The sequence below is a fragment of the Hypanus sabinus genome, unplaced genomic scaffold, assembly GCF_030144855.1.
Source record: "Hypanus sabinus isolate sHypSab1 unplaced genomic scaffold, sHypSab1.hap1 scaffold_1121, whole genome shotgun sequence".
NCBI lineage: Eukaryota > Metazoa > Chordata > Chondrichthyes > Myliobatiformes > Dasyatidae > Hypanus > Hypanus sabinus.
In genome coordinates this window covers 86545-142859 of record NW_026779179.1, presented here as the reverse complement: position 1 = coordinate 142859, position 56315 = coordinate 86545, and the positions used below count along the sequence as shown (strand labels likewise).

At 45.8% G+C, this 56315-nt stretch overlaps 1 protein-coding gene across 2 annotated transcripts; it reads right to left on the bottom strand.

Annotated features, from left to right (window-relative positions):
• Positions 1–23269: 23269 nt before the first annotated feature.
• Positions 23270–45171, bottom strand: LOC132386370 (uncharacterized). 2 transcript variants are annotated; one of them, XM_059958620.1, is made up of 8 exons: positions 44833–45171; positions 44386–44457; positions 42654–42773; positions 39193–39300; positions 29886–30053; positions 26517–26659; positions 25906–25970; positions 23270–24737 (listed from the first exon to the last, which is right to left on the bottom strand). In XM_059958620.1, the coding sequence occupies exons 1-8, from the start codon at positions 45146–45148 to the stop codon at positions 24557–24559; spliced, it is 1173 nt and encodes a 390-aa protein (XP_059814603.1). In that variant the 5' UTR covers positions 45149–45171; the 3' UTR covers positions 23270–24556. The 2 variants fall into 2 exon arrangements, with proteins under 2 accessions (XP_059814603.1, XP_059814604.1); XM_059958621.1 differs by lacking the exons at positions 25906–25970; positions 26517–26659.
• Between the last annotated feature and the right edge of the window lie 11144 nt (positions 45172–56315).

Below are 56315 nucleotides of genomic sequence, written 5' to 3'. Positions count from 1 at the left end.
CAGTAGCAATGTCTGGCCGGACAGTTGAATACTCCTTTGCGAGATGTGGGAAGGCAGGGAGTCCTCAAGAGCTCCTGACTACTTCACTTGTAGGAAGGCTATCCAGATGCGCCTTCTAACACACTGTGTTACAGAGTTGGATCTGAAACTAGATGAAATCGGGATCATTCGGAAAGCCGAGGGGGTGATAGGGAAGACATACAGAGATGTATTTGCACCTGATGTGTAGGATACAGGAAACTGCGTGAGAGCCAGGAAGGTGAAAGGTGTTAAAAGCCAGAGTCAGTGCAGAGACCTCTTCTGGCCAACCCGCTCAATAACAGGTAGACCACTCTGGATACTTCTGGATGGGAGGAGATAGGTGCAAATTACCAAGCCGGGGAATGTCTCACCGGTCAGGTGTCTGGCACTGACTGTGGTTCTGTGTCTTAGAAATGAATAGACTGAGATATGGTGAGCTGTATTGATAGGGTTGTCATTGTTGGGGGAGTCGAAATAAAAACTATTGTGGACGAGAACGAGATTCCTCGATGGAATGCTGGCGTTATCGTAAGGGAGCCAGATCCACGAACTTGTGTATGTGCAGGTGTGCCCAATATTAGAAAGTACATTCAGCTTATAATGTGGCTAAAATGTTAGGATTGGAACGAGGTGTTCAGATATGTGAATCACTGGGATCTCTTCCTCGGAAGGTGCGCCGTCTATAGTTGAGACGGTTTCATTTCATTTCAATTCAATTCATTTTAAGCTTAATTGCAATTTCAGCACACATTACCGCCAGGGCCAAGCTCCTAAACAAAATACCAACTGTCACACGAGGCACACAGCACATATAATATGTATAAAATAGAAAGATTAGAAGCATATATGAAATACTTTAGCGCTTTATGTACACTGCCGCACAAGCATGCATTTACATATATAAACAGTTTCAGGTTCCAGGCGCATTAAAAACCACCGAAATCTACAAACTACAACAACCGAGCTTGCCAAGCGAACGCTGGGAGACAGCACAGAGCCCTGCCCGGAGGCCGCACCACACCGCCCCTCGTTGTGAAGCTCCTTCATTTCCTCCGCCATCTGGCAACCTGTCAATTTACAAATGAACCGGAGTGAACCTAATATCCCAGCACGAATGTTTGCCATTAAAAAAAAAAAGTGTCGTTGTGTTGTTTAAGATCGAGTTGCAGGGGGATGATAACCAGAATGATTGTACAGATAGTGGAATCATTGTTGGAAGATGTTGTTAAGACCTCAGACAAAGTCAGGAAGCAACAAGGCTGAGCCCGTTGAGACTCATGTTCTGAGCTGCCTCCGATTCAATGTAGGAAGTATTGCACGAAAGGCAGATGAGCTCAGGGTAGGGGGCAACGGCTGTAAACATGATGGTTTAGCCATTTGTAAGATTATTTAGCAGGAGGGGCAAGTCTGTTATCTCACCCTCCCAGTTTACCACTGTTTTGGTTGTTCTAATGTATATGTAGTTTAGGCTGAGGCGAGTTTTTCGAGGTGGAACTGAGGAATAAGAGAGGTATGAACTCCTGATTATCGACCACCGGGAGTCTTACCAGCAAAGATACAAGTATCCGTTGGAGTCTGTTACGATTTTCAAAACAGTGTTTATTAGTCAAATATACAAATCAATATCAACAATGCAAATATACAGATAATCCACGTTAGCAATACTATACCTAAAAGTGTGGGTATAATAATAATCAAGCTCTATCGTTGTCTAGGGGATAATTCATTAACATGGGAAAGTATAAATTTCAGTTCAGTTCATGAAGGCTGAGGTAGTTGTTGGTTCTTTTGTTGTAACCGTTGGAGGGAAAGATCGAGAGAGAGAGAGAGAGAGTGCGAGAGAGAGAGAGAGAGAGAGAGAGAGAGACAGACAGAGAGGGAGAGAGAGAGAGAGAGAGAGAGAGAGAGAGAGAGAGAGAGAGAGAGAGAGAGAGAGAGAGAGAGAGAGCGCGCGAGAGAGAGAGAGAGAGAGAGAGAGAGATAGCGATCAAAAGGTTGAGCTACAGTCAATCAAACCTTTTATTTTCTGGATCCGTCGATATGTTGTTGCGGCCATTCAGGTATGACCCCTCTGTCCTTTAGCTAGACCGTTCTTCAATGGTGTACTCGTCACCTAGGCAAGGGTGGACACACAACCAAGCCCCCACCGGCCTCGCTATAAACACTGTTTGTTAAAATTGACCGATTCACACTGTTTGTTAAAATTGACCGATTCTTCGTTCGGTCTCCGATGCCCCTCACTTTTTTTGTGGGTTCCAACATTTAAGCAGTGCTCACTAGTGTGTCTCCTGGTGTATCTGAGGGGTGTCTCCCCAGAACTCACTTTTGTTCCTACTCACGGGGTCTCAGGTGTCAATCAGTTTTGAAAGGCTTAGTGCATCAAACCAGCCCACTCCAGCTGTCCACTGAGGAATTTTAATGAACAAAATAGGACCAAGTAAACAGCCCTCTCCAAAAGACATAACAGTAAATCAATGGCTTCTCTCCTCCCTCTTATCAGCAGCAGATGATTCAATTTGTTTTCCTCTTATCTGTGTGTCTCTCTCATTCTCTCTCATGAGCAGCGTGGTAACAGTAACGGTTTGTGATTCTCCCAAGCGGGAGACATGGGCAACTCTGCACCCTTCTGCCCATCAGAGCAGTTCATCCTTGGTAACGTGGGCACAAGCAGTGTGGACAGTCGGCATTTCGTTCTCTGAGGAGGACCTTTAAAAGGCCAGAGGGCATATAGTTCATTAGAAAGGAAGAACAGTAACTCAATATTTCCTTCTTGCACTGTTTCTGCAGTGTGTAACTTCGTGGATGTTCTGTATATTTTCCCGACACTGCTGCTGTAAAGACACACTTTAGTCAGATAGTGATGTTAAACCTGACTCAGAATGTTCAGAGAAGATGTGCGTTCAAGTCAAGTCAAGTCAAGTCACCTTTATTGTCATTTCGACCATAACTGATGGTACAGTATACAGTAAAAACGAGACAGCGTTTTTCAGGACCATGGTGTTACAAGACACAGCACAAAAACTAGACTGAACTACGTAAAAAAAAACAACGCAGAGAAAGCTACACTAGACTACACACCTACCCAGGACTGCATAAAGTGAACAAAAAACAGTGCAGGCATTACAATAAATAATAAACAGGACAATAGGGCAGTAAGGTGTCAGTCCAGGCTCTGGGCATTGAGGAGTCTGATAACTTGGGGGAAGAAACTGTTACATAGTCTAGTCGTGAGAGCCCGAATGCTTTGGAGCATTTACCCAGAAGGCAGGAGGGAGAAGAGATTGTTACAAGTTTTGATTTGTATACTCATCGTGGTGGGCACAGTGAATGAATGCAAGTGGCGGTGGAGGATGAAGATGTGATAGAGGTTATTACATACCAGATGAATGTGTGGAGAATGGAGTTATGCAGACCTAGCTCAGGTTGAAAGGATTGATTTGACAAGGCATACAATGAGCATGTCCATAGGTTCAGAAAAGCACATTGAGCAGCAGGGCCTGATTTCCTGCTGTACCATTCTATGTTGTTGAGACCACGTCTGGAAAACTGTGAGCATCTCTGGTCGGCCGCCTCTGGAAGGACTTGATTCACCTAAAAGCCGGAGTAAGAATTCACGGCTTTCGTTGCGGAGACCGGAGTACTCGAGCCGGAGGCGATGCAACACCAATTCTTCTCTCCGTCGCCACAGGCCCCGCTGTAACGATGCAATCGTGGGATAATGAAAAGGGTGCCCAACATAGAACATATCACATAGAAATCTACAGAACATTAAAGACCCTTCCGCCCACAATGTTGTACCATCTATGTAACCTGTTCTGGAATCTGCCTAAAATTCCCTACCGCATCCCCGTCATTTTTTATCTAAACTCTACTTACCTATCGAAAAGAACCTTAAAAGTCCCTAATTATTCCGCCTCCATCACTGTGCCCGCAGTCTATTGCACGGACCCACCAAACTCTGTGTGAATAAATTTAACCCTGACATCCTCCCACACCCCGCCCCCGGACCTACTGCCAAACACCTTAGAAGTACGCCCCCTAGTGTTAGCCATTTCACACCACGGACAAAGCCTCTGGCCATCCACACGATGAATACCTTACATCATCGAATAGATCTCTCTCATCAACCGTCGGTCCAAGGAGAACAGGTCGTGTTCACTCAACATATTTCATAAGGAATACTCTTCCATCCAGGCAATATCCTTACGAATCTCCTTTGCACTCTAATTGATCCACATTCTTCCTGCGTGAAATGAAAAGAAATGGGGTCTACCTAAGTTCCTATTTAACCTTAACTGTACATCCACGTTCTCGAACTCAATTCCAGGGTTGATGAAAGCTCACCGACCAGACGCTTTCTTAACATTGACTTCCTGCGCAGCACCTTTAAAAATCTTATGGATGGACAAGGATCCCAATTTCTCGCTGATATTCCACACTGCCAAGAGTCTTATCATTAATATTATATTATGTACTCAAATTTGATGTACCGAAATGAACCGCTTTATACATACCTGGGTTGAACTCCATCAGCCGCTTCTCAGCCCAGCTCTGCACCATATCGAAGTCCCGCTGTAATTTCTGACCACCCTCCCGACTAGCCACAACACTGCCAATTGTTGTGTCATAAGTAAACGTACTAACTCACCCCTCTACTTCCTCTTCCAGGTCATTTACAAAAATCACAATAAGGAGAGATCCCAGAACAGATCTCCGCGGAACACCACTGGACACAATACCCCATGCAGAATACAAACCATCTATAACCACCCTTTGCCTTCTGTGGGCAAACTAATTCATTGTAAACATCGCACGGTCTCATCGGATCCCATGCCTCCTTACTTTCTGAATGAGCCTCGCGTGGGGGACATTATCAAAAGCCATACTGAAATCCAAGTATACTACATCCACTGCCCTAACTTCATCAACGAGTTTTGTTTCATTGTCAGATAATTCTATTAGGTTCGTAATGCACGACATGTCCTTGAAAAAGCTATGCTGACCACCGCTAATCTGATTATGCCACACCAAAGACTCACGAGTCCTGACTCCCAGGAACTTCTCCAACAACCTGCCCACGTCACTAGTCAATAATCTAATGGGTTATCTCTAATCCCTTTCTTGAACAAGAAACAACATTTCTGACTTCCCCTTCTTCCGGTACTTACATCCACCCAAGTGATGATGCAAAGATCATCATCTGAGACTCAGCAATCTCTTTCCTCGTTTCCCACCACAGCAGGCTGTCTCGGTGAATTATCTAACTTAATACCTTTCAAAACCCTGAACACACCCTTTGTCTCAATCTCATTAAGTACCTCCGCTACCTCCTCCGATTCCATGCACACGCTTCCACTACTGCCCCTCACTGTTCCTATTCTGACACGGCTCCACTTCTTGCTCTTCACATACTTTACCATGTGGTTTTCCTTAATCCACCTCACCAAGACCTTCAGAGTTTCCTAACTCTCCTAATTTTATTCTTCAGTTCCTTCCTGGCAAGCTTGTAATTACCTGGAACTCTGTATGTATCCAGCTTTTTGTTTTGAACCTGTCGCGTTTTCGTGTCTTCGAATCCAGATTCTTCACATCTCTTGCACACCATGGTTCTTTTAACTTCCATTCATTCCCTGCCTCGATGGAACATGCAAATGCAGAACGCCGTGCTTCTGTCCCCTGCGCTATCTCTGCCGTACATTTCCCTGAGAACGTCTGTTCCCGATCTGTGCTTCCAAGTTCCTGCATATTAGCATTTTAAATGCTACAAATTGTTCATAACACTAACGTTACATTGTTTATCCCCATGAGTTTAATTGAGTTTAGATTAACCAGTTTGATAAATTCTAAGGATTCCTTTTGGCCTGAGAGTGTAGTAGTTCATAAACATATTAAGGAAAACTAGTATGGTATATCAACCACTGTTTACATGTGGGTCAAACGATACTTTAATTAGCATTGTCGGTGTGCTATTAGTGCCTGAATTACAGGTATGATACAGAAACAACATAACAACCATTTATCAGCATACACAGCAGTATTGGTTTCCCACATATTCGCCTGACAGTAGGTGGGGGATATTTTTACATGTGGAGTTGTAATTTGTTCAGATTACTATTCTGATTTGATGAGTCTTAAAACAGCTCTTTCTGCTGGAGGTCAGATTTACTGTTATAAAATAATTAATTGTAATTCCATATACAACGTATTGATTTACATGTCATCTTCTTCAATATCATTGCTCTGCCAGGTATTGGGGGGAAGGAGCGAGTTGACTATTTTGCTGAAAGACAGTTAAGAGTCAACTCTGGATATGGACCTTCCACTTAGAAATTAGAAGCTGAGGAATTGCGGGGTTAACAATTGTGGGCTTTTTCCATGACTTCTGGCATGATGGGAACAAGGGCGCTTAACAAATGGTTAACATATCATACCAATTTACTGAATGTATTACTGATTACGTAAAAGTGTTGACTTGATGGGAAAAGGCGGTTAAACAAGACGGGAAGGAATTATATAGACGTGACTTAGAATTGGCCAAACTTTGGTTAATTTTTACTTATGTCATGTTGGAAGGCATCATTCTAGGTCGTGCAGATTTTGTCAAAATGTAAACGTTGCACACATACTATTTTAGAGTGAGGCATATCAGATAGAAATAAATCAAATTGACAATTCAATACAATTTTTAAGGTTAATAGTTTTAATTTTAAAAATTTCTGAATTTATGGGAGGGATTTTAATTTAATTCACAACATTTTGCTCCATTGACTGTAATCTAGTGGGGTTTTGGGGTTAATTTATCATTGACCAGAAAAGAAAATAAGCAGTGAAGGTTTTATTTACAAATTTCCAGCACCGTCTGACAGTCCAGTTGGTGGCAGGAAAGCGCATTTAGGTTGGACTGTCCACCGCTCCTTATTCAGATCCCGCCCTGTCCCCTTTTCCGTGAACCACTCACTCAAGGGGAAGGCCGAACCTGGTGTGATTGATATTCGAATAAACAAACAGCACCTGAAGAGTGCGGCAAGGTCGGACTGAGATTGATGGACGTGAATGGGAACAGATCGACATATTCGCTTACCAATGGATGGTCAGCATTCCGGAATAGTTCTTTGACTGAAATCTGGTGGGGCGGGGGTTCAGGATCGGCAAGACAGTGGTTTTCTGGCAACACCTATCCACCCTCCCTCCCCCCCCTACACACACACACACACACACACACACACACACACACGCACGCACGCACACACACACACACACACACACACACACACGCACACAGATACACATGCGCGCACACACGCACACACACGCACGCACACACACACAGACACACACACACACACACACACACACACACACACACACACACACACACACACACACACACACACACTATTGTCACGGAGAAGTCAGTCGATGAGGCAACCCGGCCGGGAATTATAACTGAGTGTGAAATTGATATGCTGGTGCCCGGAATGGAGACTCTTCAGCCGCCTCTGGATTGTACTCAGGACCTGGATTCATTAATGAGCTGAAGCACCCAGGTGACCGGATACTTCACGGCACTGATCACGTGCTCCCTGAATTTCGACTGTATGACCATGTAAATAATGGTGTTGGTGCAGCAGCTGAGATCCCTCAGGAAACCCCCGACGTAGTGAAAGATCCATTCAGAATCATTGAAATCGAATCCTTTTCCTGAAACCTGATAATATATGACATTTACAGTGTACGTCATCCACAGGAGGATGAAGCTGCCGGAGAGGGTGAAGAGTAAAACCACAGACCTCCTCCTGCTCTCCATCTCCGGGTCACTGCGACTCTCCCTCTTGCTCTGACCCTTCAGCCCCTTACGGACCCGACTGGCCACTAAAATGTGCCTGACTGTCAGAGCGTTGAGCAGCAGGATCCCAGCATAAGGTAGAAATGGGGTTAAAAATGTATCAAACCAGTCGTATCCAACCCACCCGGGGTCAGTGAAGTAATTCTCCAATTCAACACAGAGCCACGGTATATTGTCGATGATCATCAGGTGTTGCAACGTGAAATATCGCGGAAGGTTTTTCAAACAGAACAGTACGCCGGTTGTTGTTAGAACCACAGCCGCAGTTTGCCCGGTGCAATATTTCGTTTTCAGCTTCGTGCAGCAAATAATGACAAACCGATCAAAGGTGAAAGCGACGGTGAACCAGACAGAGCAGTCAGAGGCAGTGAATCTCAGTACATGGATAACACTGCACACAGGGGTGATGTCCAGGAAATTCACCGGGAAGTAATACATATTCAATTGAAACAAAATGACCTCGGTGACAATGGTCAGTAGATCCCCCGCTGCCATGGCCACCAGGTAGCGAGTGGTGCAGGTGGAGAGGCCGCACTTCCCCCAGGAAAGGATTACGATTGTCAGAAAATTCACTAGAGAGAGAGAGAGAGTGAGAGAAGGAAGAGAACATCACCCAGAACACATTCTCCGGGACGTAACACGGGATCGAGATTCAGCTGAAGATCCGGGGCGAGAGACTGTAAAGTGTGAAAATCAGACGCGGGTTACAGTGTCCCTGACCGGCCTTTTTTCAATATGGAGGTAGGACGAGCTGTGGAATCGGCGGCGAGAACACCGAGCGGCATGGACATCATTGATCTGTGGTCTCCCGAGTCCAGTCGGTGAAGGGGCTGATTTAACTGATTTCACTGATTTCACTGATTTCACCGTGACTGACCGCGCCTCTGGAAACTCTGCATCTGATGGGTCCAATAAAGGATCCGGAGGGGAGCCACACACACAAATTACTGGAGCAGCTGGCACGTCAGGCAGCACGAATGGAGTTGAACAGACTCGCCGAGACCGTCCTCAGGACGAAGCCGTGCTCGAATTCCCGACGCGTCTCAGCGCGAAAGCAGCGACAAGTTGGTAACCAGGAATGAGTGGCTCCGTCAATGGATTAATTCTGGACACGGGTTCAGGTCATCAGACCCAATCGTTGACCAACAAGCTGTAGAATCCGTCTCTAAAGACCCTCACTTGGAGACGTGATACACGGGACCACGGTTCACCCTGATCAATACACTCAGAAACAGTGGCTTAACAATGTTAAACTCTCCCAGTCACCATTGCTGGAGAGCTCCCTGGTCCCCATCATTGTGGCAAATTTAGACAAGAGTCCCATTAAAAGCCACCCTGTCTCACCTTCCCGGACAGCAGCACTGGGACAACCATGGATATTGTGTCATTAGAGGCCGGCACAACTTCCGAGTCCGTTCCATGTCCCCGTGAGTCAGAGGAGAGACAGAGATTCAGTTTTGCTCTGTTATTAAATATGAACATTCAGAAAGTCGAACTGACAGGATTGATATCACTTATATATATTTGTACAACGGTCAGAAAGTTGGCAGCGTGTAAAATGTTCATGAACAGATTCACAGCGGGTAGCACAAAGAAATACCGAACGGGAATTGCTCTGCTGACTCACCAGGAACGCCAAAGATGGCAACGAGCAGGTACAATATTTTCTCCACACTCACGTAAGTATCCGACATTGTAGACATTTCCTCTGTGCAGTGATTTGTTCCCCTGCGCTACGGACGATCTCTCGGAATGCCATGCTGACGAGTCTGCGGTATTTAATACCATTCAGCGACCCCAAAGGGACATATTTCAACAGATTTAAAAATAGAGAGTTTTAAATTATTTGCACACTAATTACGTCAGTCAAGTGCAATCCCCACGGTGAATTGCGTGAATTAATTAAAGAATATCTGTTAGGCTCAATTTGTCCTAATTAACGTCACTGAACCTTCGAGTGACCTGCCGATTAAATGTGTTTCCAAATGCACTGGAAAGGAACCATTTGCCAGACACAATATATTGGAGTGAATTAGGTCATTTACAGACAGTCGCCGAGCAGATTAGATTGGAACGTGTAGTGGAGTGTGTGTGTGTGTGTGTGTGTGTGTGTGTCTGTGTGTTTGTGTGTGTGTGTGTGTGTGTGTGTGTGTGTGTGTGTGTGTGTGTGTGTGTGTGTGTGTGTGTGTGTGTGTGTGTCTGTGTGTGTGTGTGTGTTTGTGTGTGTGTCTGTGAGACGCCAGCTAGCAAACAGGTCTTACACAAACACACTGGACAAGGATTGTCTGAATTTTCCCTATCTGTATGACACTCATCACACTGTATTCCTCAATGAAATGTCCCATCGTGTTTCGAACACAAAGTCCCAGCAAACAGCCCGTGTAAGCTTTCTCAGCCCAAAATTGTTTCCCAACTATTGAAGTTTTCCATTATTCAAGAGGAAGAAAGATTGCCTCATCAAAAGTATTAATATTAGCTGAAGATTGTTTGCTTTCTTATTTCTAATCATGCAGTAACATATATCATCCTCTCCTGGAGACGTCCAACCTGCCCTCTTAAATTCACACATGGACAACTCAACATCACTGATACTATCATTGCTACACATGACTGCCTGCACACCAGTGTACTCACTGAGAACCTTATCCCTACATATTTAACGTCTTCACTTAAGTTATCTTGTTTATGAATCGCGGCAAATGACACAGCCAATATCTCAACCGTCTCCATTTGAGTAGCAATCATTTTAACCTCATCAATCAATACTGAAACATCAGGAGTATGACGGACCGTACTACACATTTCCTTTAATGATTAGCCAAACTTCCCTAAGTTTAATATCCCTTCCAGAATAATCTCAATATGTCCTCCAGTAAAGGCTTTTCGCAATCTTCAACAATTTCCTCAGCACAACCTGTAGCCTTTTTATTGTTGATAAGGTCACTGGGAGACTGATGCTTCTTAACTTGCCTAAACTCTTCAATTCCCTCCCTAATTTATCCTATGCACTCTTCAGTCCACCACGGTGCAGCTTTTCTCCCATGAATTCCATTTTAACAGGAATCACTTTCAATACTATTGGATGAAGAATGTGACATTACATTTTATTGTTAAAATCGACATCAACCTCAACATTCAGCCCTGACAGACGCTGATCACGTAAAGCTTTAAACTCATCCCAATTTGGTTCAACAACAAAAAAAAAATCACGTCCGCCCGATTTGCCTCTTGTCCCTGATATAAATCTAAACAACGGCTTATAAAGACAGTCAAAAGTCACTTCCCAATCTTTCATCACCCATAGCGTCCAACATGCTGACGACAGCCAATATGTTCTGAACTAAAACTAAATATCTCCGTGTATCAGGGTTATTATAAATATTGTGTTTCGTGGTGAGAGTTTCCTGAACACATATCACATCGGGAGGATTTCACAAGTCAGATATCATGTATTTTTATAGAGTATGGAACATTGGAAATCATTTTTCTCGCATTCCTCTGCAATATTTTAATCCCATAATGTCGACTGGGATTCAGACACCAAACGCTTCAGAGCGTCATTTACAGCTTCCCACATAGCATCAGTTATAACAAGATACTCCTCTGCAGGTTTCAAAATACTTTCAATTTCCACAGTTTGATGTGACAACTCAGCAACAGAATTCGCCAGGTCGGTTCTAAACATCACGAAATTTATTTTATCCAGCTGTAAAGTACCGTTCATAAGAGAACTGTCATGCCGACATAGGTCCATTGATTTCACGGGCTCTTCTCCCACTGGGAAGAGAAGAAACTATCATCGTTTTATTTAACTGTGTACAAGATCACTCTCACTGACTGACTTTCATATGAACTGACCGTCGTATGAATTCATATTTGGCGACAGGCACGTCGGCCGCTGACAACTGCGGGAAAAAGTAGATCTGAGCAACGACAGGCCGCGTGCACATCGGCCCCAATCTCAGCCCAACCACTTCTGCTCCTTCGCCATTTTGGAGTTGATCGATTTGCTGCAGTCGGTAGGTCGCCAGCCCGCCGTTAGTCTCTTCGGGCGGTGTTTGTTGTGGATCGGGAACAGTGCTGAGGAGCGAACTAGGAGCAAACGCAATAGGACTGCTGCACCATCAATAACTCTCGGAGACGTGAGCTAAGGTAGGCTTTTATTGGCTGGAAGAAAGCACAAGCAGCAAGTGACTACCACAGAAGCAGTCAGCAGGGGGGCCGTGTCCAGACAGGTATATGTAGTTCACCACAATGACTACAACTCCCAAGCGGCTATGCGCCGCCCCAGCCCACAACCCCATTTCAACAACTGCCGCTGAGAAAATCCAAAGACTGCCCGATTTCCCGTTATCTAGGCAATATCCTTGTATAGCACCGTCCAAAACTCCAGAACTTTTTTTTCTCTATAGTTTTATTGCAACACTTCAGGTGCGATTAAACTAGAGATCCATGAAAGTGCAGAGTAACTACTTCACACCAGAACTCAGCGCCGCGACTAGTAGTGACCACTACCCATCATCCTATGCAGCTACTTTCAGTGAGTTATTGTCGTTGGCGCTCCGGCTCACCGGCGAATGTTAACAGTGCCTTGTAAAATTTCTCATCCTGTCTCTCGCCCGTTCTCTTCACCTCAGATTACAAGTTAATTGAAACAAGTGAGTGAACCATTTGCCGATACATTTATAAACAACAGAACGCGTTTGGAGCCAGGGTTACTTGTGAGATAATGCCAGCTGTATGGTAACGAATCACGGCCAATCGTCCCACCGAGTCCGCACTGACAGCAGATACACCATCGCACTGATGTTTCATTAATGAAGACCGTCTAATATGTTCTGTCGGTTCGCAATCAGAGCAAGACTTTAACGAACAATTAACCGACCTATTGTGAAGGCAAATTATATCGGTAACCACAGCCTTCAGGAACGGAGCGTCAAATCGATCAGCTTTGAAGTCACGCTCCAGCCGGAAGGACGTCAGTAGAATCGAGGAAGGTGTCGTCTCTTTAACAGAGGCTTGGTGAATTCGGGACATGTGAGAAAAATTTTATAATTCGGTACAGAAAGAATACAAATTCATGTTGAGAGAGAGAGAGAGAGAAAGACAGAGAGAGAGAGATCAGCATTTCGATACCAATTGTGGCCATTGAGGCTACGATTAATGTCTCTTTTTTTCGCCTGTGTCTGAAACAATACACCGAAACAGGTAAATATTGAGTTTACTCGACAGCACAACGAACCAAGGTGAGTTATAGTGAGAGGTTTCATAACTATTCCTTCAGGAAGGGTAGGGTCCGTTCTTTCACCACTTTCAACAATGGGAAGTGCGTGCTGAATCAAATGAAACATTACAGTAGAATGTTCAGCTTGAGAGACGCCGAGTCACCCGGGCACTGAAAGCATTAAAAATCACGAGTGCTCCAGGTGAGGCTCGAACACAGCCTCGCCATTTCTCCGCCGCGTACTGACATATAAGTACCTCGCGCTAACCGATTGCGCCACTGGAGCCCAGTGCTGCAAACGCGTGTTTTTACATATGGAAAGAAAATTTAGAAGCCTCTTACAGATATCATAGAACATAGAGCCTATGTATTGCCATACCAGCTAAAAAGCAAATCAAAGGCACTCAAACTCTAATCCCACCATCCTACCATGTCCATATATCTCGATCGTCCTTACATTCAAGTGAATATCAAATCAGTAGATGGGCACATCGTATACCACCTATAAATTTCCTGATACTGCAAGTATTGCTGGTCGAATCTCAGATGGAGACGAGAGAGCGAACAGGGGCGAGATACGCCAATGTGTGGTGTCACAGCAACAACCTTGCACTGAACGTCAGAGAGAGGAAAACAGATTATTGTGGACTTCAGGAAGGATGGAGATACCGATCCTCATCGGGGGGGGGGGGGGGGGGAAATCAAAAGTGCAGAGAAGAAGCAGTTTCCAGTTCATGGGTGTTAAGATCTCTGAGGACATAACCTGGTGCCAGCATATCGATGCGGTTATAATGAAGGCAAGACAGCGGCTATACAGTACTTCTGTACAGTGTCCTCTGTTTGTTACTCAAAAGGGCATCTTTGGTTGGTTAAGAGTGGGAATGCTTCTTTGTCTGATAAGCGTTTCTCTCGCAGTTGTTTAGCTTTAGACTTGCTGCCGTGGGGATTGTATTCATTCGTTATACATTTGTTCATTGTTAGCCAATGAGGCTGGGAGCTTGGGGGAGGGGTGTCCCGGGTTTTCAGGAGAGGAGGGAAGGGGACGCCGAGGAAGGCGGACGTGCGCTGCACTGCTTGGTTGAACAGCGGGGTGGTCCCAGGACGTGGAGGTCGGAGAAAAGTGACGAGGGGCCGAATGGTTCGATGGTTAAGCTCCAACGATGTGCACGAAACTGATTGAACTTTGATGTTGGCGCCTTTTACTTTTTCTTTTCTTTCATATATATACCTAAAGGTTCCAGGAAGCGAGGGGCGAGTTTCTTAGGCTCGTTTTTGAGAAGGATGTCTTTGGATGAAAGCCACACCATCTGCCCAGGTCGATACTCAGGCGCAGGAGTCTGGGGATTGCGCAGATTTATAGGGATGCTTTCGAAATTCTGAGATCTCACAGAATTTTGGTGTCTGCGGATTTGGAGTTATGATGTGTCTAAATTTTGCATCATTCACAGATACTTTCATAATAGATATACTTTTAATGTCTAAAAAGTATTCTGGTTATTTCATGGTGGCGGCGGCAATTTGGTGATCGGTTTGAAGTGATCCTTGCTCTGGTAAAATCTAATGTGCATGTGTGCATGTCAACGGGATTGTGGTGCAGACTGAAATTCGGATTGCGCCAGTATAGGGGTGCGAGGTTGCATATGTGACTCCACGCAGATTTTCTGTACAACCATACTTTTGTGTAGTGGTTGATCTCCAAATGCATTCTGGGGCTTATGTGAATTTTTATTGCAGAGGCCGGCATTTTCTGAATTCTTTAAAATGATTCGCATTCTGAGATTATGCTTGGGACGTGTCAGATTGATAAGGGTGCGCGCCGATTTGGGGATAGAGCAGATTCAGGACGTCACCTACAAATTTGCGAGGCAGTTATTTACGCAGTCATCATGTGTAATACCCGAAATGATTATTTTCTGGGACTACGTAAAACGCATTTGAGGTTCCCAGCGGGTTTGATGCACACGTGGATTTTGGGAGTGCTCTTTCTTGAAGATGTGTGCGTATTTGGGGTACACATGGGTTTGAGATGCCCATGAGATTTTTCCGAGAAAGATGCATTCGAAACAGTTGAGAAAATGGCAGCCTCGACGTCAACAATCCGCACTCAAAACATTCGTGTGCAAATCTTGATCCGCCAACACACCCAGATCTATGTGTATCCCCAGATACGTGTGCACGGCCATATTTGACACTAAATTTCGAGTGATGTCTAAGTTTCTTTCTGAAATCTCACCGGCGGTTGTTTTTTTCGACTTCTCTTAAATTGCACTAATTTCTAAAAGCGCAGCGCAGTACCTTAAAAAGTAAGTTTTAAATATGTTGCAGTATTGATTAAGAATTAGACCAATAGTCTGTAAAGTTGCCCAGCGCTCAGGATTATCGGAATTTACTTTAGCAGAGGCTTTGCTTCGATAAATCAAAACAGCCCGCCGTGAATCCACAAAACATGTGCATATCACCAAATCAGTGCGCACTCCAAACACACTGACACACCACATATATAATAGACAATTCCAAAGCAGAATTCATGTCCAACAGTTCAGAATATGGCTGTTCCAACATTTAAAATTCGCACCACCCGAAAATATGATTTTAACTGTTGATTGGTAAACAAACAGCCCCCGGAATATACGAACAGCACAACATCTAATTACGTCCCCGTAATTGACTACAGACCCCTAAATTGGCGCGTATCCCCAAATCCTTGTGCGTATTTGCTGCCAAACCCTAAATCTATGCACACCCAAATTCAGCGCTCACGACATATATTTGTGGATCAATTTTAAATCCGTGCGTATTCCCAAATCCAAGTTCACACCATAGCAGTGTGCACCCCTTATTCTCCGAAAATGCCCATTATCTGCACGACCCAATTCAGTGCGCACACCAAAACCGCTGACATCCTGACATGAAGTTTAGAATCCTTTCAAGAATTCATTCCTCGAAATTAAAATAAGCACACAGCCCAAAATTAATGTGCAACTTCAAATCCGCCAACAAGCCTACATCTTTATCTCACCCCAAATCCGTGTTTCCATGTGCACAGTCCCAACTCCATGTACACCTCAGAAATGGACACCACATCAACTAGGAGCGCACCCTAAAATTCATGCGAATATCATACCCGCGGAGAAAACCACTTGCACATTCACGTGAATAATTCACGTCAAATTTCAAATTAAATTCATTATTCACATGATCGAAATGAAACAACTTTGAGATTCGGCACTCTTTCAAACCGCAGTCACCGCAAATACGTGAGAAATCCGTGCGCATCTCCAAATGCAAATGCATCCCCACAACTTCAAAACCGTGGACGCACACGCACTAATTAGATTATCTCAAAAGAAAGAAAATAGACAAAATCTGTGTATAACGAGCCCCACAAATGAATGTGGGGTTTTCAGCGTGTCTGGGCTGCGCATGGTGATGCGCACCAATTTGACGATGCACATGGATCTGGTGATGCGCACCAATTTGACGATGCACATGGATTTGGTGATGAGCACCAATTTGACGATGCACATGGATCTGGTGATGAGCACCAATTTGACGATGCACATGGATCTGGTGATGCGCACCAATTTGACGATGCACATGGATCTGGTGATGAGCACCAATTTGACGATGCACATGGATTTGGTGATGAGAACCAATTTGACGATGCACATGGATTTGGTGATGCGCACCAATTTGACGATGCACATGGATCTGGTGATGAGCACCAATTTGACGATGCACATGGATCTGGTGATGCGCACCAATTTGACGATGCACATGGATTTGGTGATGAGAACCAATTTGACGATGCACATGGATTTGGTGATGCGCACCAATTTGACGATGCACATGGATTTGGTGATGCGCACCAATTTGACGATGCACATGGATTTGGTGATGCGCACCAATTTGACGATGCACTTGAGCATGGTGATGTACGCTGATTTGGGTTGCCTTTTTCAGTCATGGGACACAGATAGATTTGCTGAGTTGGATCAAAATTTGCGTCCGGATTATTAATATCGAGGCTGCCATTTTTTTCCATTGTATTTTATTGATTGTTTCTCCGGGAAAATCTGATGAACAAGTGGCGGAGTCCGCGGGTTCAGGGTGTGCACTGAACTTACGATTGCGCAATTTTATTTCTTGTCGATGAATATGGGTTGCACACGGTCTTGTGGTTCATGTGGATGTGGGGTTGTGCCTGGATTTCGGAGTGTTCTCTAATAAAGGGTTGCAAACTGAATTAGGGGAGTGCTCCGATATCGGGGTGCGCACCTTCTTAGGGAGAGCAAATTTAGGGTAGAGTCTCCACGTTTTTGTGAGTGCATATCGATTTGGTGACGTGGTGGTTTTTACCAGACAGACATTTTCTGTTAACAATGATTGGGTCTTCTAATATGCCTGTGGTATTTGAGGATGTGCGCAGATGTGGGGCTGCAGGATTAGTGATCCGGATTTTAGTGTAGTCTTGAATACGGGGCTGCCCACGGATTTGGGTTGAGCGGTGTGTCGCCGATCTGCAAAAGGACTTTGGCGCACACATGGCTTGCTAACCACGAGACGGTCATTTTCTGTATTGATTGAATATTCCTTATGCCTCTCGGGTGTCAGAGAGTTTGGGGTGCGCACCGAATTTGTGTTTGCGCAGATTTAGGGCTGCTTCGACATATATGGGTGGCAACCGATTTGCGATGCGAACGGATTTAGTGAAATCAGCGGATTTGGTGATGTACACGGTCTTCGATGCTCCCGGATTTGGGGTCCTGACAAATCTCACGGTTGTTTAATTGATAGATACTTTATTAATAAATACACTTCCAGTTTTCTACTCTGCTCTTGCTATGATTTTTAAGTTGGAAGTTGCTACTTTCTGAACTATTTGAAATGATTTCTCCTCTCGGATAACCTAATCTGTAAGTGGGAGGAGTTGACAGGTTCGGAGTGCGCACCCATTTGGGTGTGCTTACGGATTTGGGAGTACACGTGGATTTTGGTGGTCGGAGGAATTGGTTATAATGCCAAAATTGAAATTGCTTATTTTACAGATACTCGGATAAATAATGCACTTTAACGTTGTTCTTGCTATTTTTTTTAAAGTGGATTGAGCTATCTTCTGAAATGTTTGAAATGTTTCTCTCTCTAGGATAAACAATTGTACATATAGGCGCGGACTCGGATTTGGGGGTTCTCAGAGATTTTGACATGTGCGCGGCGAGTTTGGGTACACACGGATTTGGGTATGTCGGTGTATTGGGGGGGCTTGACGAATTACAATGTTGTTTCACTTATATATACTTTAATAATAGTGTTCGGAAGTTTGTTTTAGATTTTTGAATGCGAAGCTATTTTGTGAACTGTTTGACCGGACTCGTGATTTCGGATAATCCAGCGTACATGTGGGTTTGTCGTCAGAATTGGGGTTCATGTGGATTTAGGTCGAGCTCTTACTCGGTCATGCGCACAGATTTATGGTTGAATACGGACTTGGGAATGCGCGCAGATTTAGGCGTCTGTTGTTTAATATGGCGGTGAACAGTGTACACCCAGATCTGTGTGTGTCAAACTATCTGGAATTGCAGATGCATTTTGAGATTCGTGCGGATTTTAAGGTCGAAGCAGTCATTTTCTGATCGATTTGAAATGATTCCCTCTGAGATAATCTATTATGCATGTTGGAGAATCAGCGTGTATGGAGAGAGGACTGATTTCTGGGATTACGCAGATTTAGGGCGGTGTCGGCAAATATGCCCTCGCACACCAGTCTGGGGATGTGAACAGATTTAGTGATGTTTCCGACAATATGGAGGTGCAAACTTATTTGTAACGCTCATTGATGAGCGAGGAGCGTGCAGGCCAGTATGTGAATGTTTACTGGTTTTGGCAAATATGTCCTCACACAATACTCTGAGGATGCGAACAGATTCAGTGATTTGGAGTTGTTAGATATCTGAAGGTTGTTTCATTCAGAGATAATTTCAGAACCAATGCTCCCTGAACTTTTCATCGGTATTCTTGTAACTTTATGCTGAACTTTATCTTGTGAACTGTTCGAAATTATTCTTCCCAAACTCATTCGATTTCGTGTGGGAAGAGTTACAGTCTGACGATGGTCTGTAGGAATGTTCAGTTCAATCCACAGAACTGAGGTGAGAGAGAGGAGTTTGTAATCTGAATAAACAGGGGTCGTCGGTCTTGCCGTTCTCCACTGAATTCTTCAAGTTAGTCAAATGTGACTCCCCTAAGGGTACAGACTTCAGTGGAAAATCTACTGACCCAGGCCAGGGTTAAACACACCGGTAGTTTGCACAGTGTGACCCTTGCACTCACTGTGACGGCCTCTGATCAATCTCACTTGATCGATCCTCAAACCACCCTCGCGTGCACTCGAAGAGTTCATCCAGTGACTCCTTCGTCACCGGCCTCTGTGAGTCTCTTCTGTTTGTCTGTGAGAAAGACAGTCGACCTCACACACGCTGAACATCAGCTGTCCATCATGTAACTCCTCCTCTCTCTCCATAGCAACTCGGGCAGCAGTAGAAGACTACTCCGCCTCTCTCTCTCTCTCTCTCGCTCGCTCTCTCTCTCTCTTTCTCTCCTTAAATGCATAGTCCATAGCGAATGAAACTTAAGATCCCATCAAAGGAGGAATTTATTTCCTCACAGTATGGTAAGTCTGTGGAATGGGTAGCACAGGCGGCTGTGGAGTTTGAATTTAGATTTATTGAAGTCAGAGGTTGACAGATTCTTGATTACTCAGGACATGAAGGAATATGGCGAAAAGGCAGGAGATTGTGGCTGAAGGGGACCTGGATCAGACATGATGAAATGGCACAGCAGACTCGATCTAATTCTCGACTCGGCCTAATTCTGCTCCGATATCTCATGGTCTGATTTGAGGTTTCTGTGTTGCCGGGTGTCAGCATCTCAGTGGATCTGACCTGGTGGGTCCAACCGAGAGTGGGGGAGATGGAGATACTGACAGAAACGGAGGAGAGGAATAGTAGGATAAGTAGGAACAAGTGAAAGGGGTAGTGGTGCACAGTAGGGGGGAGTCAGGGAGTCGGGGTAGGTTTTAGCAGATGGATGGGGTAATATTAATCTGTTCTGATGTCGGAGAGGGAGGAGATGACAGAGTCATAGAAGGGTGTAGTGAGTACAGGAGTTGGAAATTCACGTTGCAGTTGAAAAAGACGTTCGAGAGGGGCACCAGATTCGGCTCTGCTCGCCCCTTCTCTTCTGTGACCTCTGACCCGAAGGCCGATGTGAGAATCATCACTCAGATGACTGAACACTCGCCGGCCCCCGGGTTCCGAATGTCTACCTGCTGGGCCACTGGAAACCTTTGCCACCACCAGGCTGGACTGTTCAAGGACTCGGTGGTGAGGAAGCTCATAAAAGGTTCACATTCCTCTCCCGGGCAAGGATATAATTTTAAGGCTCTGCTGAGGCCTCATTTGGAGTGTGCTTCCCTGTCACGTTCACTTTAAGACTCGGACTGACAGTTTCTGCATCTCACAATCCTTCCTGGAAAGTTTGTAATTCAAGCGCACATGCTGAGCACTCAGTGCTCAACCGTAGGAAATCCATTTCCAGCGCTGTTGGTTGTGATCCAACACCTCCCAGTATTCTCATGAAACCAACCTCGCAGCTACATCTTTGCCAGAAAACAGACTTGCCGAATCCACACTTGCCAGATCACTCCTGCCGCCAAGAAAGCCTTCATTCAATTTAGAACTAAACCCGAGGTCATAAATACCCCTTTCCATAATCACCTTGAATCTAATGGCAATATCATCCCTTTAAGACTCGGACTGCTACAGGATGCAAAGTGGTCGCCTGCACAAACTTTTGTCCCCTGCCTTGTTCCATTCCGCAGGAGGAGATCCAGTATTGCACTCGCTGGTTGGAAATATCTACATACTGATTAAGGAAACTTTCTTGAAACCATTTGAGAAACTACTCCACTGGTCCTTTCACGGAATGGGGCTCACAGTGAATATCTGTTAAAATATCACAAACTTATGTTTCTCTACAGATTTGTTCCTCTGAATCCCCGGCACTATTAGGTGATTGATAATATGGCCGCATGATCGAGTTCGTACCTTTCTTATTCCTCAGTTCCGTCCAAAAATCCTCACCTAGACGTGTTCCCGAGTCTGTCCTGACTGAGCACCGCCGTGACATTTTCCCTGACTGCAAGCTGCCCCTTATGTTTGCATTGTGTGCTCATTAGATCGACTAAAACAGCCGAATCCCAGAATATTAAGCTAACGGTCCTGCCCCTCCTGCAACAAAGTCTCACTATTGGCTACAATGCCATTTCCAGAATTTGACTTCCGCCCTGAGCTCATCTGCCTTTCGTACAAAACTTTCTGCATTGAAACGTAGGCAGCTCAGAACGTGAGTCCCAGCTGGCTCAACATTTTTCTTCCTGACTTTGTCGGAGGCCTTATCGACATCTGTTCCAACAAGTGTTCTTCTATCTGTGATGGCATTACGGTTTTCATCCCCCTGTATCTCTAGTTTAATGCCCACCCCACCTATGTTTCATGGCAAAAATTCTTGCTGAGATATTATTTCAACTCAAGTTGATGTGTAAACTGAGAGAGATTCTCGCTGGCAGAGGAAGTGAAGGAGCTGAGCACGGCGGGGTGGTGTGGCGTGACCTCCGGGCAGGAGTCTGTGCTGCCCCCCAGTGTTCGCTTGGCTGAAGACAGGCTTTGTTGTGGACGAAGGCAGATATCAGTGTTATTCATTTGACCGAAGGCCTCATACTGCGTTGGTATTTTTTCTGTTTTATACATATTTTTGTGCCTTCTGCCGTGTTTAAATGCTGATATCGTGTTTTGCACCATGTTTCGGGAGTAACGCTGTCACCTTTGGCTGTACTCATGGATGTTCATGTGTCGTCCTGACTTGTGAGGCATACCTCGAATTGGTCATTTTCACCCGTCTAACCCGCCCAGAGGCATACAATCTGGTGTGCCTGTTATTGAGCTGCATGGCCACAGGAGGACGCTGTACTGGGACTGGATGTTTAACCCCTTTGAATCTCCGGACCGTCACCAAGCTTCCAGCGAACTGAACATTCGGTCTAGATTCCTCCCAATATGACCTGACAGAGAGGCATCGTGTAACGACAAGATGATGAGAGGCATTGATCGTGTGGATAGTCAGAGGCTTTTTTCCCGGGGCTGAAATGGTTGCACCTTGAGGACACAGGTTGAAAGTGCTGGGGTGTCGGTACAGAGGAGATGTCAGGTGTAAGTGTTTCACTCAGAGAGTGGTGAGTGTGTGGAATGGGCCTTTTAAGGGACTTTTGGATAGGTACATGGCACTTAGAGAAATAGAACATTTTTGTGTGAAAAATAGAAAAAATTCTGTCTGGTACAGACACAGAGTGAATTCCCTGTTCCCCTTTCCTTCACACATTCACCGTTCAGATATTGTTTAGTTCAACTGCAACTCCCCAGCTCAAAATCCGCACAGCCACATCACACACTACCCAGGACAATACCTGATCTACACCCCCTTCGTCCTCCGCTCTCCCCTCTCAGCAATTCCCAGAACTCCGCCATCCCAGTCGTCTGGAATTCGGTCACGGATACTGTGAGTGCGCGTGACAGGATGTGGATTATTCAGCGCGCACGTGTTCAAAGTTTTAATCAGCGTCTCCACATCCGGGGCGGGTGTCCGTCCCTCTGCAACGGGATGATATACACCCCCATCGGGAAACCACAGTCGGCAGCAACGTTATCGAGCCACAGGTTGTGTTGAGAAAACAAGGGGCTGGTGAAGGACGCAGGCAGAATCGGAGATTGAGAACAGATGGGACATATAGAATACAGTGCCGGGAATCGTTTGGTCCTGCAATTTGAAAATAAGATAAATAAAAACATCGACTATTTTCGAGATGGAGATGATTTATTTTTGACGCAGGCAAACTGCTTATTTTCTATTCCTTAACAGAATAGTCCGGGACAATTTCAACCCGGCCCAATTATCCTCTCATAACAGGTGTCTACACAGAATTCTGAACCACAGATCTACTTAGAATGTATAAACTTCCTATCTGACAGTAATAAATGGGTATTAAATCCTTAATTAATATTTCAGAAATCAGAAATCCATTTCAAAAGATATGGATCTAATCTGACCCGGAGTAGCTTCAATGAACTAAAATTTGTAGCACCTTAAAAAGTTTAAGATTTTTAAGTATTTCCATATTTGAGCATTTTGGGTCACTTTAGGAAAAGTCAACAAATTTCGGCTGAGTATGGTATTTGGGCGTTTTTACTGCTGTCACATGTCAAAACGGGTGAAACATGCCCGGCACAGTATGTAAGTGTTAAAAACAATCTGCGGTGCAGAGGGATTTGGGAGACTTCGTGCAGCTTTCCCAAAAGTTTAACCTGCAGCTTGAGCCGGCGGTGAGGAAGGCAAATGAGATGACAGCATTCATTTCGAGAGGACTGGGACGGAAACGCAAGGACGTCATTCTCAGGCTTAATACGTCACTGGTGAGGCCACATTTGGAGTTCTGTGAGCAGGTTTCCATCGCTTATCTCACAGGTGATGTGAGACATTGGAGAAGGTTCACGGGAATGTTAACGGGATTGAACGTGGTATTGTAGGTGGAGTATTTGACAGCTCCGGGAGACAGAACACCCACACACAGCGATTCGGCAAAAGCTTCTTCCCCTGCGCCATCACATCTTTCAAAGCATCAGCAAAAACTCGGCATATTTGCGGTGTTTAATAATATTTGCAGTTTGCATTAATTGTACATCTTTGCGCCTTACTGATAGTTCAAAAGTACAAATTCCAGGCGTTATAAATTTCAGATAATAAATGAAATAGCGATTCCTGAGGAAAACATCCGATACGAGTGGACAGGACACTTGACCCGTTAATATTCACCAGTCACACTGAGTACAGGATTCGGGAGGTCACGCTGCCTTGGTACAAGAGGGGCACAGACAGAGGGAATGCGGACAGTCTTTCACCCAGGGTTGGGCTATCGAGCACCAGACGGGACAGGAATTGAGGTGAGAGTGAATGGAAAGCAGAAAGAGAGAGGGAGAGACAGATCAGGGAGACGGAGGGTTCAGAGAGAACGGGGAGGGGAGAGAGAGTGTCTGGGGGAGTGAAGGGAAGAGAGATGTAAGAAGTGTGCAGAGGGAGAAGAGAAAGAGCGGGCGGAGAAAGTTCGAGGAAATAAGGGGAGGTGAGGGGGTAGAGAAATGTAGAGGGAGCGGGGAAGAGCTGGACGTGGAAATGGAGAGAGAGAAGGGGATAGACGGCGAGAGGGAATTGTCGGTGTCTGGTGGGGAGAACATGGTTGCAACAAGAGGAGATGGAGTAGGAGGGAGGGGCAGAGAATGCTGGGAGGGAATTTGAAAGGATTTAGGAGTGAGAGTGAAGGGGAGAGAAGGAGGAGAAAATGGGGGTAGTCACTTGATTCATGTCTCCTTTACTGGCTGTTGACAGAGACCTTGGATCTTTTCAGGAATATCTGGGAACAAGGGTGCCGACTTCTCGCAGATGAACGCCCAATCACCATCACACATGATATTCCTTCCGCACTGTCTGCAGACGGGCGCTCCAGAGGGCAGCTTGTACAGGAGGCTCCGGCCCACAGTCCTATCCAGGAGGGTTAAACAATTTCAACAGAGACAAAGCAGCTTCATTAGAGGACCCGAGTGGAGTCCGTCCCCAAGCTAATCCCATGAATTCGCTCTCTCCTAATTGCCTGTGTGAGCTCTCAAACTCATTGCACTCAACCCCACGGCCCCGTACCGGTAACCAGAAAAATACCACGGTCCCAATGTCTCCCCACAACCCTGTGTCAGTTCCCTAACTAATCGTACTGACCCAATGTTTCCCCACAGCCCCGTAACCCCCAAACTAAACCCACCGAACCGCTTCCTCACCACAGACCACTTTCAGTCCCCATACGAATCTAACAGGCCCACCCTCCCCCCTCTGATCTGTTTCAGTCCCCGAACAAACCCCACTGTCCCACCGCCTCACCACAGCCCTATGACTGTCCGAAATGAATCCCAATGTCCCACCCTCCCCCCTCTGATCTGTCTCAGTCACTGAACAAACCCCACTGTCCCACCGTCTCCCCACAGACCTATGTCTGTCCGAAATGAATCCCACTGTTCCACACTCAGCCCTGTGTGGTTCCAGGTTCATCTCGTTGCCCGTTCCTCTACCCAGAGTTTCGTGGATGTCTCCTGACATATCCCACTACACCGCGCTCTCCCCATAGCCTCTGTTCCGCCTCCACACTTATACCACTGGCGCCCTCTCTCCCACATCCTTGCGACAGTTCGCAAACTAATTCCGTTAACCAAATGTGTTCCATCGCACTGTATTGGTCTCCAAACTAATCCAGTTTTCCTACTCTCGCCCCTCAGAGCCATGTCACTCACCAAACTATTCCCACTGTTGCTCCCTCTCCTCACAGCCCGGCGACTATCTTCAAAATAATCCCAGCGCACCGCGCTGTCCTCACCCATATGCGACAGTAAAAAAATAATCTCTGTCACCGTTCTCTTCCCACTGCCCGCTGGCAGTTTCCGATATATTCCAACTGCCCTGTCCTTCCCCGACATACACGTGTCGGCCCCAAAATATTCCCATTGTATCAGACTACCCCATACCCACGTACAGTCTGCAAACAAATCATAATGCCCCTCTCTTTAACGTCAAAACTACTTCAGTCCGTAAACTAAATCCATTTTCTCCCGTCAGGACTCTGTCAATAACCAAACTTCAGCCCACAAATTAGTGATAATCTCACCCGTTTTCACATTTTCCAATCCAGAAAACAAGTTTGCTGTCCAGAAGATTGAGGAATACAAAGCTCTGTGAAGTACAATTTACTTGATTAATGCCTAGAATCGAAGAATATGTACGGGGATTCTCTCAGCTGATTAAAACAGCAATCTGGAATGGGTCTGGCTGGAAGGAGATACACTCTGTGTCGGATCCCGGGAGTGTGTGATGGGACGGTGTGGAGGGAGATTCACTCTGTGTCTGACTCCGGGGGGTATGATGGGACGGTGTAGGGGGAGATTCATTCTGTGTCTGACACCGAAAGTGTGAGTTGGGACGGTATGGAGGAAACTTTACTCTGTTTCTAATCCCGCAGGTGTGTCATGGGACGGTGTGGAGGGAGATTCACTCTGTTTCTGACCCCGGGAGTGTGTGATGGGACGGTGTGGAGGGAGATTCACTCTGTGTCTGACCCCGGGAGTGTGTGATGGGACGGTGTGGAGAGAGATTCACTCTGTGTCTGACCCCGGGAGTGGGTGATGGGTGGGTGTGGAGGGAGATTCACTCTGTCTGACCCCAGGGTGTGTGTGATGATTCCTGTTTTACTGTGGGATATGCTCGTGCTGTGAGACGTACCGTTTCATCACTTGTATTGATTGCCAGCAGCCTTGAATGACGGTTTGAACATTCTTGCATCGCTTTTTGGAAAGATGTGTCAATCGTGGATACGTAATAACACCGGTCTTTATTTGTGACCCAGTCCTTGGAACACGTTTGCTCTAAAAATCAGGGTCAATGAACAGTGAGACACAGAGTGAATCTCCCTTCACAATTCCCCATCACACACACCCGGCGTGACAGACAGAGTGAAATTCCCTGCCCGCTGTCGCATCCCGCACACCTGAGGTCAGGCACAGAGTGAATAACCTTATGCAAAGTCCCATCGTAAATTAACTAGTATCAGACACAGTGAATTTCCCTCCACACCATCCATCAAACACTCCGGGGGTCAAGAAACAGTGTGATTCGAACATAGAACATAGAATCACACAGCACAATACAGGCCGTGTGGCCCACAATGCTGTGCCAACACTTAATCATTTCCTCCCATATATCCCTCTACCTTAATTATCTCCATATACCTGTCCAGTAGTCTCTTAAATGTCACTAGTATATCTGTCTCCACCACTGACTCAGGCAGTGCATTCCGCGCATCAACCACTCTCTGAGAAAAAAAGAAAATATTTCTCTAATATTCCCCTTGAAATTTCCACCCCTTACTTTGGTGGGAAGTGGTGCCCTGGGGAAGAGGCGCCGGCTATCCACTCTACACATTCCTCTTAATATCTTGTGCACCTCTAACATGTCTCCTCTCATCCTACTTCCCTCTTTGTAAAGCCCTAGCTCCCTTAATCTCTGATCATAATCCATACTCTCTGAACCAGGTAGCATCCTGTAAATCTCCTGTATACCCTTCACAATGCTTCCGCATCCTTCCTATACTCAGGCGACCAGAACTGGACACGGTACTTCAAGAGTGGCCTAACCAGACTTATTTAGAGCTGCATCATTACCTCGCGACTCTTAAACATAGAACATAGAATAGTACAGTACATTAAAGGCCCTTCGGCCCATAATGTTATGCCGACCCTCAAACCTTACATCCAATATAACCCCCACATCTTAAATTCATCCATATACGTGTTTAACTGTCTATTAAGCTTATCTGCTGTCTCTGCCTCCACCACTGACTCAGGCAGTGCATTCCCACACCAACCGCTCTCTGAGTGAAAAACCTTCACCTAATATCCCCGGTGAACCTTCTTCCCCTTCTCTTAAAGCCATGTTCTATCGTGTTAAGCAGTGGTACCCTGGGGAAGAGGCGCTGGCTGTCCACTCTATCTATTCCACTTAATATCTTGCATACCTCTATCATGTCTCCTCTCCAGGCACGCGTCACCGTTCCCTGTGCCAGACACCCACATGACCCCAAACCCAAAGTCTGTCACCCATCCCCCCTTCCCGCCATAGCTGCTCATCACACGCACAATGTGTCAAACACAGAGTCCCATCGTACATACACGAGGTGAAACACAGATTTCAGATCCCTGCACCGTCCGATCACACACTAACACGGTCAGACGCAGATTGAATCTCCCTCTCCACGGACCCAACAGACACTCCAGGCGTCAGACGTGGAGTGAAGCTCCCTGCATACTACCTTTTATAAACGCCCGGGGTCAGACGAGGAGTGAAGCTCTGTGCACACTGCCTTTAATAAACACCCGGGGTCAGACGTGGAGTGAAGCTCCGTGCACACTGACTTTTATAATCGCCCGGGGTCAGAAGTGGAGTGAAGCTCCCTGCACACTACCTTTTATAAACGCCCGGGGTCAGACGAGGAGTGAAGCTTCCGTGCACACTACCTTTTATAAACGCCCGGGGTCAGACGTGGACTGAAGCTCCGTGCACACTGCCTTTTATAAACGCCCGGGGTCAGACGTGGAGTGAAGCTCCGTGCACACTGTCTTTTATAAACGCCCGGGGTCAGACGTGGTGTGAAGCTCCCTGCGCACTGCCTTTTACAAACGCCCGGGGTCAGACGTGGAGTGAAGCTCCATGCACACTGTCTTTTATAAACGCCCGGGGTCAGACGTGGAGTGAAGCTCCGTGCACACTGACTTTTATAAACGCACGGGATCAGACGTGGAGTGAAGCTCCGTGCACACAGTCTTTTATAAATGCCCGGGGTCGGACGTGGAATAAAGCTTCCGTCTACATTGTCCCATCAAACACTCTCGGAGTCTGACACAGACCCTCATTCCAGCAGCCAGACATGATGTGAAGTTTCTTGCACACCGTCCTCTAACATGCTTCCCAGGACAGATTCTGAGTGTTCCACCTTGTACACCACCCCTCACACTCTCAAGGGGTCAGACACAGAGTAAAGCTCCCTCAACACCGCCCCTCACACACTCTCTGGATCATAGAACAGAATTTAGATCCTCTCCAAAGTCTAATCACACACAGCTTGATCAGACACAGTGTGAATCTCTCTCTCCACGGCCCCATCTCACTCTCCAGCGGTCAGGCACAAACGGAAACTCCCTCAGCGCACACGACGAATATCGGAGTGAGAATGATTTTCCATCGTCTGCTTCTCAACGCACCACACAGCCAACTTCAGACACAGAGTGAAGCTGCCTCCACACGACCCCATCTCACACTCCCGAGTATAGCACAGTGTGAATCTCCATCCTTACGTCCCATCACTCAATTCCTGTCGGGTCACAGAGTGAGGCTCTCTCTGAAGCGTTCAATCACACCCACCTGTGTTTTCACACAAAGCGAAGCTCCGCCCACACCCTCCAATGGCACACTCACGGGGTCAGACTCCCTCCACAATATCCAATCACACAATCCGGTGACACATAGAATAAACCCTCCTTCTGCACCGTCCCATCACCACTCCTGGAATCAAACACAAACGCTCACTCTCTGCGATCCCATCACACACTCCAGGATTCAGGCACAGAGTGAATCTCCCTCCACACCATCCCGTCAAACACTCCCGGATTCAGAGTGAAAAGCTCTCTCCACCGTGCCATAACCCACTTCAGGGGTCAGACATGTGGTGTATCTCTCTGGGCAGTGTCCCATCAGACAATCCCGCTGTCAGACACAGAGTGAAGTTGGATTCATACTGTCCCGTCAGGCACATCTGGAGTGAGACATAGAGTGAAGCAGCAATGTTACGTCTCACAATCCCATGGGCAGACACAGAGTGAATCCAACTGCACAGCGTCCCATCAGACTCTCTGGGTTCAGTGACAGAGGGAAACTTCCATCATGCAGTCCCATCATGCTCGCCGGGTCAAACACAGTGTAATTCACCCTCCATACCATCTCTTCACACACTCCCGATGTCAAGCACAGAGTGACGCTTCCTCTCTCCATGCCTGCCCTGTGACGAGGAGTGGGTGAAAGAGGGGGATGATGCCTCACCTCTTCTGCTTGTCAGCAATTCACAGATTTGAGTCTTGGTTTCTTTGGCAGATCTGTACTTCGTTTCCATCTCATTGAACTGGTGACGAAGATCGCTGTTCATTCGTTTAAGATCGGACAGATTAGAGTTTCGGTGACATGTTTCGTAAGACTGACGAATCTGTGACACTGAGAGAGATGGTGAGGGATGTTTAGCGTTTACAGTGATACGTGAGTCAGCGTCACTCTACCGAACGGGTCCCAGAGAGTGTGGTGTCAGTGTCACAGTGAAGGATGTGCTGATGGCACAGTGCGAGTCGTCGGCGCCACATTGACGGTCGTGTCTATGTCACGCAAGGGGGTATATCAATGTCCCGGTGAAGGTTTTGTTGTTTTCATGGGTGTCTGCGTCAGTATCGTGCGGGGCATGTCCGAGTTGCTGTGAGGAATGTGTCGGTGTCACTGTGAGAGGAGATTCTGTGCCCCGGCGAGAGGTGTGCTGGATCACAATGAAGTGTATCTCGATGTCAAGACAAGGAAAATGTCAAGGTGAGGGGGCTTGTGGTGTCACGGTGGGTGGAGTATCTGTGTCAAGATGTGTGGTGAGCTGGGTTCACAGAGAGGGGTATGTTTGTGTCACGGTGAGAGACATGTCATGGCCACAGTGTGTGTGAGAGGTTCACACTGAGTTGTGTGTCGGTGTCACGGAGAGAACCAGGTCGATGACATTGTGAGTTTAGGTGTGTGCATCACGGTAAGGGGTTTGCCAGTGTCAGGGTGAGGTGTGGGTCATTGTCTTAGTGATCTGTGCATCGGCGTTATGTTGCGGAGCGATACTGTCTCGGTAAAGGGTGTTGCAGTGACGTCTGAGTCTTTTTCACGGTGCGGTGTGAAGCGGATCACGTTGAGGAGCGTGAAGATGTCACGGTGTACGCAACCTCAGCGTCACGGTGAAGAACGTGTCAGTGTCACGGTGAGGAGTGTTTCGGTGCTGCCGAGAGGAGTTTATCAGTAACACCGTCAGGGACATGTCGTTGTTACCGAAGGGTACCATGCGGTCAGTGTGACAGCCATGTGCGTCTCCCAGCGATGGTCGTGTTGGTTTCGCGGTTATGTCTCTTTGAAGGTCGTGACCGTAATACGGTAAGAAGATTGTCAATGTGATGGTGAATGGCGTGACGGAGTCAGCATGAGTCTTGATTGTTTTACGGTCAAGGCCGTGATTTTATCACGGTCAGGGGAGTGTCCGTGTTATAGAAGATAGAGCATAGAATTGCACAGCACAGTAAAGGCATATCGGCCAAAATGTTAGGACGACCCGTAAAACCTGCCTCCCATATAACTCCCCACATACCTGTCCAGCAGCCCCTTAAATTTAACTGATGAATCTGCCTCCACTACTGACTCAGGCAATGCATTCCATGCACGAACCATTCTCTGAATATTTTTTTAAAAGAACTTCCTCTAATATCCCCCTTCTTCTTCCTACCCCTTACCTTAAAACCAGGTCCTGTTGTATTGAGCAGTGCTCCCTTGGGGAAGAGGAGCTATCTGTCCACTCTACCTATTCCTCGTAATATCTTGTATACCCCTATCCTGTCTCCTCTTATCCTCCTTCTCTCCAAAGAGTAAAGCCCTAGATCCCTTAATCTCTGAACATAATGCACACTCTCTAAACCAGGCAGCATACTGGTACATCTCCTCTGTGCACTCTCCAATGCTTCCACATCCTTCCTATAGTGAGGCGATCAGAACCGGACTCCAAGTGTGGCCTAAGTTGAGTTTTATAGAGCGACACCATTACCTCACTTTCCTGTGGAAAGTGGCCAGTGAGTGAGTGGGCCAGTGAAGGTGTGGAGATTTGAGGCTTTGACTAGCGACATAGGCGAGAAGAGGCGGTGGACGAGATGACCCAGTTAGTCTTTGCAATGCCTTCTGACGAGGTGATGTGCCTCTCCTGTGAGATGTGCCAGTCTTGGGGGATCTCCTCTCTCTCGCAGTCACATCTGCCAGTAGTGCATGCGGTTGGGCTATCTGAAAGACCTTGTGAGCAATCTGGAGAAGGAGCTGGATGACACACGACTTATTAGGCAGTCATAGATGAGAGCTACAGGTTGGTAGTCACACCTTGGCTGCAGGTAGTAGGTCATTGGGTGACAGTCAGAGGGAGGAAATCGTAGGAGGGTGGAAAGTTAGTGAAGAACACTCCTGTAGCCATTCCCCTGAATAATAAGTTTACCGTCCTGGATGCTGTTGGTGACGAAGACCGACCAGGTGTGAGCCACTGTGGCAGGGCCTCTGGTGCTGAGTCTGACCCTGTGGTGTAGAAGGATGGGACGGAGAGGAGGAGAGCTGTCGTCATTGGAGATTCGATAGTCAGGGGAGCAGACAGGAGATTTTGTGGACGGGAGAAGGAAACCCGCATGGTTTGTTGCCTCCCGGGTTCCAGAGTCCGGGATGTCTCTGACCGAGTGTTGACATCCTGGTACGAGAGGGAAAGCAACCAGAAGTCGTGATACATGTTGGTACCAACGACATAGGCTGAAAGAGTGATATAGGTCCAGAAGTGTGAGTTTCGGGAACTAGACAGAAGGCTGAAGAACAGGACCACAAGGGTGGCGTTCTCAGGATTGCTGCCAGTGCTACGTGATAGTGATGGACCTATCGGGTGTGATGATATTTTTGCAGGGAAATTTACTATGAACATGTGGTCGATGTTTAAGGATCTCTTGCAGGAAGTTAGGGATAAATTTGTCCCTCTGCAGAAGACGAAAAATGGCAGGGTGAAGGATCCGTTGGTGACAGGTGAGGTCGAAAATCTAGTCAGGTAGAAGAAGTCAGCATACATGAGGTTTAGGAGCTTAGAAGGGGCTGAGAAGAGCAAGAAGGGGGCATGAGAAGGCCTTGGCTAGTAGGGTAAAAGAAAACCCCATGGCATTATTCAATGCTGCGAAGAAAAAAGGTGACAGAATTCAGAATAGGAGCGATTAGACGTAAAGTGGGAAGATGTTCCTGGAGGCTGTGGAAGTGAACGAGGTCCACAATGAACACCGATTTTAACCAATGAGAGAGAATTTGATGAGGGAGAGGACAATATGACTGAGGTTGATGTTTCAGAGCATATTTATATTAAGGGAGAGGAGGTGTTGGAGTTGTTAAAATGCATTAGGACGGATAAACCCCCAGTATCTGAACGAATATTCCCCAGGCTGCTCCACGAGGCGAGTGAAGAGATTGCCGACCCTCTGGCTGGGATCTGTCTGTCCTCGTAATGGTACCAGGAATGGTAACAGGGGATTGGAGGGAGGCGAATGTCCCCTTATTCAAAAAAAAAAAATAGTAGGGATAGGGATAGGGTAGTAGGGGTGTAAAACACTGCTTAGGCCACACTTGGAGTACCGTGTCCAGTTCTGGTCACCTCACTATAGGAAGGATGTGGAAGCACTGGAAAGGGTACAGAGGAGATTTACCAGGATGCTGCATGGTTTAGAGAGTATGGAGTACGATCAGAGATTAAGTGAGCTAGGCCTTTACACTTTCGATTGAAGGAGGATGAGAAGAGATATGATTGAGGTGTACACTATATTGAGAGGAATAGATAGTGTGGGCAGCTATAATTATATTAATTATAGAAAGTGAGACTTACGTCTGTGGTGGGAAAGCTGTTGGAAAAGATTCTTAGAAATAGGATCTATGGGCATTTAGAGAATCATGGTCTGTTCAAGGACTGTCAACAGGGCTTTGTGAAGGGCAGTACGTGCCGAACAAGCCTGATAGAATTCTTTGAGTTGGTGACCAGGTATATAGATAAGAGTCGTGCAGTGGATGTGATATACATGTATTTTCGTAAGGCATTTGACAAGGTTCCACACGGTAGGCGTATTCAGATAGTCAGAAGGCATGGGATCACAGGAGTTTTGGCCGGGTGGATACAGAATTGACTTGCCTGCAGAAGGCAGAGGGTCGTGGTGGAGGGAATACATTCAGAATGGAGGGTTTTGACTAACGGTGTCCCACAAGGATCTCTTCTGGGACCTTTAATTTCCGTGATTTTTATTAACGACCTGGATATGGTGGCAGAAGTGTGGGTTAGCAAGTTTGCAGACGACACAATGGTTGGTGGTGTTGTAGATAGCGTAGAGGATTGTCGCAGTTAAGGGGAGGGAAGTTCAAGGGGGATATAAGAGGAAGGTTTTTCACTCAGAGAGTGTTTGGTGCGTGGAATGCACTGCCTGAGTCAGTGGTAGAGGCAGATGCAAGAGAGAAGTTTAAGAGACTACTAGACAGGTGTATGGAGAAATTTCAGGTGCAGAGTTGGGGGGGGGGGGGTTCTATGGGAGGTTTGAAGGTCGGTAAAACATTGTGGACTGCAGGGCTGTAATGTGCTATGTTCTAAGTTCTCACAACTCATAAACTCTATCCCTCGACTTTTGATTGCTAATACCCCCATAAGCTTTCTTAAGTACCCTATCTAACTGTGAGGCAAATTTTAGGGATCTGTGGACATGTACACCCAGATCTGTCTGCTCCTCCACACTACCATGTGTGCTGCCATTTACTATTTACACTGCCTTGGAGATTGTCCTTACAAAATGTATCACTTCACTCTTCTTCGTGTTGAACAGCAACCGCTACTTCTCAGCCAAATTATGCATCCAATCAATGTCTCTCAGCAATTTTCCACAATTCTCTACATTATCAACAACATCACCAAACATTGTGTCGACTGCAAACTTGCCAACCAACCCTTCTACCCTCACATGCAGGACGATAATAAAAATCACGAAAAGTAGAGGTCCGAGAACAGATCCATGAGGGACAGCACTGGTCAAAGCCATCCAATCCGAATGTACTTCCCCCCACCACAACCCTCTGTTTTCTGCTGAAAAAAAAGTAAATACCGCATTCACCTGGCCAAATATCCCTGTATCCCATGCCTTCTGATCTTATGAATTAGCCTACTGTGTGGAACATTTTCAAACGCCTTACTAACCGCCATGTATATCATATCGACTGCACAATCCTCATCTGTAAGATTGATCAACACCTCAAATAAGTTTATCAGGCTTGTTAAACACGATCTGCCTTTCATAAAGTCATGCTGACGGTCCCTGATCAGACCATTATTCTCTAAATGACCTGAGATCATCTGTATAAGAATGTTTTACAACAGCTCTCCCACCACGGACTTAAGGCTCACTGGTCTATAATTACCCGAACTATCCCTACTAGCGTTTTTGAACAAGCGGACAGTTTTCTCCTCCTCTCAATTCTGCTATACCATTCCAGTGGATAACGAGGAGATAACGATCCTAACCAGAGGCTCAGCAATCTTTACCCTCATTCGTGGAGCAGCCTGGGGAATATTCCGTCAGTCCCCTTTACTTACCCGTTCTAATGAATTTTAACAACTCCAACACCTCATCTCCACTACAGCCAACATGCTCCAGAACATCAATGTCCATCATATTGTCCTCACCGTCATCAAGTACTCTCACATTGGTGAATACCGAAGATAAGTGTTCATTGAAGACCTCGCTCTCTTCCGCATTCTGCAGGCACAACTTTATCCCACCTTTATCTCTAATCGATCCTTCCTTCACTCCTGTCTTCCTTTTATTCTTCACATAACGGAGGAATGCTTTACCCGACTCGCCAAGGCATTCTCCTGTCCGCTTCTGCCTTTCCTGAGCGCCCTCTTAAGCTCCTTTCTTGCTATCTTATATTCCTCAATAGTCCCATCTGTTCCTTGCTTCATAAACAGCATGTATGCCGACTTCTTGCACCTCACTAGATTTTCCACCTCACTTATTGCCCATGGTTGCTTCATCCTACCATTCTTTATCTTCCTCACCGAGACAAATTTATCCCTAACATCCTGCAACAGATCCCTAAACATCGACTATATGTCGTGTGACTCGTTGACACAGGACATAGGATCAGCCACGGTGATCCCTGTGGCTAGTTGACTGCCACAGGGATCCGTGCTGGGTTCATTTTTATTTGGGTCATCTATATCAATGATCTGGAATGCAATGTAGTAAATTGGATCAGCAAATGTGCTGATGATACAAAGATTAGAGGTGTAGTGGACAGTGAGGAATATTTTCAAAGCTTGCAGAGGTATTTGTACCAGTTGGTAAAATAGGCTGAAGAATGGCAGATGGAGTTTAATACAGACAAGAGTGAAGTATTGCACTTTGGAAGGACAAACCAAGCTAGAACGTGCAAGGTAAATGGTAGAGCACTGAAGAATGCAGTAGAACGGAGGGATCTGGGAATACAGATGCATAATTCCCTAAAAGTGCCGTCACGGGTAGATAAGGTAGTAACGAGATCTCTTGGTACATTGGACTTTATATATTAAAGTATTGAGTATAAGAATTGGAACGTTATGATGAGGTTGTATAAGGCATTGGTGAGGAAGAATTTGGAGAATTGCGTGACGTTTTGGTCACCGAATTACAGGAAAGATATTAATAAGGTAAGAATGCTGAGAGGGTTTACGTGGATGTTGCCGGGACTTGAGAAACTGAGTTACAGAGAAAGGTTGAATAGGTTTGTCAAAGTTCGACATGGAAGGTTAGTTAGGAAGTTTCAATCGTTAGGTATTAACATTGACGTCGTAAAATGGATTCAACAGTGGCTGGATGGGTGATGCCAGAGAGTAATAATCGATACATGGTTGTCAGGTTGGAGGCCGGTGTCCAGTGGTGTGCCTCAGGGATCTGTACTGGGTACAATTTTATTTGTCATATACATAAATAATCTGGATGATGGAGTAGTAAATTGGATTAGTAAGTATGCAGATGATACGAAGATAGGTGCCGTTGTGGACAATGAAGAAGGTTTTCAATGCGTTCAGAGAGTTTTAGTCTAGATAGAAGAGTGGGCTGAGCGATGGCAGATGAAGTTTTATGCTGATATGTGAGCTGCTACATTTTGGTAGGACTAATCAAAATAGGACATCCATGGTAAATGGTAGGCCATTGAAGAATGAAGTAGAACAGAGTGTTCTAGGAATAATGGTGCATAGTTCCGTGAAGATGGAATCTCAAGTGTATAGAGTGTTAAAGAAAACTGATGGCATTGCTGTCCTTTATAAATCAGAACATTGCGTATCGGAGCTGGGATGTATGGTTAAAAATGTACAAGCCATTGTAATGCCATATTTGGAGTATTGTGTACAGTTCTAGTCACGGAATTATAGGAAAGATGTCAAGAAAATAGAGAGAGTACAGAGAAAATTTACTAGAATGTTACCTGGCTTTCAGCACCTAACTCACAGAGAATGGTTGACCAAGTCATCCCTTTATTCTTTGGAGCGTAGAAGTTCGAGGGGGTCCTTGATAGAGGTCTTTAAAATTAAGAGGAAGATAGGTAGAGTTGACGTGGATAGGCTTTTTCCATTGAGAGTAGGGAATATTCAAACAAGAGGACATGAGTTGAGATTTAAGGGGTAAAAGTTTAAGGGAAACGCCAGCAGGAACTTCTTTACTCAGAGAGTAGTAGCTGTGTGTAACAAGCTTTCAGTAGAAGTGGTAGAGGCGGATTCGATATTGTCATTGAAAGTAAAATTACCGAGGAATATGGACAGCAAAGAAATGGAGGTTTATGGGCTGAGTGCTGGTCGGTGGGTCTAGGTGAGAGTAAGCACGGACTAGAATGACCGAGCTGGCCTGTTTCCTTGCTGTAATGGCTTAATGGTTATATAGTTTAGATTAGGAGTTTATTCCCTGGAGCGTAGAAGAATGAGGGGAGATTTGATATATTCAATTATAATGGGTATAGATAGAGTGAATGCAAGTGGGCTTTTTCCACTGAGGCCAGGGAAGGAAAAAAAAACAGAGGACAAGGGTTAAGGGTGAAGGGGAAAAAGATCACTTTTAACATTTAAGAAAATCCTGGACAGGTACATGGATGAGAGGGATATTGAGGTATATGGTACAAGTGCAGGTCCGTGTGACTGGCCAGAAAAATGTTTAGGCACAGCCAATGAGGGGCAAAAGACCAGTTTCCGTGCAGAAATGTTCTGCGGTTCTATGTCCATAGTTCATTTCCCTGCAAATTATCATTCCAATTCACACCCGCAAATTCTAACCTGATAGCTTCATATTTTCCCTTCCCCAATTAAAATATTTACAGTCCTCTCTGATCCTTTTCCAGGATAATTCTAAAGGCCAGTGAGCGGTGGTTACTGTCCCCCAGATGTCCCCCCATTGAGAGATATGTGACCTGACCAGTTCGTTTTCTATTACTAGATCTATTTGGGCATTAACCCAGTCGGCCTGTCAACACACCGTGACAAGTATCCGTTCTGGACACATCTAACTCTGCCCGGTCTAAACCGTTGGAACTAATCAATTCCCAATCAAAGTTAGGGAAGTTAATGTCATCCTTCATAACAACCCGCTTAAATTTTCACCTTTCCAAAATCTGCTCCTCGCCATCTCTACCGCTACGAGAGGACATATAGAAAACTCCCAATAGAGTAGCTTCTCCCTTCCTGTTCCTGAATTCCACCCATCCTGACTCAAAAGAGAACGGTGCTACATTACCCACCCTTTCTGCAGCTGACCAGTCATGCCACCCCTCCTCCACTTCCAGAAATATTGAGAATCCATTCCTGCCCTGGTGCCAGCCAAGTCTCCGTAATAACCACTACATCATAATTCCATGTATGTATCCAAGCTCTCAATTCATCACCTTTGTTCTTGATGCTTCTTGCATTGAAGTACACGCACTTTCGCCCTTCTTTCTTCCTACCTTTACACCCTTTATTCTTCTTCTCTTTCCACACAGCCTCTCTATTTGTTACATCTGGCTTGACTCCATGCACTTCTTTCACTGCTGTATCGCTCCGGGTCCCATCCCCCTTGCAATTTCGGTTAAATCCTCCCGGACCATGCTAGCAAACATACCAGCTAGGATATTGCATCCTGTCGAGATCAGGTGCAACCCATCTATTCTGTACAGTTCCCAACTTCCCCAAAAGGGATCGCAATGACCCAAAAATCTAAAAGCTTGCCCCCTGCACCAACCGCTCAGCCACACATTCAACGGCCATCTCCTCCAGTTCTTTCCATCACTATCACGTAACACAGGCAGCAATCCAGAGAATACCATCCTTAAGGTCCTGTGCTTCAGCATTCTGCCTATTTCCCGAAACTCACAATTCAGGACCTTATCCCACTTCCCTATGGTGAGCTGTTTTTAATAGGTGTTACCGTAAGGGGGGGTGTTGGTTTCACTGTTGTGTTTTAGAATAACAATTCATTCCACTCTCTTTATTTATGGTCGGACTCCACTCGGAGCCAGTTCCGCTCACCATGAATCGAGAGACCCACCACTACCACCATGAGGGCGGACGTAACTAGGCAGATCAGACGGTACCGTCTATTTCCGATCTTCACTTTCGACTCCTGTTCTTGCGCCGCTGCGGAGAGACCATACAACCGTTAGACCATAATATATATTTTATAAATCCACAGGGGCTACATAATGAATTCTTCACTTCAGTTACTTAGTGACTGTAGTGATGCTTGCTGCAGACTGAAAAGCATGACGATGTAGATATTCAGAAAGTGAATGTGCTGGAGCTTATGGAGAACTTCACGTTAGATAAGTCGCTTGGAACGGACGAAATGTAAACGAGGCGAGGAGGAGATTGCTGAGCCTCTGGCGATTATCTCTACATCATTAATAGGGACGGGAGAGGTTCCGGATGATTTGAGGGTTGCGAATGTTTTTCCATTATTACACAAAGTGAGTAGAGATAGCGCAGGAAATAATAGACCAGTGAGTCTTACCTCAGTGGTTGGTAAGTTGATGGAAAAGAACTTGAGAGGCAAGACTTATAAACGTTTGGAGAGGCATAAAATATTTAGGAGTAGTTTGCATGGCTTTGTCAAGGGGAGGTCGGGCCATACGTTCCTGATTAAATTTCTGTGAGGATGTGGCCAAACACTTTGGTGAAGGAAGAACAGTAGCTGTAGTGTATATGGATTTCAGCAAGGCTTTTGATAAGGTACCCCATGCAAGGCTAATAAGGCTAATGTCAGATCTCCCCTGAGCCTCCTCCGCTCCAGAGGAAGCGACCCAGGTGTCCGACCTCTCGTTGTAACACATGTCATCGAATCCCGGCAGAGTACTGTTAAACCTCTCCGATCACATTGTACATGGAGGTCCTCAGTGGAGTAACTCAGGGATCTGTTCTGTGACCCTTATTCTCCCTGATTTTTATAAATGACCTGACTGAGGAAGTGGAGGGGTGGGTTAGTATGTTTGCGGATGTTTCCTGGATTGGAGAGAATGCCTTCTGAGAATAGGCTGAGTGAACTCGGCCTTTTCTCCTTGGAACAACGGATGATGAGAGGTGACCCGATAGAGGTGTACAAGACGATGAGGGGCATTGATCGTGTGGATAATCAGGGCTGAAATGGTTGCCACAAGAGCACACAGGTTTCAGATGCTGGGGAGTAAGTACAGACGAGATGTTAGGGGTATGTTTTTTTACTCAGAGAGTGGTCAGTGCGTGGAATTGGCGGCCGGCAACTGTGATGAAGCCGGATAACACAAGGTATTTTAAGAGGCTTGCATTGCACAGTAGGTTCTCTATGTTTCATAAGATATAGTAGCCGAAGTAGCGCGAACGGGCCATCGACACCGCTCCGCTATTCAATCATGGGCTGATCTAATTCATTATGTCATCCCCACTCCATTGCCTTTTGCCCAGACCCTCTGAAACGCTGGCTAATCAAGAACCTATCTCTCTCTGCCTTAAAGGGACTCGATGACTTTGGTTCCACAGCTTCTCGTGGCAACAAATTCCACAAATGTACCTCCCTCTGACTGATGTAATTTCTCCACACTTCAGTTCTAAAAGGACGTCCTTCAATCCTGAAGATTTGACCTCTTGTCCTAGAATTCCTTACAAGCGGAAGGAAAGTTTCCATATCTAGTCTGTTCAAGTATTCGTAATTTTCAGTGAGGACTTTGCTTGTTCTAATGAACCCCAGGGAATACAGACCAAGAGCTGCCGGATGTTCCTAATACAGCAAACCTCTCATTCCTGGAATCATTCTCATGAATCTTCTCTGAACCATCTCTGATGTCAGAATATATAAGAAGCCCAGAACTGAACACAATACTCTAAGTGTGTTCTCACGAGTGCCTTTTGTTTCCTCAACAAATTTCAACTTCCTTGACTTGGCAAAGGCTGACAGGTGTCTGACGGATTCCAGACATCAGTCAGATCTCCCCTGAGCCTCCTCCGCTCCAGAGGAAGCGACCCAGGTGTCCGACCTCTCGTTGTAACACATGTCATCGAATCCCGGCAGAGTACTGTTAAACCTCTCCGAGGCTACCCAACGCAGTGACATGATTTCGATAATAGGGTGACCGGAACTATATCCAATACGGCTGATTCATCCTAGATGGTGATTTTTATAAAGTTGCAACGTCACTCCCTGACATTTGTACTCAATGTCCCGAATAATAAAGGCAAGAATGCCATCGGGCTTCTTAGCCATCCCATCAAACTTTGTAGCCGCGTTCAGAGAGCTATGAACATGAACTCGAAGATCCTCCGCCCATCTAAAGTAAGGACACATTCGACACAGCATTGTGCTCCGAACGGCCGGTTCTCTATGTTTCTATGTTGCAGCACTGTTTAGGGCCTTGACTTTGATAGTGTGTCATTTCTTTCATTAGAGTTAGCAAGGTGCAACATTTTAGGCTTGTCCCTGTTAAACTCCATCCATCTCCCGGTCTCCAAACCATATCTGTAACTGCTCTGCGTCACACTTAATACTTCGCCGGCCTTCTCCGATCTCCACAGCGCCACCTCTGGCCGTACCATCAGCAAACCGACTAACCCACCCATCTGCAATTTCATGCAGAGTATTTATATACATTTAAGAGTCGAGTGGTAATTTTGTAGTTCTATACAATCCTGTCCATACCCTACTTGGAGTACTATTCGCAGTTCCGCTCACCTTGGAAAAACGTCGAAAACATAGAAAGGGGTCAAAGGACATTTAGAAGAATGTTTCCTGGACTGGACAGAATGCCTGATGAGAATAGGTTGGGTGAATAAAAACACAAAATGCTGGCAGAACTCAGCAAGACAGACAGCATCTATGGGAGGAGATAGTGACGAAGTTTCGGGTCGAAACCGTTGATCAAGAGGGTTGAGTGAACTCGGTCTTTAATCTTTGGAGCGACGGAGGATGAGAGGTGACCTGATAAAGGTGCATAATGTTATGACAGGCATTGATTATGTGGATCGTCAGAGGCTTTTCCCCAGGGCTGAAATGGCGAGCAAGAGGGGGCATGGTTTTAAGGTGCTTGGAAGTAAATACAGAGGAGATGTCAGGGGTAGGTTTTTTTACGCAGCGAGTGGTGAGTGCGTGGAATGGGCTGCCGGAGGCGGTGGTGGAAGCGGAAACGAGAGGGTCTATTAAGAGGCTTTCTAATAGAGGGCTATGGGTAAAGCCTAGGTTGTTCTAAGGTAGGGAAATGAGCGGTCAGTTTTTGGGCCGAAGGGCCTGCATTGTGATGCATGTGTTCTATGTTTCTATGTTTCTAACTCACCCATCTACAATTTCATCCAGATTACTTATATACCTCACAGACAGGGATTAATTGGGGTGCCGAGTGACAATGTTTTATTACCCAGATGGTGCTCAGTCTATGGGAGACAGAGGAAGTGGTCGAGGCAGATGCATTAGAACCGTGGACAATTGCGAGTATCACACGTGATCCCTCCAGGCTGACGACATCACTGACCTGTTTGTGTAGTGGTTGACAACCCGCCGGGTCCCGAGGCAATGGGAGGATATTCATGCTGATCGATGCGGGGTTCCTCATTCCGAAATTTCAGATCTGAGTAGGTGAAGTTCGGATCCTCTGGGAGACAGAAAGAGAGAGCAGATAAGCAAGAGAGTGACAGCGGTAGAGAATGGGGGAGGGTGTCAGGAAGAGAGAGGAGAGGACTGAGAAAAGAGAGAGAGGCAAATGAGGGAGAGAGAATGGGTGACAGAGCGTCAGGGAGAGTGGTAGAGAGTCGAGAGGCTCACGGGAGCAGCAGAGGAGAGCGATGGACAGAGAGGGGGTTGTAGCGACAGGGATGCTGCGCGGGAAGATGTAAGAGAAAGGATGGGGAGGGAGAACGGTGTGAGACAGGCGGAAACAGAGTGGGAGGGGCAGGGGAGAGACTCGGGAACAGTGAGAGGGCTGGGAGAGGTGTGCGACAGGGTAAAAGACAGGGGGATTGAGAAGAGATGGATTGAAATTGGAAACTTTTGAGAAGCTGCAGAGGAGACTTACCAGGATGCTGCCTGGATTAGAGAGCATGTCTTATAGATTGAGTGAGCGAAAGCTTTTCTTTTTGGAGCGGAAGAGGATGAGAAGTGACTTGATAAAGTTCTACCACATAAGAGGTATAGGTAGAGTTGACAGCCAGATCTTTTTTCCAGGGTAGAAATGGCTAATATGAGTTCATTTTAAGGTGATTGCAGGGAAGTTTCGGGGGGGATGGGTGGATATCAAAGGTAGGTTCTTTTTTACACATAGAGAGATATATTTGTGGAACACACTACCAGGGTGGTGTTAGAGAAAGATACATCTAGATCAATAATCAGCTGGAGGAGCTCAGCGTGAAACACTGAAAATGGTGGGCGTGCTATATTAGTTCTGGAATGTGTGGTGTGAGGGGAGAAGAAAAGTGGGAGAGGGATAGAGAAGCGAGAAGAATAAAACTTGAGAGAGCGAAGAGCGAGGGGAGGCAGCGTAGGAGAAAGGGCATGCCCCGTGGATAGTCAGGAGGAGAGGGCGTCAGAGGAGTTCATGGGCAAATTTAGGGACAAAGCCAGGTCGGAATACCGGAGGGGCGGACGGGGAAGGATGAGAGGGAGCAGGGAGAGATGTAAAGGACGCGAGGGAGATCGAGAGTGGTGGAGACGGTGACTGTGATAGAGGAGGGACGGGAGGGAGGGGGCAATGACAGAGGGCGAAGAGAAGGGGACAGTGGAAGAGAGTAGGGAAAACGGGGAGAGAGGAGGGGAGAAACAAAGCGCGAAGAGGGTGTGAGGTGAGGGAGCGGAGAGGAAGGGAAAGAGAGTGGGGGTTAGAAAAGTGAGAGAGCAGTTATGGATTTATACCGCTCCTCCTCTTCAGCGTTTCTCCCACTGCGTCCGTCCTCGGACTCGGCGCTCGCTCATCTCCGCACACCCTTCCCACAGCGCTCGCTCCTCACTGCCCCTTCCTCCACACGGTACATCCCATGCTAGCTCCCCTCACAGATCCACAGCACACCCTCCTCAAACCATCCTACGGCGCTCCATCTATACAGCCCCTCCCGTGGCGCTGACACCTCACGGCACCCTCCCCACCGTCCCTCCCACAAGGTCCACCCACCCATCGTCTTTCCCACGCGTTATCTCCGTCTTATGCTCAAACAAGGTATTCTTAGCGTGACTGTACGTTTGCCCTGAGATCTCTCGACAACATTGGAACTGACCTCTATCTGTCCGGACTCGGGGCGCAGAGCGGGACTTGAAATTCAGTTCAGCGTACGATACATCAGGTTCAGCTGGGGACAGAACAGGGAGGGTCAAAGACAGACTGAAGAACCCTCCACACAGTCCAATCACACACTTCCAGGGTCAGACACAGAGTGAATCTCCTTCCACACCGTCCAAACACACACTCCCGGGGTCACACACAGAGAGATTCTCCCTGCAAACCGTCCCGTCACACACTCCCGGGGTCAGACACGGAGTGACACTCCCGCCACCCTGTCACGTCACACACTCCTACAGTCAGACACAGAGTGAAGTGCCCTCCACACTCACTCATCACACACTCCCGGACAGACATAATGTGAAACGCCCTCCACCCGTCCGATCAGACTTATCGGGGATAAGCTGCAGAATAGAGCTGTCGCCTGTCTCTCTGTCACACACACCTCGGGAAGGAGACCGTGAGTCCGTGTTTCCCAACTTCACATTCATGTATCTCTCGCTCCGGTCCATCCTGCCGAGGATTCTCTGCGTCTCTGAGCTCAGATCGGGGAAGCATCCGTTGTCAGAGAAAGCCTGTGTTAACAAGTGGGTTAGACCGGTACCAACCAACGCCGGATGAAGAGCTGACGAACAGAGGAACCGAGAGCAGGGGGAGGAAGTGCGGGGCGCAGAGAGATTGAGGGTGTTGCAGAAGGTGGTCTTGAGAAATGAGAGTGGTTGAGGGAAGAGTAATGAGAGTGGGGAGAAAGAGGGGAGCATTCCTGGTCGGGTAGAGATAGAGAGATGGGTGACAATGGACAGATTTGGAAGAAGGGAGCGAGAGAATGTGCATGTGGAGAGAACAGGGAGGAAGGAGTGATGGATATGGGGGAAAATGAGCAGAGAGAGTGAAACTTGAAGAAATGAAGGCCGGAGAGTTGGAGAGTGATTGGAGAGAGAGGTTCAGTGAACGGAGGTAAGATTGTGAGATCAGGATTGAACAAGACAGTGGTGAGGAGGAGAGGAAGAATGGAGATCGCAATGGAGATGGAGGAGGAATTCCGGGAGGACTGAGGAAATGTGGAAACGAAGAAGGGACAGAGAAAGAATAGGATTTGGATGAGGTGATTTGAGACAGAGTGCAGGAATGTGGAAGGAGGGAACGACCGAGGAATTTTGTCACTCATACAGAGCCATTGCTCCCTGGCCTCTATTTAGAATATGACCCGTCTACAACCACTCTTCCCCTTATGTAGGCAAGCCAGTACTGGATACACAATTCAATCTCCCCTTGGGCCCATTTCTCCTTACATGGGATACATTATCAAATAGTCGGTGAAATCAATATACACTACTTCTTCTTCGTTACCTTCATCAATTAAACGCGTTTCTAACTTGTCTGTTCCTATCTCTCTACAATGGTATTGCAAAGGAGATAGAATTATGTTCGCTATCTCCAAAACGCTCTCCCACTGAGAGATCTGAAACCTGACCAGGTTCACTTCAAAATGCCAAATGAAGTGCAGCCTCTCCTCTTGCAGGCTTATCTACATATTGTGTCATGAAACCATCCTGAACACACCGAGCAAATTCCACCACATTTAAACCCCTTGCGCTAGGGAGATGCGAATCGATATTTGGGAAAGAAACGTGCCAAATGGCGAATGTTCAGGGAATATTTGCTTGCAGTTCTGCATAATACTTTCCCATGAGAAAGGGCAAGGATTGTAGGGTACAGGAACTGTGGTCTACAAAGGCCTTACGAAATGTTTAAAAGACTAGTTGATGACCGAGATCTAGAAGATTATAAAACTAGCAGGAGGGATCTTAAGAACGAAATTGGGAGAGCCAGCATTGGACATAAGAATGCCTTGCAGGACAGGGTTATGGTAAACCGCAGAGCCTTCTATAAGTAAGTGAAGAACAAGTTTATAAGGCGTGAGGAAATATGACCAATCAAATGTAACAGTGGAAAAGTGTTCATGGGTCCGGAGGAGAGCAGATGTACATAATGAATACATTGCTTCAGTATTCACCAGGAAAAAGGATTCTGGTGACGTAGAACGCAGTGAAAACCATGAGCATGTACAAATTAATAAAGACGACATTCTGGAATTTTTGGAAATCATCAATTTGCATAGGTCAGCGGGAAAGGACGACTAGGCTACTGTGCGATCCGAGCGTAGAGATTGCTGAGCCTATGGCGATGACATTTGTACCAGCAATGGGGCCAGGAGACGTTCTTGAAGATTGGAGGGTTGCGGATGTTGCTCCGTTATTCAAGAAAGGCATTCGAGATCGCCCAGGAAATTATAGACAAATGAGTCTTTCTTCAGTGGTTGGTGAGTTGATGGAGAAGATCCCGAGATCGAGGATAAATGAACATTTGCAGAGGCAGAATATAATTAGTAACAGTCAGCATGGATTTGTCAAAGGCAGGTCTAATGAGCATGATGGATTTTTTTTGAGGATGTGACTGAACAAATTGATGAAGGTAACGAAGAAGATGCAGAGTATATTGATTTCTCCGAGCATTTGATAATGTATCCCATGTAAGGAGACATGGACCCAAGGGGAGACTGAATTGTGTATCCAGAACTGGCTTGCCTACATAAGGGAAAGACTGGTTGTAGACCGGTCGTGTTCTAAATAGAGGCCAGGGAGCAGTGGCGTTTCTCAAAGATCTGTTCTGGGACCCCTACTCTTCTAAATGACCTGGATGAGGTTGTTGAGGTGGGGGTTCGTAAATCTGAGGGCGATACAAAGATTGGGGTGCATGAGGTCTGTCACAGCTGGTGTACATTCATAGGATGCGAAACTGGGCTGAGAAGTGAAAGATGGAGTAAAATCCAGATAAGGGCGAGGTTGTTCTGTTTGGCAATGGACAATAGACAATAGACAATATGTGCAGAAGTAGACCATTCAGCTCTTCGAGCTTGCACCGCCATTTTGAGATCATGGCTGATCATCTACTAACAATACCCCGCTTCTGCCTTGTCACCATATCCCTTGATTCCCTTGTCCATAAGATACCTGTTTAGCTCCTTCTTGAAAGCATCCAGAGACTTGGCCTCCTCTGTCTTCCTAAGCAGTGCATTCCAAATCCCCACAACGCTCTGGGAGAAGAATTTTTTTCCTTAACTCTGTCTTAAATGACATACCAATTATTCTCAAACCATGCCCTCCGGTACTGGACTGTCCCAGCATCTGGAACATATTTCCTGCCTCTATCTTGTCCAATCCCTTAATAATCTTATATGTTGCAATCATGATAATTTGGTAAGTTAAATATAATGGCAGAATATAGTATTAATGTTAAGATTCTTGGCAGTATGGTAGATCAGAGCGGTCTTGGGTTCCAGTCCATAGGACACACAACGCTACGGCGCAGGTTGTCTCTGTGGTTACGAAAGCATAAGGTGCTTTGGAATTAATCAACCTTGAGATTGAGTTTAAGAGCCGAGAGGAAATGTTGCAGCTGTATAGGACCCTGCTCAGACCCCACATTGAGTACTGTGCTCAGTTCTGCTTGCCTTACTACAGGAAGGATATGGACATGATAGAAATGGCGCAGAGGGGATTTATAAGGATCTTGCCTCGATTGGGGAGCTTGCCTTATGAGAATGAGTTGAATGAACTCGGCCATTTTTCCTTGCAGCGACGGAGAATGACAGTTGACCTGATAAGGTGTAAAAGATGATGAGAGGCTTTTATCGTGTGTATAATCAGAGGCTTTTTACCAAGGCTGGAATGTGTAGTACGAGAGGGCACAAATTTTAAGGTAGTATGTACAGAGGGGTTATCAGGGTTTGTTTATTTGTCCGGAGACAGCGGTGAGTGCGTGGAATGGGCTGCCGGCGTCGGTGGTGGAGGCCGATACGATAGGCTCTTTGAACAGTCTCCTGGACAGGTCATGGAACTCAGAAAAATAGAGGGCTATGGGTAACCCAAGGTAATTTCGATGGTCAGGACAGATTGTGGGCCGAAGCACCTGTATTGTGCTGTAGGCTTTCCACGTTTCTATGACCGCTGGACGGAGTGGTCTGAACAGCGTTGGTCCGAGGGCCAGCTACGCTCGGGAGAGGCCGACGGGAACAGATGATAGACACTGTGAGCTCCAACGTTTGCAATTAGACTGTTTAATGAGAATGTGCCCCTTTTTTATGTTGCTTTGCAAACAATATGGACAAATTATAAAGCTGAATCGTTTACTCGCATATTGTCTACTGTTTGTAAACATCGTATAATATCCACCCAAACGAGATGTCGTAAGTTTCTCGGGCCGGGGGCTACCATCACCCGGATGAAGCCGGGAGCCGAACCGATGATTGCAGTCCCACAAATTGTTATTTTCTTGTAAGCCCTTTCTTTATATTTTACAAGAGCTTTGAGTTCCCTTCTCCGGCAGATTTGTTGATTTCCTGAGAACTGAGAACAGTTTATTTTTGAAATACATATGTCCTGCACCTTCCTCATTTTTCCCCAGAAATTAAAGCCATTGCAGCAGTGCTGAAGTCCCTTGCAGATATGGTTGGAGAAAGAACAATGGAGTTCAACCTGGACAACAACAAATATATAGTAGAGGGATCTTGCGGTCCGTGTTCGTAGCTCCATGAACGTGGCTCCACAGTTTGCAGACGATATGAGGATAAGTGGGGGGGGGGGGGGTCAGGTAGTTTTGTGGAAGTAGACAGGCTACATAAGGGCCTAATCAGGGCAAAGTAATGGCAGATGTACTGCTGTGTTGAAACATGCATGGTCATGCACTTTGGGAGAAAGTAAAATGGTTGACTATTTCATAAATGGAGAGAAATAAAAAAAAAACAATCAGAGATTCAAGGGGACTTTAAAGTCCTTGTGCGGGATTTGCTGGTTGAACTTAGAAATCTGCAGCACATTCCCGGCCCCTCAGCCCACAATGTTGTGCCGATATTGTAACCTTCTCAGGTTGAGTCTGCGATGAGGAGGGCAAATGCATGTCAATATTTCGACTCGAATGTAAAACGAACGTTGTGATGCTGAGACTTTATAAAGCACTAGTGAGGCCTCGCGTGGATATTGTGAACAGTTTTGGGACTCTCATCTTAGAATGATTGTGCTCAAAGTGGAGAGGGTTCAAACGAGGTTGACAAAAATGATTCCATGATTGAAGGGCGTCAGATGCGAACTGCCTGATATCTTTAGGTCTGCACTCTCTGAACTTTAAAAGGAAGAAGGGTGACCCCATTGAAATCTATTTATCTAAATTCCTTGATCGAGTGGTTGTGGAGAGGAAAGCTTCTGTGGTCGGGAAGTCGAAGACCAGGGGACAAAGACTGAGAAGAGTGGCGCGACCTTTTTGAACAGAGGCGAGGAGAAATTTATTTAGCCAGAGAGCGGTGAATCTGTGGATTTCCTTGCCTCAGGCGGCCGTAGAGGCCAAGGCTAAGTCGTCCTTTTGAGGCTCTTGATTGACAGGTCGGGGCTTGAAGGAAGACTGGCAGAAAGCAGGGGATTGATGCTGAGAAGTAAATTGGATCATCCACACATGAAATGGTAGAGCAGACTCAATGGGCTAAATGGTCTAATTTTTCTCCTGAACCTTACGTTCTTATGATGTTACTTTGTTTTATTGTGCAAAAACTAAATGCTGTTGCTGAGCTTGATTAGCTGAAGACTGAGACCACAGGATAAGATTCAGACGCTGCCTTGCTTGTGCGAGCTGACTAAAGCTAACCGCATTTCTTACCATGAATGAGGTAATGTTAACTTTTCTGCGAAACTGGATTGGTAATAGAGGAACTGACAGCAGATGTGCAGTCCTAATTTAGTGCACCGCATGGAATCATTCGTAAACTGCCTAATATCCAACAAGTACTTCCTGAAATCGCTCACTGAGTATAGTTGGCTGTTGGCCATCGCCCAAAATTCGCTGTATAAATTTAAGATATAACCTGACTTTGGCGGAGTCGTCAGGCAACGTGATCACGAATTCAAGGGTTAATCGTACACCGATGTCAGTGCCTTTATTTCTCTTTGATCCCTGGATAAATAATAGTTTGTCCTTTCTTTAGCTTTTAAAGAGCCTTGGGTTCCCTTTTCGGCCACAATTTAATACTTCTTCAGAATTGAGTACTTCTTCATTTTTAGGAATAAACATGTTCTGCATCTTCCTCATTTTTTCCCCAGAAATTAAAGCAATTGCCGCTCTGCTGACTTCCCTTGCATATATGGTTGGAGAAATGACAGTTGAGTTCAACACGGACAAATACAAACATACAGCACACTATTAAAGACCAAACTGTTTCGATGAGCAGAGGGGCCTTGCGCTCCGTGTTCAAAGATCCCTGAACGTGGCTCCACAATTTGCAGACCAAATGAGGACAAGTCGAGTGGCAGGTCGTTTTGAGAAATTAGACAGGCTGCAGAAGGACTTAGGCAGAGCAAAGAAATGGAAGATGAACTATTGTGTGAGGTATTGCGCTTTGGAAGGAAAAAACAAGGTAGTATATACAATGCTAATGGTAAGGCACCGAGGACTGCAGTGGAAAACAGGAATCGGGGAATACAGATATATAATTCCCTAAAATAGCTTCACAGGTAGATACGGTAGTAAAGCGATCTTTTGGTACATTGGCCTTTCTAAATCAAAGTATTGAGTATAAGACTTGGAATGTTATGGTAGTTTATATAAGGCATTGGTGAGTCCGAATTTTGAGTATTGTGTATAGTTCTGTTCACCAAATTACAATAAGAATATTACTAAGGTTGAAAAAGTGCAGGAAAGGTTTGCAAGGACATTGCCGGAATTTGGGAAACTGAGTTACAGAGAAAGGTTTAATAGGTCTGGACTTTACTCACTGGAACTTAGAAGATTGAGAGGAGACATGATAGTGGTGTATGAAATTATGATGTGTATAGATAGAGGGAATGCAAGCAGTCTTTTTCCACAGAGGCTAGGAGACAAAAAAACAGTGGTCAAGGGTTAAGGGTGAAGGGTGAAAAGTTTAAAGGGAACTTTAGGGGGGCTTCTGCACACAGAGAGTGGTGCGAGTGTGGAATGAGCTGCCAGCTGAAGCTGTAAATACGGGTTCACTTTTAACATTTAAGAAGTAACTTGGACAGCTACATAGCTGAGAGGTGTATGGAGAAATATAGTTCAGGTGTGGGTCTGTGGGACTAGGCCGAAAATGGTTCGGCACAGCCAAGAAGGGCCAAAAGGCCTGTGTCTGTGCAGTAATGTTCTACAGTTCTATGTTGTATAAATGAGAGACCTCATCACCTCAAACTCCTAACGTTGAAATCCCTTCTATTACGGGAGAGCCATAGGTGGCGATGAAAGCAAGTGGTGATTACATTCTCGAACACACTCCGACTCAGACTTGAAATAAACAGGACAACAGTGATGAACTCGAAAGATAAAGTCACAAGCAACAGTACAAGACATGGATCTCCTACGGTTGAGAGCTGAGAGCTCAGTACGAGGAACATACATTCCCTGAAGGAAGATTGGAAGATAATAAATGGCAGTCCGAGTCTTAAAGGGAAAGAGACACCTTACTACTCTCCGCCACCTTAATGTTTGAAGCTGTCCGGTCGGGAACATGACACCTTCTTCGCATCTGGATGAGTGTGTTGGTTCCAATGTAGATCCTCTGAGATACTGACAGTCAGATTCCCAGGAACTTCAAATCATTGGGTAGTGGCAGATTTAAGCCATTTGGCCCATCAGGTCTGCTCCAACATTTTGATCTTGGCTGATCAAGTTGGCTGAATCCCAATCAAACTCCGACTAAGAATATGCCCAGTAACTTCTTCTCCATGGGCGCCTGTTGCAACGAATTCCACAGATTAACCTTTCTCCGGCAAAATAAATTCTTCCCAATCTCCGTTGTAAATGGACATCCCTCCATTCTGAGGCCGTGTTTTCTAGTTTTAATATCGCCCCCGCCCATCCTCAGGAAGGCTTTCTCCACACGTACTCTATCGAGGATCTTCAACGTTTGATAGGATTCAATGAGATCAAGGAGGGTATTCAGCGTTTTTTTTAGGGTTTGGAAAGATCAACAGTTTCACTCTAGCTCATCGACCGAAGTGAAAGGCGTTTCAATTTTCAAAGACACCTCGATCTCATTTGTTCCTTATGCTACAATCTCAGACCCATTGGGTATATTTATATTAATTACTGGTTTACTTTATAAACAAAAAGTAGCTTTGGTTAACATTTATGCACCGAGTACTGACTGTCCTGAATAATTTAAGGATTTATTTGTACCTCTTCCAATTTTAAATGAATATATGTTTATAGTAGGTGGAGATTTTATTTGTTGTCTGAATCTCGTGACGGACAGGTATGCTTCCAATCAGGTACTTCCGAACAAATCTGCTACTTTTATTGATTCATTTTAGTTGACTCTGGAATTTTAGAAGTTTGGAGGATTTTACATCCTAATGTACAACATTTTCTCCTGTATATCGTAATTACTCTAGAAACGATTACTTCTTTATTGATTCTCGATTAGTTTTGTCTGTAACTGCGTGTGCGAATGATGCAATCGCCATTTCCGATCATGCGCTTTTGAAATTATCAATTTAATTAATTGATGAAACTTTCAGAACTATACGTAAAACTATGAGTCAATTTTATATTCATGGTGATAAATCGAATATATTATTGGTCAGCGATTGAAAGCTGCTATGTCGAAGAATCTTATTAATTAAGTTCGTAGACGTGATGTATTTTGACAGTTATCCATGATGAAATTAATTATTCATAAATAATTAATTAAACTGATGAACGTTTAGCATTAAGAGGAAATGAAGAAAGCATTTTTTTCGATGAACTCCAGTGAAGCACCTGACTCGGAGGGGTATATAACCATCACAGCACGGAAACAGTGCTGTTTATATATATCTGAACTTATCGGAATATATATATATATATATATACAAATAAATCTGAATTTTAAAAATCTTTTTTAGGATTTATTTTCTCCCTGGTTATGCAGTGTTTTTGAAGATGCGTTATTTGTATTTAAATTGCCACAATCCTTTTAGGAAGCATCTAATTCTCCAATTCGTAAACAAGACAATGTGCATCATACAAACATATATCTTTTTTGAATGTGGATTCTAAAATCTTTACCAAAATATTAGCAATTAGATTAGAGAAGATAGAGCCACAAATTGTCTCCGAGGAACAGACATGATGTATTTCAAGTCGTTATTCAAATCTTAACATTAGAGATTAACGAACATTGTAATCGCTACTTCATATAATACACCAGAATGTGTTATTTCGCCTGACGCCCGAAGGCTTTTGACAGACTTGAATTGGAATATTTATTTATATATCTTAATAATTTAATTTTAGCCCAAAATTTATATCTTGGATTCAAATGATATATCATACACCTTTGGCCTCTTTCTATCTATCTATGTATTTATTTATTTATTTATCTATTCATCTTTTTATTTATTTATTCATCTATCTATTTATTTACTTATTTATTTATTATTTATCCTTTCATTTAGTTTTTTTCGAGCTACTAGACAGGGTTGTCTTTTAAGCCCTTTACTACTTGATATTACCTTGGTTCCCTTGGAAATCGCTCTTCATGATTCACCCAATACATTTGGTGTTACTGATGGGAAATTGATGCATAAAGTATCACTGTATGCAGATGACCTGCTGCTATATACCTGTAACCCAGAGAAATCCATTCCTGCAGTAACAACACTACGTGATCAGTCTAATAGTTTTCTGGTTATTGGGATTGGGAGGCTAAAACACACTTGTTACATGGAATCTGTATATGTTGACCGTTATTAATGTAATCCCGATCTCTTTGTATCATTACCATTATTGTCACGTTTACCTATTTGAAACTTAATAAAATGACTGAAAAAGAAAGAAAAAAAAATGAAAACATAGAGAAGCTACAACACAATACAGGTCTTTAACCACAAATCTGTGGCGAACATGTACTTACTTTAGAAATTACCCATAGCCTTCTAAGGATAAGTAAATGAGGGGTGCAGAAGGAGGCAGGAAAATGTGAGGGGAGGAGGGTAGGAGTGAAAGAGAGAGAGGAATGCTGGGAGGGAAAGGGGAGAATGAGAATATGTAGATGTTGGAGAAGACGAACGAGAGAGAGAGAGAGAGAGAGAGAGAGAGAGAGAGAGAGAGAGAGAGAGAGAGGGAGAGAGAGAGAGAGAGGGGAGAGAGAGAGAGAGAGAGAGAGGAGAGAGCGAGAGAGAGAGAGAGCGAGAGAGAGAGAGAGAGAGAGAGAGAGAGAGAGAGAGAGAGAGAGAGAGAGCCACTGTACGAGGAAGGCGAGGAAACCCTGTGGAGGGAACGAGTTTATTAGGGAGGGGGTGACTTCACCCTCGGTTGAGGTTGCTCAGGTTTTACCCTGGGTCGTGGTTTCTCTCTCACCTGTCTCTCCGCTAAACCCCATCTACTCCTCTCTCTCCTCTTTCACCCCACTCGCAGCAATCTCCCACCCCCCCCCCCCCAACTCTAATCAATCTCGACACACTCTCCCATGTCCTCATGCTGTCTCCGCTCCGCACTTCCTCCCCCTGCTCTGCGTTCCTCTCTTTATCAACTGTCCATCTGGTGTTTGCTGCTGTCGGTCTGACCGCCTTCTCAACACGGGCTTCCTCTGACAACGGTTCGTTCCTCTTCGTCAGCTCAGAGACACAGAGAGACCTGGACAACATGGACGAGGGCAAGACTTTAGAGAATGTGGAGTTAACAAAAATGGAGCCACTATCTCCTACCAGCGGTGAGTGGGGCAGAAACAAACCGGGGGGATAAGTTCCATTCTCTGTTTGATCCCGGGTGAAGGGAGCCTCACTGACTTTCACTGTTCTGTTACCATCTGAGCAGATGGGAGAGGCGATGAGGAGAGAGATCTGTTGCAGGGTTGGTGAGGAGCCTGCACTCGGGGCAGGGAAGTTGAAGCAGGGAGGGAGCGCTGTGGAATAGGATGAAGAGAGAGTGCTGTGGGAGATGTCAGTGAAGAGAGAATGTCATCGGCAGGGCGGGGTGGAGGTTGTCCGGTTGGAGGGGTGTTGTGGAGGCGACATTGAGAAAGAAGCGCCGTGTAGATGAGTGGAGAATAGGAAACACCGGGGAGGACTGCTGAGGATGGAGGAGAGTGGGAGGGGCGCAGTACAATGTTTTAACCTCACTCTGGCCTTTCTTGCCACACTCTATTCCCTTTTTCTCCAACTTGACTCTCCCTCTCTCCTTTATCTTGCACTCGTATTTCTATACCATTCTCCCTCTCTTCTTCCCCCCTACCTGCACATCCTTTTTTTCCAACTACCGTCCTCTCTCTCCCTCTGTTCCCCTATTCTCGGCCCTACCTTTCTTTCATCGTCTCTCTCCACTTTCTGTCACCCGTTCTCTTCCTCTTTTTCCCCTTCTCTCTCTATTTGCACCTTACTTCGGTTTGCCTCTCCCCATCTCTCAACCCGCTTTGTTCCTCCTCTCTTTCCGCCTCTTCGACTTTTCTTCCCACTCTTCCCTTCATTCTCTTTAATTCGCTCATTGCCGAAACGCTTCACCTTCACCCATTTATCACGCCACCCGCCTCGCGCTCTCGCTCTTCCGCGTCTCCTTCCTTATCTCTGTGAACAACCTTTGCTTTCTCTCACCCTCTCGCTCCCTTCTACCTCTCACAATCTATCCCCCTGTTCATCCACTCTCCTTGCTCCCACATTTTCCATCCCCCTTCCCCCATCGCCTGTCCGTCTATCCCCTTCACGCTCGCTCTCTCCTGTTCTCTCCCTGGCTCATCTCCCTCACTACCTCCTCTCCCTCATGTTCCCGTCTCTCCCTCTTTCTCTCTCTCTCTCTCTCTCTCTCCCTCTCTCTCTCCCCCCTCTCTCTCTCTCTCTCTCTCTCTCTCTCTCCCTCTCTCTCTCCCCCCTCTCTCTCTCTCTCTCTCTCTCTCTC

Coding starts and splice junctions, on each gene's coding strand:
- LOC132386370 (XM_059958620.1), bottom strand. CDS start 45,148: ATGCTCCCCTCTTTCTCCCCACTCTCATTACTCTTCCCTCAACCACTC. Junction 39,301..42,653: donor GTCAACCACTACACAAACAG/GTCAGTGATGTC, acceptor GTCTCTCCGCAG/CGGCGCAAGAACAGGAGTCG. Junction 25,971..26,516: donor TCAATACAAGTGATGAAACG/GTACGTCTCACA, acceptor TGTACTTCACAG/AGCTTTGTATTCCTCAATCT.